This window comes from Diadema antillarum, unplaced genomic scaffold (genome assembly GCF_040938485.1).
Source record: "Diadema antillarum isolate AM-2024a unplaced genomic scaffold, OU_Dant_1.0 scf00000139, whole genome shotgun sequence".
NCBI lineage: Eukaryota > Metazoa > Echinodermata > Echinoidea > Diadematoida > Diadematidae > Diadema > Diadema antillarum.
In genome coordinates this window covers 1,146,675-1,218,763 of record NW_027271028.1, presented here as the reverse complement: position 1 = coordinate 1,218,763, position 72,089 = coordinate 1,146,675, and the positions used below count along the sequence as shown (strand labels likewise).

The following is a 72,089-nucleotide window of genomic DNA, read 5'->3' as shown; positions in this document are numbered from 1 at the left end:
TGTTTTACCCATACTTGCAGTAACCATGTGCAGAAAGTTATAATGGAGGAAGAATAAATGTAAGGAAATTGGAGTTTTGGCATTAGTCTGACGGTCCTCCAAAGGAAAAACAAATCTTAATATAATGACGTTGATTGTAGATTGCATGTGTTGGTTGTTGCAGTGGTTGGTAAAGTGCGTGTTGTGAACTATGGATATGTACCTTGAGTAACCTTTTGTTACACCTGTTTCTGTTTCTGTTGTTCTGTTTCTGTTTCTGTTGTGCATTCTTGTCTGCTATTTTGTCTTCAGTTTGTCAGTCTTGTCCATCCCGTTTTGTCCTGTACAACCTTTTCTTCAGTAGTTATCTTGTTGTCTAGTCCTGTTTCATGTTTGTTCACATCTATGAAAGTGTATATCTGGTAATCTAATTTTCAGTGGGCTTCCAGACTTCTTCCACTTTGTTATTTTTTGTATCTAAGATTATTCAATTTATCTTTCCATCGATGTTCTTTTTCAGAGGGGCCCACACACTACAAGCTCTGTCTTTTTAGTGGGTCCCTCCATTTTTCGCACTTTATGCAACGGTATACATGTACTTCACTTTGATCACTTCTGTTTCTTTTGTACTATACTATGTAATGACTACTATAATAGGTCCTCAAGTGTTGTACAGTCTTTTCACTTCTCTATGTTCTATTTACCTCATTCTCTGTTACCAAAAGAAGTGAAACATATGTTTTGTCGAAAAATGAAGTAAACTTTGAATTGAATTGAATTGAATTGAATTGAATTTGGTAATCACAAATTCATATCTGAATGGTGAAAGTGATAAATACATATTTGGTAATACTTTCGTGACCTTGTATTTTGTAACCAAAAAACAAAAAACAAAAACAAAAACAAAAAACAAATTAACAATATTTTGTATTAGTAATGACAAGTTTAGATCTCATTTAGATTTTAACAGAGAATCTGATATTCAGATTGTTTTAGTTGTTAGACCTAAAGAAGAAATTTGTGTCATATGTTTCTTTTGTTGTTGTTGTTGGTTTTTTTTAGCACCTAGTCTAGTAGACTAGTAGTCCCCGACTAGGGCCTATAGGATTAGCATTAGCATTAGCTGGTTTTCATCGGGGCCCTTTAAAACACAACACATAAAAACAGTGCAGAATCACAGTTACTAACAATACATTTCAAAACATTTAAATACAAATCGAAGGACAAAGCATGATGATCCTAGTATGTAGTTAAAAAATCAAATACTAAAACGATTCCTAGGTTAAACGAAGGGGAAAAATCATACATCAAAATTACATTTGAATTGGTACCCCGAATAAATTCAGTTGATACAATGAGAGTTTTTGAGAATATGTTTAATAAGAATAAAAATATTCATAAATACCCCACTCGTCAAACAGATGAATATCATTTGCCCCTTACCCGAACTCTATTTACAAAATCCACGTTTATCTACAGTGGCCCAAAATTTTGGAATTCCCTTGAGAAAAATATAAAAGATTCCATTAGTTTGAAATCATTCTCTAGTAATTTAAAGAAATATTTGATTAGCTCATATGTACCCCATGATTAGTTTGACTGTTTGGAATTGTTGTTCTTTTTCTTCACCCTGTATCGAGAATGTTGACCTGCCCTTCGCTCTCTCTACTCCCCCTCTCCCCCTCCCGCCCTCTCTTTCCCTACTCTCTTCTGTGTGTGCACAATGTATGTGGATGCATACATGTGTGTGTACGTGCGTGTGTGTGCGTATGTGTATGTGGGTACGTGTGTGTGCTTGTGTGTATGTGTATGTGTATGTGTGTGTGTATGTGTATGTGTATGTCTATGTCTATGTCTATGTCTATGTCTATGTGTATGTGTATACATGTGAAAGCGTATACACTGTACTTCATGTAACCATCCGATTTGATTGAATGAAAACTGTATACTTTCAATGATTAGCTTGTACGGTACATGTATCGTTGTATTGTGTTATAAAGTCATATATAATTAATGTATTGTAGTAATGTAACGTAAGTGAGGGGACTGCAATCTACAAGTTCGCTTTTTAGCAGCCCCTCAATTTCCATTTCCATGAAGTTCTTTTAAGAACCAATATGTATTATTATGTTCCAATATATGTAATCATGTCAAAGTGTATTACCTGTGTTTGATTGGAAATGAAAATAAAAAAACATGCATGTGAACATGCATGTGTGAAATGAAATGAAAATAGGTTTTAAGAATCGAAAGACATATGCTTATATACAACAATCCAGTGTGCAATGGTAAATTCAGATATTGCATACAAAATCATATATAATAATATACATACTCATATTTCATAATAAACCGTTTTATAAAAATGGCATAAGTACATGGGTTAAACAAATCATAATTAATAGAAATAGAAATGGATAAAATGGACTTTGCAACAGGTGACATAATTGATGTAAATATAACAACTTCAAGTAGTATTATTGTTTTCTTGTAGGAAAAAAAGGAATTCTTGCATTTGGTCATTTATTACTGGGAAGATTTTTTAAAGTTGAATTATGAAATTAATTGGGGGAAAATGAACAATAACATTTATTACACAAATTAAACCTCTTGTATAATTTATCCTGTGTGGGTATTGACTATTGAGAAGGGGTCCTCCTGGTATGAAAAACATATATGTATATCATAATTTACTTTTAAACAATTCTAAATTAGGGGAACAGCGTGTCTCTATGGGCAGATTATTCTAATCGGATATTGCTGAGCATATAAATGATCGCTTGTATAAATTCAGTATTACATCTAGGAGGCTCAAGTTTGAGTTGATGTGAATTACGTGTTATGCGTTGCGCTACGTCATCGTGCAAAACAAATTTATTTTGTGTGTGGGGGTGCGGGTGTGTGGGGTGTGGGTGTGTGTCAAGGAGGGGGATTATCTACAATAATTCGATATACGTGCGCTATATATCGTATAGTCTTCTCCAAACCGTTACGAATAATGTCCTGAAACAAAAGCTTGACAAGCACACAGTTTGAATATCCAACGACGAACAATAATGGGGGAAATGTGACAAGATTGAATTATTCCGTTACGCAGCTTATAACAATGCAATATACATGATTATGAGTAAAGGAGTATACAAAATACGAAGATTACATTCCTGCAATACCAATTATTAATATAAAGAAAACACGATCTAACATTTTTCTTGAAACATTGACCTTCAATCTATTGTGTCACTTTCAGGAAAGTTCCACAGACTTGGAACGAATTGCCGTCGGAGGACCGTCCGAGCAAATGTCTCTGGAGCATTCGTCGCCGGAGCAAATGTCTTACCTTTGTATAGCAAAGGTGGTACAAGCAGTTTTCGTAGGAGCAATAGTCGCTGGAGTAAATGTCGCCAGAGCAAATGTCGTACCTGTCTTTACCTTCAGACTTTTGCATCATATGACGTCGGAGCAAATGTCGTACCTGTCTGAAGGTACAGACGTACCTTCAGACTTTTGCATTTGGCCTATATGACGTCGGAGCATTTGCGGTGGGAGAAATTGTCGCCGGAGCAAATGTCCCCGGAGCAATTGTCGTAGGAGCAATTGTCGCAGGAGCAATTGTCCCCGGAGCAATTGTCGTAGGAGCAATTATCGCCGGAGCAAATGTCGCCGGAGCATTTGACGCCGGAGCATTTGACGCCACAGCAATTGTCGTAGGAGCAATTGTCACAGGAGCACTTGTCGCCAGAGCAAATATCGCCGGAGCATTTGTCGCCGGAGCATTTGTCGCCGGAGCAAATATCGCCGGAGCATTTGTCGCGGAGCAAATGTCGCGGAGCATTTGTCGCATTTTTCGGAGTAATTGTCGTCGGAGCATTTGTCGCAGGAGCATAATATGTCGTGTCACCCTATGTCCAAGAGTACTCTCTGTAGTCTCAATTTAACATTAAATCTAGAACTATTTCCAGACCTGTTCTCCTTTTTCCTGGTCTTCCGGTCCAAGACTCTTCCACCGTAAACTAGGTGCTGGACAATGTGGCGTTGTGCTGACATCTGTTCCAAGACTTTTTTTTTCACCAATATAGTCCTGGCCTTGTGTTTCATTAGATCTGTTCCAAGACTCATTCACTGTAGATTAATTAGTCCTGAATCCTGGACTTACTTGCAGATCTGTTCCAAGACTCATCCACTTTAGTACTTAGTCCTGGCCGTACTTGCAGATCTGTTCCAAGGCTCGTTCACTCTGGTACTTAGTCCTGGCCTTACTTGTAGATATGTTCCAAGACTCATTCACTTTTATAGTATTAGTCCTGGCCTTACATTGAAAGAGCTAGACTTTCTTTCTTTCTACCATATTCCAAGACAAAATCTAGATGTCTAATTAAATCATGTAATTGTACTTGGTAGGACTGGTTTAATTACTTCACTGTGTCCATTGAAGTCGCCTCTGATCCAGTTCATGTTGAAACATATTACAGTAAACCTCGGATAAGTCGACGTCGAGTGAGTCGAAAATCACTTAACTCGAAGCAAAATAAAAAGTCCCGATTTTTCCCTATGTATTTTCTCTAAGAAATATTTGGATAAGCCGAAGTACGAGAGTCGAATTTCGGCTGTGTCGAAGTAAAACAGTCAGTCCCTTTTGTACAAAATACACGTAGTTTACATCACTTGAGCCGAAGAAGATTTGTCTGGCATTCTCATTACATTTAGAGGAGAACAAAATAATCGGCATGTCGCAGAACCCCGTCCCTGGCCTGCTGCAGGTAAGCATGCACACTCACCGTACCGCTCTGCACGCATGTCGAATACATACACATGTATGTATACACACAGCACATCGATCCATGTACTTTATCCATACACACAGCACATCCATACTTTATCCATGTCAAGCCAGAACTCCTTGGTCAACCAATCGCTGCTTTAATATTTTAGTGACAGGCCAAGTGGGTGGAGCTTGTTTGTGCGTGCCCGGCTGGCTGTATAGTTTTGTTCAATGGAGGTAGGATGGGCCTGGGAGAGTGTTTGTCTCAGGGTAGGTTGACAGAGATGGCTACCTATGTTGCACCATAGACATAGCACATGCACATTGCCACATTAGCGCAGACATTCTCAGCGAACTACGTTTAACTACTAGGTACTAGTATTGATACAAATTCCATGTTCAATTTAGAACAAAATAAGAACATTATCTTCAAGAACAAACAAATTTGAATGCAAACACACACAAACACGCACACACACACACACATGCATGCAAATGTCCTATACTACATGTACATAACTGTGAGTCGAAAAAAAATCGACTCTCGCGAGAGTCGAATTTCACTTAAGTCGACGCATTTTTGTCAGTCCCGAGAGCTTCGACTCATGCGAGGTTTACTGTATTTCCACCCGATCAGTTCTGTCACTATACAGTCTCACTCTCTATGCCCTTGCTTGTGCGTCTGTACGACCAGCTGGGCGCTAGGACTCCCAGTTTTCGTTAGTCTCATGTTCCAAACGAGGCAATCTTTCAACTGAATGTATAGCTGCTGGTTATTGCTACTGACTGTTATATGCTGTTATGTGTGACACCCGGGCTTCTTGGCTACTTTCTGATCATGCCGCTCTTCCACCGATCCGTCTCCCGATTTCCACTTCAAATTCACACATCAGTCATCACATCGATCATCACATACTAATGCTCTATACCCATGCTCTGCTCTGGTACTGACGTTAGTAAGCCCTACTCACAAACTTTCAGCGAATCACAATCAAGTACGGGTAGATCTACTGTGGTATTGTCCACTGTATTCTTTAATGCATCGTTAACGTCTGACTCACTACACTTTGACACGAGCATCAATTAAGGTCACCACGATGAATTCTCCACTGTCCGTCATCAACTTGATACATGTTCTGCGTGTTCTACGTCCTTACATGATTACTGACCAGAAAAGTAGCATAGTAGTGGTAAATAGACAAGCAGAAAAAGTGGAAAAGTGAAAAAAAAAGTAGAAAATAAAGTGGGTTGAAAGATTGTGCGCCTCCCCCGGCTCACAATCACAGCATCCCTCACCCGATTCTTTCAGCAATGTCCTGTCTTCTCTTTCTAAGTACTACCTGAGGTCACTAGGTATGCAGTTCTAAGTTAGAAGGCACTTTACTTGGCAGACTGTTTCTGTGTGCAGACTCTAGAAGATCATAGTTCTATCAGGCTAAATACTTTGAGATTGGATATTATTTTTTTTCACGTTTCTCGCATTCATATTTTGTATCCACGTGCATTGAGGTTGGTTCGTGCCCGGCGTAGACTCAAAATGAGCATGTGATAATTATGTATGGTGAGTGCTTCGTAGTTAAATCAATATAAATCGTTAAATAACAATGCTTGATGTTTTATTAGTGCTCATACGATGCGACAATACCATGATTCAAGTTTCAGTCATTTTATGTAAGTGTTTAAAGATTGAATGGGTTTCTGAGAAGCCGATATGCCTCCTTCGCTGGCGAGTGCAGTGGAGGGAAGGCAACTGACTCGGTAACACCCTAGCAACTCTCTTTTTCCATCTCTCATATCTTCCTTATGCCATTATCTGGACACCCTATACAATTAATTTGTCAATAGGTTGCGCTGTTCATCCTGTCGGTTTCGTGGGCCTGCTTTGCGTAGTGTCGGTCTGTAAACCTTTTCTGCGCAGTGTCGACCTCATTGGCTGTATAACTCGTTGGCCAATTACTTGATGTCGAAGTCGTTTGCTGTATAACTACTGGGCTATATGTGACCGTGTATCGCAAAACGAACCAAAAGAGTCAACCTAGCCAATGTTGAGTTTTTCATGTTTTCTGCAAGAGCTATTATTCTTCTACATTATTCTTTAGTTTGGGATCATACAATGAACGGTAAAGTGTGTTTTCAGAAGTTTTTCTACAACCCTTTTGGGGGAAGAGTAGAATGATCAGGTATGTCTTAGAGACCCTTTCACTTCTTGAAATCCTTTGAACACTTTTCACTTTCAAGTCTAATAGCTTTGAAATAGATAGTGTTATCGCTTAGAAAGTTGGCATTAATCATGGACAGAATATGTTAATAGAGCACGCTTAATTTCAGCTTAACCCGATAATTTCCTTATTGTTGATGTTCTGGGGGTTTACATCCTGTGTTTTTGCCCTTTCATCACACAGCTAGCACGACTTGGTAAAGATTAATCACTTGAATAGACCCTGTGCTTCAGAGCCTCTTTTCTCAGTTCCCACTATTCCAGAGTGTTTGCTTTCTTTCCAGTATTTAGATAGGTTAGGAGAGTCCATTTGATTTGAGTTATACATCATTTTAAATCTTAGATTTTGTTCTTTCAGAATCTGCCCTTAAGTAAAAATCCATGTCTGGCGACTTTCTGTTGGTTTTGTATTGCAGGTAACATTATTATGACTTGTGGCCTGTATGACTCATGGGTGTCGGTCTTGTGACGTGCACCTCTTAATACTTCAGGTGAACTGCAACTATACAGCTGCATGTGCGTGCGAGAATCTAGACATCAAGGGTACGTCAGTAGTCTGTAACTCAAGGAATAGATGGAAAACAAAGAAAAGCAGTAAGGGTAAAATAGAAATAGAATGGGCCATGATCTTCCCTACACAATGTTAATGACCCGCTTTCTTGACTTACTCACCTCTTGCCTCAACCTTGAAAAAAGCCTTTGGATGTGCGAGTGATAAAGTGAGTTCAAAGTTTCAGTTGATCGCAAAGTCTATCATTATGCACGTTTCATATTTGTCAGGAGAGAAATTTATCTTTGATTTTGCCAGTGAAGTGAAATCGAATTTGTTTGAATTTGTAAAGATTTAGAGCTTTAAAGTTGTCCTAGAAAGCCACTAGGTCAAACTGTAAGAGACTGACTGTCTGGAAATTTATATTAAATGAGACAAAGCAAAAGTTAAAGAAATAGCATGGCAACAGCATGCCCGGTTTGTAGTATTATGTATTAATTCAGACTATAGAAATTGAGTGAATAGAGGTGTTATGTAATAGCTCCCATCCAGGTGGTGGCTAGGAATGTTCTCTAGCTCTGTTGAGACTCAGCTATGTCAGTGTCACTAGGGTGTTGGTTGTAGTTTATTGTTCACAAGTTCATGAGTAAAGATGTTATGTAACAGCAGTCTAGACGATGGCTAGACATATTGTGTAGAGTTTCAATAGGGCTATATTTAAGCATGATGATTGGATGATTTCTTTAGTGTAGGAAAGGCATGAAAAGGCAAGTGTATGGGAGTGTAAGGGACTTTAGTGTGAACATCTATGGTTAGGGAAGCTAATAAAAAGCTGAGTAATGTAGAGGATCGGGGAGAAACACTTTAATCAGACATCCAGCATAGATCTCCGCTTAGGCAGCAGTCGTTCTTCTGGGGGTTTTCCACGTCGGTGAGATGCGAGCTCCAGCTGCCGATAAAACTGAACTCGGACAGTTATGATCCGAACTTTGGAACGGAGCTCAATCTCCATTTGCCTGCTCGCCGTCGTTTGAGCTCGGGCATCGCAGGTCAAGGCATGAGTCTGCATGGTAGCAGGGACTAGTGAAGGCCGAGGAGCTGAGAGGACCGCCGATAGGGTAGCGTCTAGCTGAGTGGCCAAGTCAAGGGGTGCTTCCGAGAGACAAGCCAAGCGACTGTGCCGAGGTCGACGACGAGTGTATCCGGCATTGATGGCGACTGAGCCAAGCTGAGGGGATCACCAGTTCAGGTCATCCAAGATAACCTAAGTTATGTATTTGTGATTTGTTTCATATTATCTTTTATGCTCAATGTATTGTTATGAACGAGAAAGTTACAAAGATTTGAAATATTAAACTTGAGCATAACTGTATACGAACAGTTTGAATTTCTATTATTTCGGTGTCAGAGTAGCAGAGAAAAAAAAAAAGTCACTCACGTGACAATTTGGAGGTCCCACCGAGATTCTGCTACCTGATTGGAAAAAGTTATTCAGATACTCTTTTAACATGCTTTAGGCTTAAATGCGATGTTTGTGTTTGATTCATGATTGAAGTTTCATTGCTCGATCGTACGCATTACCGTCATATATTGCATGTTATTATTGTCGATATGATAACCGTTTCGTATGGTTGATCGGAAACATTACCCCAGTGTGAATCGTACGAGTATGTCGCCTTACGTGACAGTCTGATTGAAGTTTTTCTCCCCAAGGTTATGTATGCCCTTGGTGTTGCCTACTAGAGGCACATGTGTGATGTGGATTCGGGTATTGAATCTGTGTGGAGTGTTGCTCCGTTTTCAAGGTTACGCCCTTGGTGTTGCATGTTATGTGCATGTTTGATTGATTCGGGTTTGTGTGCATGAGTCTATGTGGAGTGTTACTCCTTTTTCAAGGTTACGCCCTTGGTATTGCCGGTTAGAGGCAGTGTGATAGATTCGGGGTTTGCATGCATGAATGAATCTGTGCGGAGTGTCATTATATTGCAAGGTTACGCCCTTGCTTGGGTGTTGCCTGTAATAGGCATGTTTGGTAGATTGCACTGGGTTTGTACAGTCCCAAATCAATTGTATGCTCATTGGGAGATACAGCTCTAGTATGCTTTTTGACAAGGCATGCTTGGTATGTGGAATGTTTGTTGAGTGAACTCGTGTCATTTCACATTGCCTGCATTCCAGTACGCTTTTGACAAGGTACTAGCGGTTTGGTATGTGGAATACTTGTTGAGTGAATTTCAGCTGTTTGTTATTTGCAATTGTATGCTCGCTCGGAGATACGAATTGCTGTTAAGTACGCCGGCTACAAGGTAGTACTTTTGTTGGACTTTGATAGCTAGGTGTTAGTCAGCTGTTTTGTACAATTACACGTCTGCTTAGTCTGGAATTCACATAGCCAGTATGGCTAGTGTTGAGCAAATCAGAGAGTTCTCTTCATTAGGCAGAAAAATGGGCCTTAGTGGTGGTGAATTGAGTAGCTTTGTTTCAGAGCGATGCCAGGCAATTGAAGCAGAGCTTAAAGCTGCCCGTGAAGCTGCCCGTGAAGCTGATCGTGAGAAACGCGAAGCTGAGCGTGAACGCGAAGCTCTAGAAAAGGCGCGCGAACATGAAATAAGATTAGCACAGTTGCGTATAGAGGAAGGAACAGCGAATGTTGGTAGGCCCCAGTTAGCTGGCTTAAAGCTGAAAGTAGGTCGATTTGATGACGCACATGATAGGTTTGATGCTTATGTCACAAAGTTCGAAATGTTGATGAAAAGTCAGAATATCCCGGTAGACATGTGGGTGTTGTATTTGATTTCCAATCTAACAGGCAAAGCGTTAGATGTTGTGAATCGGATGAGTGCTGATGATCGCCAGAGTTATGCTACAGTGAAGCATGAGTTGATGTCATATTATCATCTCACTGAAGAGGGGTATAGGCGGAGTTTTAGATCAGCAAAGCCAATGAAGTTTGAGCGCCCAAAACAGTTTGCTACTCGTATGAAGGGGTATTTTGATCATTGGGTGGAAGAGGCTGAGATCGGGGATACTAGAAAGGATCTAGAAGATTTGATTTTGCAAGAGCAATTTCTGATAGATTGTCCCAGAGAAGTAGTTAGGTTTGTCAAGGAACGAAAGTGTAAAGATTTCAAGGAGGTAGTTGACTGCGCAGAAATCTATGTAGAAGCTCACGGTCCTCATGCATTTTCGGGTGTACAGAAATCGGAAAGAAACCGATCAGATTCAAAGCCGGAAAGCAAACCGCCCCAACAAAATCAGGTCAAAAGGACTAGTACGTATCAGAAACCGGCTGATGCTCAGTCAAAGGCGGGAAAGACTATGGGAAATAGGACTTTTCAGGGCAGAGGTTGCTATATGTGTGGAAACCCAAATCACATGAGAAGAGATTGTCCCATGTTGTCTAGGCCTGCATCAGCTCAAGGTTTGATGGGTGCTGGGGAAGGTACGGCCCCAAAAGTAGACATGTATGTGGCGAATGAGGTGTCGCGGGGTGAGCCCGAGCCGGGAGTTGTTGGTTCGACGGCAGGTTGTTTCCTCCTTGAGAGAGTGGTCAACGACTTTGAGTGTGTAAAGAATGAAGTGGTTGAAAAAGGTGGAATGACATACAATGATGTCGCTGCGAAGGCGAATCGTATGCCGGTTGTGTCTGGAAGACTGATGCCAGATAATACACCCGTGTCTGTTTTGCGTGATACAGGTTGTAGTACGTGCGTGGTGAAAGAGAAATTGGTTAGAAATGACCAACTAACAGGTCAACATCAGGCAGTGAGGTTAATTGACGGTACGGTTAGGCGTTTTCCCGTGGCTAAGGTAGCTGTTGATTCGCCATATTTTGAAGGGGAAGTTAAAGCCGTGTGCATGCCTGATTGTTTGAGTGAGGTAGTCATCGGGAATGTAGAAGGGGCTCGTGAACCGAGTGACCCCAATCTACATTGGGTCCCAAAGAGTGTTGTGTCTGACCCGGATGTAGAGGTCATAACCCCGGATGTGGGTCTAGAAAGTTCAAATGATGGTGTAGAACAGGACGTCGAGGTCGCAATCCCAGGTGAGCTGGATGATACAGGGATGGCTGTTCAAACTCTTGCACAAAAGGTGAAGGATTCGAGGCCTAGTAAAGGTTTGACTGTTGCAGATCCTGTTGATAATGTGCGGTCGAGTGAATTTCTAAAGGAACAGAAAGATGATGAGTCGTTGCGCCCTCTATGGCAGAAAAGAGGACATGTTGATAATTTCAAGTGCGAGTTTGACTATGACTATGTGGTCGACGTTGATGGTGTTGCCAAAACGTATCACATCAATTTGTTGAAGAGGTACTATAGTCGAGGTGAAGAGGTACCAGTGGCCAGTTGCTTTGAGGTTGAGGGGGTCGAAGGTAAGGAGGAAGTTGTTGAGGTCATGGCTGACGAGGAAGATATGGCAGAGGCTGGTTCTGATTGGAATGGGGAGATGTCCAGTATGCCTAGTGTAGTGCAAGTGGAGTTTGTTGACATGGTAACAGTAGATCCAGACCAATGCGGAATCCCGTTGACGACTGAACGACCAGTGCGATCTCCGCCTCATAGGGTACCTCGGGCTATGGAAGAGGAGATTAGCAAGGAAGTTGATTCCATGTTGAAATTAGGAATAATCGAGCCTTCTAACTCTCCGTCCATTGTGCTAGTCAAAAGGCCGAACGGCTGACCTCATGAGTAGATTGCTGTAACTGTTTATATTGTTGTTGTTTGTAATGGTCCTTGCTTTTCCATTACATGTTGACAAGGTGCAGCTCAAAGAAAGAGAGGAACATAAATGATGAAACACATATTAATTTTGTTGAATTGTCATGAATAAAATAATGCTCATGTAAGTGCAAATGCTACAAAAGCCTTCTCTCTCTCTCTTATTTCTCTTACAGGATCAGCGAATCGCGATTACAATATAGATGTAAAGGGATTAAGAGTAGGGAGTAATGCTTAAGGCTTGGTTAAATTTTACAGTGTACGTATTCAAGTATATATGAGGTATTAGAACACTAGGCGTACTAAGAGGTAGCAGGTGTTAACCAGGTAGCAAGATTACATTTTAGTAGATTTTTATCCAGATAAACAGGTAAATAGCAACAGTATTATTTTGTTGTAAGGTTTGTGCAACACGGAAGTATAGGGAAATGATAGCAAAGATGCAGACAAACATATTAGGATATCTGAGCAGGAATATGTGATGGTAGAGATATTATTGCTAAAAGGTATCATTATTAGAGGCAATGAAGGTTTTGTGTATACATGTTTGATGGTTCTATTTTAGTTATAGAAGACTTAAAGCTTATGCATTTGAAGATGTTAAGTAAGCTATAAGGCCTTTATTAGGAATACCAACAAAGCAAAAGTTGGTTGTTAAAAGGCTTGGGAGATGATTATGAAGTTGTTTCTTTTCAGAACAAGGATGGCAGAAGAGAAAAGGATAGTGTAATGTATGATGTATATATGCTGTTGATATTGATGTCTATCAGTCTCTCTTTTGAGCATATGCATATTGACATACACTGTGAATAGTATGTTGGTTGATTGAATAGCAGGTTTCATAAATTTCTTGTAGGATATAATTTTGATATCCCAATTATATCTTAAGGTGGGGGATATTGTCAGGAGAGAAATTTATCTTTGATTTTGCCAGTGAAGTGAAATCGAATTTGTTTGAATTTGTAAAGATTTAGAGCTTTAAAGTTGTCCTAGAAAGCCACTAGGTCAAACTGTAAGAGACTGACTGTCTGGAAATTTATATTAAATGAGACAAAGCAAAAGTTAAAGAAATAGCATGGCAACAGCATGCCCGGTTTGTAGTATTATGTATTAATTCAGACTATAGAAATTGAGTGAATAGAGGTGTTATGTAATAGCTCCCATCCAGGTGGTGGCTAGGAATGTTCTCTAGCTCTGTTGAGACTCAGCTATGTCAGTGTCACTAGGGTGTTGGTTGTAGTTTATTGTTCACAAGTTCATGAGTAAAGATGTTATGTAACAGCAGTCTAGACGATGGCTAGACATATTGTGTAGAGTTTCAATAGGGCTATATTTAAGCATGATGATTGGATGATTTCTTTAGTGTAGGAAAGGCATGAAAAGGCAAGTGTATGGGAGTGTAAGGGACTTTAGTGTGAACATCTATGGTTAGGGAAGCTAATAAAAAGCTGAGTAATGTAGAGGATCGGGGAGAAACACTTTAATCAGACATCCAGCATAGATCTCCGCTTAGGCAGCAGTCGTTCTTCTGGGGGTTTTCCACGTCGGTGAGATGCGAGCTCCAGCTGCCGATAAAACTGAACTCGGACAGTTATGATCCGAACTTTGGAACGGAGCTCAATCTCCATTTGCCTGCTCGCCGTCGTTTGAGCTCGGGCATCGCAGGTCAAGGCATGAGTCTGCATGGTAGCAGGGACTAGTGAAGGCCGAGGAGCTGAGAGGACCGCCGATAGGGTAGCGTCTAGCTGAGTGGCCAAGTCAAGGGGTGCTTCCGAGAGACAAGCCAAGCGACTGTGCCGAGGTCGACGACGAGTGTATCCGGCATTGATGGCGACTGAGCCAAGCTGAGGGGATCACCAGTTCAGGTCATCCAAGATAACCTAAGTTATGTATTTGTGATTTGTTTCATATTATCTTTTATGCTCAATGTATTGTTATGAACGAGAAAGTTACAAAGATTTGAAATATTAAACTCGAGCATAACTGTATACGAACAGTTTGAATTTCTATTATTTCGGTGTCAGAGTAGCAGAGAGAAAAAAAAAGTCACTCACGTGACAATATTCATGCATGTTATCATCCCGCTCATGCAAAACCCTCAGACATTACTCTCCCTGGTGATTATTTCACAGTTTGGAAACTTCTACCTCCAATGTATTATCAGAGGCAAACAGTTTTTAAAATCTAAGCATGCTCAGCTACAAACCTGTTTTTATGATCTTGCCTTTGCTTTTAGATCAAGTAAATGATACCTTGTTATTCATAAGGAGAATAACGTGTATAGTGATATATATATATATATATATATATATATATATATATTCGCATACTTTATCCAGAAGCAAACAATACTTTTATGATTTTTTGCATACCTTTAAAAACAATGAGGCGCAAGCACACGCACCCAACCAAGACAATAGTATTAAAAAAAAAGACTTTCGACGTGATCGGAATCTATTCTTTCGTTTTTTCTAATGTAAATTTGGTGAAACATGACTACAACATTACGTTATAGTGTTGTAATACTAATAACCTTTTATTTGACCTATTAGGGCTACTGAGTGATTTATTTTTCTTTCTTTTGTAGTTTTCTTTGGTAGTCTTCTTCAGCAGGAACAGGCTACATGGAATCATTTATCCAAGTGTATGAAATGAATATTGGACATGGTGTTTTGAAAACGTAACGCAAAAGTTGGATTTATTTGCCTACCGAACCGTTCAGGAAACGCTTTCTTCAACTATATTAGTGCCTAGTATTAGAAGGAAATGACAATTGAAACCATTGGGCTGACGTTCTCCTACCGAGTCTTCACATATTTTTTTTTTTCAAAAACGATTTGCCTATCGATAATATCAGTATAGTGTACTGGGTTGCGTGCATGGATATTGACTTATGTTGACTTTGATCTTCTTGTTTACCCTAGAACTGCGCGGGTTTCGTGACAGTACAAGTTTCAAGTCCAATCAGACTTAAAGGGTGCCAATACCCAAAAAATTAAATTAGATAGGTGAAAGACCTCTAAGAATAAAACCCAATGACAGTATTAACTCTTTATACTTCAAAATATTATAGAAAATATATCAATGTCATAACTAGCGCTTACGGAACTAAACCCCTCGTTAAGTTCGGTAAGCGCCTCTTCTGTGTGTGTGCGTCGGAACTATGCGTGTCCGCCTGGAGCACGTCTGGAGACAGTATCGAAGAAATGATCGCGTATCGCTACCGATATCGTTTACCGGCGAGCGCACGTGCGCACTATTATCTTTCAAATGGCGTGCAGTTCTATACGGAGATGTGGGATATAGGAGCACGAGCCATGAACCATGGTGGGGAATGGATGCTGTGTTGTGTGTGTACTCTCTAAAAAAATCGAGTAAAAATATTCACTCTTGAAGGAGTGAATACCAAAAAGAGTGAATTTCGAGAGAAATTGGAGTGAATTTCGAGTGAAAATGTTCATTTTCACTCATTTTGGAGTGACCTCAGGGATCACTCGAAGATTTTGGAGTGATCCCTGACGTCACTCCAAAACGAGTGAAAATGAACATTTTCACTCAAAATTCACTCCAATTTCACTCTAAATTCACTCTTTTTTGTATTCACTTCTTCAAGAGTGAAAATTTTCACTCGATTTTTTTTAGAGAGTAGATGCAGAACTATATTCAAGTGTGACTTGTGCTCTGTGGACATGTTTGAAGCTTGTATGTTGAGTGTTTGTGCACATTGTAAAACAATAAAATGAGAATACATCAACACCTGTTTTTCTTGGTAATTGCACAACTCCACCACCATTGTCCAAAGTACTCTCTAAAAAAAATTCGAGTGAATAATTCACTCCTCGGAAGGAGTGAATAAAATTTCACTCGATTAAGAGTGACTTTCACTCGTTGTCGAGTGAATTTCACTCCTTCAACGAGTGAAATTTGTGTAAAACCTTATTCGCCGAGTGAATTCCGAGTGAAAATTAAGCCGAGTGAATTCCGAGTGAATACATAATTAAACGCATTTGGCTAGGCCAATAGAAATTGAGAATTCCTCTGTCATGTGTTTACTCTAAGCCAATCACCAGCCGCAATATCCCCTGGCTTGGGCGCGGGCAGGTACCTGAGGAGCGACGCGTCGCCTGTGCGTGGACTGTGTGCAATTGCTGTGTGCTAGCTGTGCGTGTATTATGCATAGGATTTACGTGCGTGTGCAATCGTGAGAATCAGAGCCTGGATGTCGTGATGGACGTGAGAAAATTTCTGTCTTCAAATTGAGTGGGGCGGAGACATTATTCACATTTTTGAAGGTAAGCAAACCATAGATTGATCTAATCAACTTGTTGAGTTTTTCCTGTATTACGGGCTAGCCTACCTCTCCGTAAACGACCATCTAGTTTGATTCTAAGTTACCTTACGAATAACCCCGGGCCCGGGGCGCTCCTTGTACTCAGTTAGCTATGGGGCTGGTCGCAGAACACCTTACGAACAGCTAGAATCCGAGACCGAAACTCAACTGTTAGGTGTTGGGATCTAATGATACTTTGAGTCTTTGTACATGTTGGGATCTAGGGCTTGAACTATTCGCGGACTATAAAGTCTTTAACTTTTTAGAAATGCATTTTCAAACAAAATAGACCAGTTATGATTTCCAAAAATGAGTGATGAATGTAACGTTAGTCATTGAATTGACATTTTACAAGCATATCATCACACAGAGATTACTGTAGTCGAGTGTAGAGATCGACGTAAAATACTATTACTAAGCTGTGCTAAAAGCAATAGATTAGAAGCGCCTAGCGCTAGACACGAACTCTACACTACATTGCTATTGAGTTGGCAGCCGAGTCACTGACACTGTGTTGCCAGATGGTGATCTCGATCAGTACGGTAATAAAAAAATGGTGAAATTTGGTGATTTATAATTACTGTTCATTATATATGTTAGTAAAAAGGACTTTTATTTGCCACTACATTTGAGCATCCACACAGCTGGGAGAATACCACGTACACTCCCACGTCATGTATGGCGATCATCTACTAACATTAGTTACTAGGTAAGAAGTACGATGTACAGTATGTACTGTTAAGTGTTAGTCCACTGTGACATCACACTTCTAGCTGAAGATCAGCGCACTCACACATCATGGAGATCGATCCCCCTTGTAGCAGACGACAACGGGTACTATATTTTATTAAAGTTACAGGTGACCTTAGGTATTGAAATTTGACAGAGATCATCTTTGGGTCTTTCTAAATATGCTGATGTAGCTAAAAAGTAATTACTAACTTTTGTATTGGTGCTCACTTAGTGTTTGTGTGGACAAAACAGAACTGCATATTGTCTTGTGGAGATGGGTTCTTAATCCATTTCTGAACATTGTGTTTTCATACTTTCCTCCAGATAAAGATGTAGACATAACATGACAGTTCTTTGGGAGTGATGGTGATTTAAAGGAACTCGGTGTAGGGCAACGGCGTAGCCAGGATTTCATCTTAGGGGGGGGCGGTTAGTCTGCGAGGGAGCGAAGCGACCGAGCCCGAGCGAGCGTAGCGAGCGAGGGGGGGGGGGGGAGGGTGTGGGAGGGGGGTGACCCCCTCCCACAGTAAGAACTTTTTGCATTTTGATGTTGTAAATGGTGCAATTTGATGCATGTTTTTGCGCGTTTTATCGACGTGAAACAGTCCCACTTGTTCATGGTAGCAGTTTATTTTGACGTAGATTAATATTAAACAATTTGCCTATAAAATGGAATAATTCAGATGCACTTCTGGTATTGATTCTTTTCACTGAATATCATGAACGCGACTGAACCCGAGCGAGCGGAGCGAGCGAGGGGGGAGGGGAGGGTGTGGGAGGGGGGTGTCCCCCCTCCCACAGTAAGAACTTTTTGCATTTTGATGTTGCAAATGGTGCAATTTGATGCATGTTTTTGCGCGTTTTATCGACGTGAAACAGTCCCACTTGTTTATGGTATCACTTTATTTTGATGTAGATTATTATTGAACAATTTGCCTATAAAATGGTATAATTTAGATACACTTCTTGTATTAATTCTTTTCATTGAATATTATGAACACGACTGAACCCGAGCGAGCAGAGCGAGCGAGGGGGTAGGGGAGGGTGTGGGAGGGGGGTGTCCCCCCTCCCACGGTGAGAACTTTTTGCATTTTGATGTTGCAAATGGTGCAATTTGATGCATGTTTTTTGCGCGTTTTATAGACGTGAAGCATTCCTACTTTTTAAGGTAGCAGTACATTTTAGTGTAGATTATTATTTAACAATTTGCCTATAAAATGGTATAATTTAGATACACTTCTTGTATTAATTCTTTTCACTGAATATCATGAACGCGACTGAACCCGAGCGAGCGGAGCGAGCGAGGGGGAGGGGAGGGTGTGGGAGGGGGGTGTCCCCCCTCCCACGGTAAGAACTTTTTGCATTTTGATGTTGCAAATGGTGCAATTTGATGCATGTTTTTGCGCGTTTTATAGACGTGAAGCATGAAGCATTCCCACTTGTTTAAGGTAGCAGTATATTTTAGTGTAGATTGTTATTGAACAATTTGCCTATAAAATGGTATAATTTACATACACTTCTTGTATTAATTCTTTTCACGGAATATCATGAACGCGACTGAACCCGAGCGAGCGGAGCGAGCGAGGGTGGAGGGGAGGGTGTGGGAGGGGGGTGTCCACCCTCCCACGGTAAGAACTTTTTGCATTTTGATGTTGCAAATGGTGCAATTTTATGCATGTTTTGCGTGTTTTAACGAGTTGAAACAGTCCCACTTCTTTAAGGTTGCAGTATATTTTAGTGTAGATTATTATTGAACAATTTGCCTATAAAATGGTATAATCTAAATACACAATCTTCTTGTATTAATTCTTACACTGAATATTATGAACGCTGTCTGTTCAGCAATCAAACAGAAAAGAGCATGCACACGAGGGTGTAGATAGGGGCATATCCCCTCCCACACGAAGGTGATTTTGCGTTTTCAGACCTGAAATTCAGCGATCTGGTGCAAATTTTTGGTGCAATACTTTTTCATCGAAGTGTTAAAATCACGGAATTTAGCTCTTATTCTGAATGTGCACCATCTGTGCGTATGTATAAAGTCTAGTAAGGTAGAGCTTAGGGGAAGGGGATTCCCCCTCCCGCTAGCGGAGCTTTTGCGTTTTTAGAATTGAAATAAAGCGATCTGGGTATAGCCACAGTCTATTTCTTTGCATGGCGGGGGGGGGGGGGCGAGCAGGGAGAAGGCGTGGGCGAGTGTTATCTCCACCCTCCCTTCCGATGGAGCTTTTATCTTTTTAAGGTTGAAATTGAGATATCTCGTATACGCATATTTGATGGAATCAACATTTGGGAAATCACCAAAAAAAAAAAAAACTGATGGGGGGGGGTTGAGGGAGGAAAGGGTCGATTAAAAGGGGAAATTTCCCTTAAACATGAGGGAACCTTCAGTTTTCGGAATATAAGTGATAAGTCTTGTGCACTCAGAATTATTCAGAATTTTTTGTAAATCAAAAAAGTGTACTTAGCTAGGGAAAGAGGCACAGAGGGGGAGGGTTTGGGAGGGGGATACCCCCTCCCAAGCACGAGAGATATTGCATATTTTGAATTGAAATTCAACGATCTGGTGCACACTTTGAGTGAAATATTCAAAAAAAAATATCTTAGTTGATGAAAGGTTGCAAAGGAGACCCGCTTCATGTGCATGCATACAGTATACACGCATTTTTTTTCCCGCCTCCCAAATCCCCCGTCCAAATCTTGGGGGGGGGGGGGGCGACCGCCCCCATCGCCCCCCCCCCCCCCCCCCGGCTACGCCAGTGGTGTAGGGGTCATCATTTGGACAACGAAGACAAATATTGATAGCTGTACAGTCTCTGTCACACCAATAGAGTGCAGATCACCAGATTGCAAAGTACCAGATGTGGCAAACAAATAGCCATTGCATTCAGGGTTGATGAATGCTGGAAACACCGGGCCAAAATCAGCGAAGGAGCCTCTGAGATATGGACTTCCATTGCACTAACCCTGCTGTAAGTTATTCTGTTGTTTTCCACAATGATTAATGAAGGGAGACTAGTTTGAAATTGATTGACATTTATTTTACTTTCTAGAGTCTCAGTAATTACATATAAGAGGCTACATTAAGAGATTGAATGCTTGGTTGGTTTTGTTTTGTTTGAAGGAATGATTTTAAAGAATTTTGATACTTCATGGAGCAGTTTTAGAACTGTCCTTCCCTCTGAAAATGAATGCCTTGAGAGGTTAGTACTTGTATTTAAGAAAAATGTGTATTTGCCGTATCGACAGAAGTGAAAATCATGTTATGGTAAGTCTTGAGTTGTGTAAGTAGAGCTGTTGCTTATGTCAAATATGTATATTAAATGATTTTGCACTTCAAGTTTATAATGTAAACTGGAGGGATCTATTATCCTCATGTCATTTGTATGATTCATAAAATCATTAAATTTTACTTATTTGCCCAGGAATTCAGCACACACATCACTTCAAGGGGGAGGAGATACTTCAAAAGCTGAGCATGCTGAGGGAAGGAGTTCTGACTGTTCCAAGGAGACATCTGCATATCCAGATCATCTAGCATATTTCTTGTTGAAAATGGAAGCAGAAAACTGTACAGCGTAAGTTCAATTATCTAAAATATTATTATTATTCATATATTATTCTTATAATTATTGAAAATTGATCTGGAATACCAGTTTCCCATTGTCATGTCTTGTACTACATTTCCATCCAATATATAACCATCTAATTTGCCTGTTCACTTCTTTTGTTTGTTTTCTCAAGTATAGAGAATAACAGACTAAAATGTGCCCCCCCTCCCCCCCCCCAAAAAAAAAGGAAGAAAGAAAGTAGAAGGGACCGGTAAGTATAACATTGCAAATGAAGTGATGGTTATAGATTTAAAAATAAAGACTGATCTACTTGTATGAAACATGTAAACAGAGTGTACGTACAAGACTCCACGCTGAGTTATTTTCTTTGTAGCCCCATCGGGCCACATGTATATGATAATAGTCCTAATACTTATGATATAATTATCACAATGATGAATAAAAAAGTGGGAGTTGATTTGCCATGAAGTTCAATGGATAATCACATCTTGTATTTTTCTACTAACTGTGCACATCCACACTTAACCTATCTGCATGAAATTTTCATATGTATTAACTGATATTTGGCTCAAGTAGCAATAAATGTACTTGAAACAGTGGTACTGAATTGCAATAGAAATTAATGCCAAGAAAAAAACATGAAAATAGTTCAGCCCCTTAAAAGATTAAAATGAGGGCCAAATTTTTGATGTTATATATTTGCTTCGTAGAATATGATTAACATTCTTCTTGCTTTCTTTTTAAATTCAGATACCAAAGTAGTGAGCAAAAGACGTTGTAGCCAAGGCAGTTGCAATGCAGTACCCCACTTTGTGAGACACCACACAAGGTGCAAAAGGACATTTAAGTTTATACTCATAAGTTTATGTGATCTACAACTTTTTTAGCCCTCTTTAGCAGAAAGCTTAAGTGACATACATGGTATCTTATTCATCTAGCTTGCAAAAACTTCAGCATTTTCAACTTTTCTCCAGAGCTAGTGGACAGAATTAAGCAACCAAACTAGGAGTTGATCATCCTTGTTAAGTTAGGGGCAAGGACCCAAAGTTGTTCAGGTTATGGGCATGAGCCTCCCCCCCCCCCCCAAAAAAAAGGGGGCCTTTACAGGGAAATTGCATCTATTTCTTTATTAACTCATTTGGCAAATATACAGGCAATGTGGGGATTTTGATAATCTATTCTTTGATGTACCTTCTCATAGATGTCTAATAAATTTTGTGTGCAGATTGGCCTGATTCCATGACTTAGGTTCGATGAACGTAAACTTCAACGTAACGTAATGTAACTTAAGCTCCAACATGCCAGTTGCACTGTTCATTTATGATAAACCTTTTCTCGTTTTCTTCCACAAGAATGCCACTACGTGTATTTCTATTGCTATCAGATCTTCATCAGTTTTAGTCAACTCTGTGCCAAAGTCAAATTCGTTGACACTCAAGAAAAAGCTTTGACTTACAATGCATTCTTATATTTCAGGAGTATTTCTGTATGACAAGGATCTCGGATTCATTGAGTATCGTTTGAAGACCTTGAGGAGCTATGACACCGCTCATCACCTCAGGCAGAGAGAGAAAGAGTAGTTGCAGCTCCCACCAAGCCCCTGACCGAGCACAATTGAGTATATGAATATAAGAACGACCCAAGTCCATGGAAGACCATTTCGAGTAAACTAAAAAAAACTTCATATCTTTTTTGTTTGTCCAATAATATTCTATTTAACTGTGATGGGAATGTAATAGCGCCACCTTGTGTCAGAAGTATAAAGTGTTCAGCAATAAACCACAATACAGTGCAGTCTATAACCCGGCACCAAGGTGTACACTCGTAGTGTCAATCCGAGTGAAGATATCACAAATATGGCGACGAGGTCGGGATGAGCGGAATCCCAAGCTTGTTTTTCGAGTAGATTATGATGTCTACCGTCCCACTGAGATGTTTTTGAGGACTATTAGTGGAGTTTAAGCTTAAATTTCCGACTGATTATTTTTGGATTCAACACGTACCGTTGGTGAGACTGTCAAGAATAGGAATCCAAGATGGCGGCGCCCAGTGGCTACATTGGACGACTGGGTGAGTTCCAACAAAGTCGTGAGACTTTTAGTGCCTATGTGGAACGTTTGGAGTTATTTTTTGCCGCAAACAATATAGTAGAGATAGATGCTACTGATGAAGAGTCTGTGCGTAAAAACTGTGAAATTCAGACCAAAATGAGGGCAATTTTTCTCACTGAAGTTGGCCCTGCAGTGTATGAAACTGTCAAAAATCTCCTGGCACCGGGAAAGCCAAAAGACACATCACTCCAAGTGATACTGAATAAACTAAGGGATCATTTTGACCCTAAACCGCTGGAGATTGCGGAAAGCTACCGTTTTGGCACTAGATGTCAACTGCCAGAAGAGGACATCGCGAATTTCGTGGTGGCATTGAAGAAATTATCAATCCACTGTAATTTTGGAGATTTCCAAGATCGTGCTTTGAGAGATCGGTTTGTGTGCGGTCTTCGGAGTGAGAGGATACGCAGCAAGTTGATGACAATGTCCAATCTTACTTTTGATGTGGCATGTAGCACTGCAATCCAGATGGATTTGGCTGAAAAAGGGTCTAAGGCAGTGCGCCCGTCAGCCTCAGCGCAGCACCAGTCATCAGGGGAAGTTCACAAGATGTACCATCCCGCCCAAAAGACAAATAAAGCGAAGTCACCCAAGTCAAGCACAGGGACAAGTAACCATGGTAACAGGACAGGGAAGCCTTGTTACCGATGCTCAGGACAGCACTCGCCAATGAACTGCCCATTTAAGAATGCAGAGTGCTATTCGTGCAAGAAGAAAGGGCATATCGCCAGCGCTTGTCGACACAAAAACAAGCCTACTTCAAAGCAGACCAGATCTTCAGGATCCACAAGCGGACATCGTAAATCACTACATACCCTCGAGCAGGAACCTACCACTGAGGAGGACGAACTTGCTATATACACGATATATAGTAATTCAACAGCTACCGGTAAACCAGCCAGAGCACAAAACGGATCATTTTCAGTTTGTGTGGAGCTAGGAGGAGCCCCTGTAACAATGGAAATCGATACCGGAGCATCAGTGAGTGTGATACCAGAAGCAGTGTACATGGAAAAGCTGAAGCAGATTCCTTTAGACGCGAAGCGAATCGAGTTGCGCAGCTACTCTGGAGAGAAAATCCCAGTGTTGGGTAGCGTTCAGGTCCCAGTCACATATAAGGGGCAACAGGCAGATTTGCCGTTGGTGGTCGTCAAGGGAGATAAGCCAGCATTGTTGGGTAGAAATTGGCTACAAACCTTGAAGCTCAACTGGAGTGACATCTTCCATGTTCGCGTAAACTTCAAGTGTGCGGAGGACGTGATCAAACAGCATCCTAAAGTGTTCAGCGCCCAAGGAGAACAAATCACAGGTCACAATGCGAAAGTTCGTGTGAAGCCGGACGCTAGTCCCGTACATTGTAAAGCTCGTGCTGTGCCGTATGCACTCAAAGAAAAAGTAGAAAAAGAACTGAAAAGACTTGAGTCTGAAAACATTATCAGCAAGGTAGACAATAGTGAATGGGCAACACCCATTGTAGTAGTACCTAAGTCAGACGGAAGTGTCAGAATCTGTGGTGATTATAAGGTCACCATAAACCAGGTACTGGAAGGTAACATGCCAGACACACTACCCACTGCAGAAGATCTGTTTAGTACCCTCACAGGCGGGCAGGTCTTTACCAAAATGGACTTGACAAATGCCTATTTACAGTTAGGTGTAGATGATGAATCAAAGTCTAAACTGACAATCAATACACATTTGGGTCTATTTGAATTTAATAGGCTTCCTTTTGGCATATCCACAGCTCCTGGAATTTTCCAAGGGGTCATGACAGAAATCCTTGAAGGGATTGAGGGTGTGGTATGTTACCTCGATGATATCTTGGTCTCAGCTCCAGATAAGAGCACACATGATGAGAAACTGCTAGAGGTACTGAAACGCCTCGAGAAACACAATGTTCGTGTCAAACCACAGAAGTGTGAGTTTTTCAAGGACTCAGTAGAGTACTTAGGACACAGAGTTGACAAGGATGGCTTGCACCCCATGAAGTGTAAGGTGGATGCCATCAAGAACGCGCCCACCCCCAGGAACATCTCTGAGCTCAGATCATTTTTGGGACTCGTGCAGTACTATGGGAAGTTCATGCAAAATTTGGCTACCATATTGCACCCTCTAAATGAGCTCCTGAAGAATGATGTACCCTGGAGGTGGACACGTGAGTGTGAAGAAGCGTTCAAACTGTGCAAATCTCAGTTGGCAGAGAGTACCATGCTTGTACACTATGATGTAAACAAACCAGTGAAGTTGCAGAGTGATGCCTCACCATATGGTGTAGGGGCTGTGATTTCACATGTGTTAGAAAATGGGGAAGAGAGACCCATAGCCTTCGCATCCCGAACACTCAGTACCAGTGAAAGAAACTATGCGCAGATTGAGCGTGAAGCGCTTGCTTTGATTTTTGGTGTTCGCAGGTTTCACAAATACCTCTATGGCAGACGGTTTGTAATTGAAACAGACCATAAACCATTGACAGCCATTCTAAATCCAACTGCGCATGTTCCAACACTGGCTGCAGCTAGGATGCAAAGGTGGGCCCTCATACTGTCAGCATATCAATATGACATTCAATACAGAAGGTCAGCGGAGCACGGTAACGCTGATGCAATGTCTAGGTTACCCCTGGCATCAGAAGTGACTCCAAACCCAGAGGACTTGTTCTATTTCTCCTATGTAGATGAGTTGCCAGTCACAGCAGATGACATTAGGAAGGCAACCCAAACAGACAAAGTGTTGTCAAAGGTGAAGGAGTACGTACAAAATGGATGGCCAAACCACATGTCAAACACTGAACTCAAACCATTCTTTGTACGGAGAAATGAACTCTCAATAGATCAAGGTTGTGTGATGTGGGGATCTAGGGTGATAATCCCTGAGAAGTACAGAGACAAACTGTTAGGAGATCTGCATGATCAGCACATGGGTATGTGCCTGACCAAGAGCTTGGCGAGAAGCTATTTGTGGTGGCCAGGTCTTGATAAGGACATTGAACATATAGTAGAACAGTGTAGTACGTGTCAAGTAGTAGGAAAACAACCCCCAAAGGTACCATTGCAGCCATGGAAATGGCCGAGTAGAGTGTGGCAGAGGCTACACATAGACTATGCAGAGATAGAGAAGCAAAACTTGTTGATTGTGATAGATAGTCACTCCAAGTGGGTTGAGGTGTTTCCGATGAACAAAACAACCTCAAGCAAAACAATAGACGTTTTGCGGGGATTGTTCGCATCCTACGGTTTCCCTGAAGAAATCGTGTCTGACAACGGACCCCAATTCTGTTCAGAAGACTTTACCCAGTTTTTGAAAAACAATGGTGTAAAGCACACTAGGGTACCCCCGTACCATCCAGCTTCAAACGGAGCAGCTGAGCGCACAGTGCAAATTGTGAAACGCGCGCTAGTGAAGCAAATGCTTGACCAAAATCCAAAGAAAAGACAGTTATCACTGTCACACAAATTAGCCAATTTTTTGATAACATACAGAAACACACCTCATACCACTACGGGGCAGACACCAGCAGAACTGTTCCTGAAAAGAAAACCAAACACAAGGTTCACACTGCTCAAACCAAACTTGGCTAAAACTGTAGAGGAAAAACAAGAAAAACAAAAGGAAAATCATGACAGAGGTAGAGTGAAAGAAAGATGTGTGGAGGTAAACCAAAAAGTTAAGGTGAAAAACCAGCATCAAAAGTGGGTGAAATGGTCACCAGGAAGGGTTGTGAGAAAATGTGGGCCAAGAACCTACATGGTCAAGATGTTCGGTAGTGGGAAAGTGAAAATGGTACACATTGATCACATGATGACAATGAAAATGGCTGAGTTAGGAACAGAGGAGAAACCAGATGAATCAGAAAATGTGACTATGACTGAAACACATGCACAAATGCATGAAAATGAAGTACATGAACGTACAAATGATAGTGAGGGATTGAACCAACATGTAAATGGAAGTTCAAATGTGAGTAGCAGTCAAACTGCTGGACTAGAGACTAGTGAAACAGATGTAGGTCAGAGACTGACCCCACCGCAATCAGAGGTAGGTGGGTCAGCCACGTTTGGACAAGGAAGGTATCCAGTCAGGAAAAGAAAACCTGTGGTCAAATTTGATGCATAAACAGAAATGCCAAAATTGTAGTTTATGCATTGTTTGTTTTTGTTTTAATGTTATATTGCTAAATTTGCAGATGGAGTAATGCAAAATACAGCAATAACAAAAGTGTTGCACAAATAATCTGTTCATACAGTGGGCTCTTGTAATAACAAACTCATTGGGCCCATTACAAATATTGTGTTTGTCAGTGTTTCCCTTATAATGAGAGTACACTGTATATGTTGCAAAATTTTGGCATACAAAAGAAAAAAAAAAAAGGAATTTGAAACAGTTTGCAAAAAGGCATACATGTATCTAATTTTAAGTTGATTTTTTATTATTATAAAAAAAATGTAGCACTAATGCAATGAAAGTTGAACATACAGGTAATTATAGATTATACCTGAAATGTTTTTGTTAACATTCAATTTTTGTACATGCATACATGTACATTCCTGCAAACTTACAGCTGTTTATAATCTGTAGTTTAAGTTTTAAATGTTGATGAAAAAAAAAAAAACAACAACTGGAATTTATATTTAAATAATGCCAGATAAATGTTTCATGAAACTGAGTGTTTTATGTACACCGGAAGTTGAGTTTAAAGTGGCATTGATAATATGTATAACAGATTTGAAAACTTATAAATATAAGTGTATATTGTACATGCGGGTCACAGGAGATGTACTACTTTATTAAGAAGTCACATGACAAGCATGTACTTATCATATTTTGAGGATGTATTTGATTGAGATTGAAGGCATCACAGATTTTGATGATATTCTAAACTCACATTATAACTGGTATTACTTTGGTTACTCATTTACTATTTTAAGGTGACATGATATTTGATTGTATAATGATAGACACACACACACAAATGAGTGAAAATGACTATAGGACACATTTTGAACAAAAGCACAGTTGTAAACATTTTCTATGTGAAAGAAATGTTTTATTTAGAAAGGAAAAGTGATCCTTTATGGAGTTAACATTTTGATATTATGCATTGCATGGGTAACAAAGTTATATGACAAGGCAAAAAAAAAAAAAAAAATGCATAAGCCTGCATTACAGTTATTTTAGCCTTTTATATATATTATATTGTACCCACACATGTATTCACATGTATGTAAACAGAACTTTTTTATTAAGAAGGGAGGAGTTGTAATAGCGCCACCTTGTGTCAGAAGTATGAAGTGTTCAGCAATAAACCACAATACAGTGCAGTCTATAACCCGGCACCAAGGTGTACACTCGTAGTGTCAATCCGAGTGAAGATATCACAGGGAAGGCAACATTGTATATACAAATTAGAACATATATTATTATGACAATTAACATTAACACTAATTGTGGAGAGGCCATTTTGTGTGATGGACTTGGGTCGTTCTTTGATTCATATGGACTTGGGTCGTTCTTTGATTCATATACATGATATTCTGCTATAGAGATGAGAGAAGGACGAGAGAGGGCGCTATAATATGAATGTAAGAATGACCCAAGTCCTTCATTCTTACATTCATATAAGATTTAACTCATTTATTTCAGGCACTTCCGGGGGTAATTAGGATTTATCATTTATACACAAGATGAGTCCATGCATAAGCTACAATTTCCCATGTCAAACTGAATTTGGCAAAAAATTGGACTTGGGTCGTTCTTATATTCATATACTCAATTCCAACGTTAGATTAGAAGCCCAACGAGAAGAGACAGCTACCATCTGTGTATAGGCCTAAATAACCCTTGCTTTTTCCTCTTTTGAGATACAGTATAGGCCTATGCTCCTCTGACGTTGGAACTTACATTCTTGTTGAAGATTCAGCCTCATCTGGCTCAGCGGTGGTTTATCATGAAGCTGTGAATACCAGGATGTACTGCAGCACTTCAACACTAAAAGTAGTTCGGTAATTTGCAGGCTTACATCCCGTCTGCCTTTTTTTTTTACTTCAAATTATGATCTCTTATGACCAAAAAGAAAATGCTTATACAACTCTGGAATCAAACCCCTTCCCCATTAATACCCCGCTAAAATCTCCATCTTCACCGTTGAATGATGTGACTGATTCCATGTTTCCATGTATTTGCATAATAAACTTACTTTTAAGCACGGTTTGCCCCCTCCTTTTTTATAATGATAATGCGTTCATTTCATTTATATATATTAAAAAAAGAGCAACGATTTTACTCTAACAAATACGGACTTTTGGTATGAAACGTATGAACAAAAACAAAGAGTGATCATCATATCTTATTTGACTGTTCTATATTTGTCATGTAAAATAGAATAAGGATATGTAATTTAAGTACACCTGTGCCTTGAAATGAGGCAAACTATTGTCTCAATTTAATGGTATTCACTTCCTGCTAATAATGCGCTTGTTGGGCCTATAACAGGTAGCCTCGCGATAATTTTCAACATGCTAGGGACACTTTTATAAAGTAGATGATATACTGCATTATGAGAAATGAACAGACAGAAACAGAAATAGAGACAAGGACAGAGACAGAGACAAAGACAGACACGCCCATGTTCACATTGACGGGAACGTGACTTGGATAATAACAACAAACACATTGGATTGAAACACACGCGCAAGGGGTGGTGGAAAACAGCCAGTAGACCAAAATGTCCATGATATTATGAACTCGTACTCATCTTGCACAAATGATATCAACATTCTACAGTCAATATTACTATCTAAACTGTCACGTTTAAGGCAATTTGATAGTGTGTGTGTGTGTATACATGTAATATATATATATATATATATATATATATATGCATATACAGGGTGTCTCAAATTAAACTAACACTCTGCCGAATAAGAAATATATAATTCAGGGGGAAAAGTTTATAATGTATGGATAGCTTATGGACTCAACTTTCATACGACACCAAAAAGTCTACAAATCATGCATGCTTGAATGAGCACTGCTCATTTTTATAAAGGGTATGAAAATTAGGCTGCGCAGGAATTAGTCTTTTAAATTTGCGACAGGTGAGTGCGTTGGAGCTTACAAAAATGAAGTTGATATGATAAATTTATAATCAATTGCGATCAGTTTGGGTTTGCTGAGTGCATTTTATGGTTTATTAAACCAAACTTTTATGCAGGAGTAAACCGCAGTTGCATTTATTTTATTGTAGCATTGCAAATTTCCCTGGTAGACTCAGTGGTGTGTTCATGTGAGTCAGGATGAGGTGATAATGTACAAAACCTCCACCCCATATTGAACATCTCATTGATTTACTTAATGCCCAGGTAGGGATTATGTAACATTGAATAGTCAATTATGGATTGTCAAAAAAAAAATTGTCAAATATGTCAGTTATTTATACTCAAGCCAATGGGTAAACCTGAATAATAAGTAGCCAGTAGCTGTGACATTCCTTTTTCTACAAAATGTATTTGAATAATGAATTTACACAATCCCCATCTGGTTATTAAGTAAATCAATGAGCTATTCTACTAATCTGAAAATAACTGCTATGTGGGGCGAAGGTTTTCATTCATGTCACAGATTTAAAAAATAAGAGTGTTTAACATGAAAATTGCAACACGTACCATCACCTCATCCTTAAGCGGGGTTCCAACTATCACGATTGGCGCCTCGATTGAAATCGTAGTCTTAATCGTGAAGCAATCGTGGTGATTTTATCAGATCGTATTAGATTGTATCAGATCTTGAGGTCAATCGTGGCAATTGCGTTAATCGTAGAAAATTTTTGGACGATTCAAACATTTTCTACGATTAACACGATTAATTTTTGATCATGATCATCGCATCAGATTGTCTTAGATCGTACCAAAACGCAGCATATCTTATCTAATCGTTCTTCTTAATCGTGTTGATCGGGTTCGACTTTTTCACTCTCCTGCTTATATTGCACATTATTTTGTCCTTATTTTAATCGCAAATCGTATATATACACTGCTGAAACATCCACCACCCCACAAAGTAACTTTTGTGACTTTTCAAAATTGACCATTGTCGTGAATGTAAGACCTTACATTCACGACAATGGTCAATTTTCAAAAGTCACAAAAGTTACTTTGTGGGGTGGTGGATGTGGGTGGTGGATGACTCGTGCATGACTTCATGACATGACAAGAACACTGTCATTGTTTTTCACATAGAAGTTAGTGAATAAGTGTAGCAATACCCCTGCGAAATAATTTTGCTTAAGACTCTTTTTTTAAAGTGACGTAGGAGAATTACCTTCTGTTGTGTGTATATGTAGGTTTTGTTAGAAACTGTTAAATAAAACTATAAATCAAGCCAAACAAATCAAACTTTCATTACCCTATGAGATGAGATAACGACATTTTGAAATAAAAATGCATATGAAACATACTATGCGAATATGAAATCAAACACACAAGCAATGCTATCAGTTCGGCCAACTTTCTTATATTGAGCGTATAACACATAATCTTATCGTATTCAAAAAGATCCCATCCTCTTTTTTAGCTTCAATTTCATATTTTCTTCATGTATTTCAAAGAAATGTGAAAACATATGTCTTGATCTTTTTTTCTGGAGAAGATGGGGCAATGATCTGATCTTGTGCATTTTTTTTTTGGGGGGGGGGATGAGCACATCGACTCAATACTCTATCAATTTCTTTATGGTTAAATTAGAGGAGGGACTACCTGAGGTAGTGGCTGGCCTAGGTGATGCTTTCTATCTGATGATAACGTAATCGTCATTAGCAATACTGCAAAGGTCACGTTCTCATCATCCTCAACCCGTCAACCTTTGCCATCATCAATGGTTGTGGATAGTAGTCCTAATCACTCTGCAGAAGTTGAGGAAACAATGAAATCCATTCGGGTCCAATCGCACCTTAAATGGGGGTCGCTTGTGATCCCGATCGTTAAAGATATCGTATCTTATCTCAACAGCCCGCACTGGTTCGCGGTATTCGTATTGGAACGTATCAGAATGTAGTTGCACGCACCAAATCGGGGATCCCGATGGTAATGATAGTAGTAGATCGGAACCAATCATGGACTCAATCGGGACAATCCTTTCGGATCGTATTTGAACGGGAGACCAGATCGTGAGAGATCGTATTGCTTGAAATAGACCAATCGTGACCATATCGCAACCAAGCTAATCAACACGTGTTGACTCGCATAACCTCGTTTCCAAACGTAAAATTTCAGACGAGTTTAACGAAACTTCCACGATCAGTTACAAATGTCCAATCTTGGCGTTCGTAATAGATTGTACGATAGTGGGAACCCCGCTTTACTCACATGAACACACCACTGAGTCTACCAGGGAAATTTGCAATGCTACAATAAAATGAATGCAACTGCGGTTTACTCATGCATAAAAGTTTAGTTTAATAATAAACCATAAAATTCACTCAGAAAATCCAAACTGATCGCAATTAATCATAAATTTATCATATCAACTTTATTTTTGTAAGCTCCAACGGACTCATCTGTCACAAATTTAAAAGGCTAATTCCTGCGCAGCCTAATTTTCATACCCTTTACAAAAGTGAGCAGTGCTCATTCAACCATGAATTATTTGTAGACTTCTTGGTGTCATATGAAAGTTGAGTCCATAAGCTATCCAAACATATAAATCTTCTCCCCGAGAATAACATGTTTCTTATTTGGCAGCCAATTCAAAAGTGTGTAGTTGTTGTTTTTTTAGACACCCTGTATATATATATATATATATATATATCTGCATACATATATATTGTAACGAAATTCGGTGGAACCGATTCGATTTAACCGTTTCGATTATAATTTGTTATGATCGATTGTGCCTATAGCATAGAAAGGGGGCACTATCGGAACGTTGGGCAAATGCTGTAATGTGGTAGTGCATTATTATGAGTTTTAACATTTATTATTAAATATGTGGTTACTTGTTTGTCATGGGCAAGTTTGGATTATTTTAATACCAACTCCGGTTTAGACCGATGATACATGCCGAATTATAGTAACCATGTACAAGAAATACTGCTAAAATGTATAATCGTCGTATGAATTTGATAACCACGCCAACATTTGAAATAATTTGAACGACTACTGCGGGTATTTTCCGCGTCGCTCACGGCCGTGCGGGATTGCCTCGACCCTTTATCCGCGATAGGAGGGGAGGCATGTAATCTGGCCGTTGTGTGACATAGTCCGCAACAAGTAGCCCGTGTATGTTAATGTCAAATGTGTTGTTCATGTTCACTTCTACATGTAACAAACTGTACATGTCTTCTTGAATTGCTGTCTTCACTGTGTCTTCTTGAGGGATCTACCACAATACAACAAGCTTGCAGAGTGGTGGTACATGTTCCTGAGTTGGAGCACCGTTCTTGAGAAGACCAACTAGCAAGTCATTGGATTTCGGGTATAATGGTAATGTGACTTGTCGCATAGTCCGTGCCCAATCCAAGTTCCAGTCGTCGCCGTTGGATTTCGGGAGAAGTGGTAATGTGACTTTGTCGCATATGCCCTGTGCCCAATCCAAGTTCCAGTCGTCGCCTGAGGAAGTTGGAAAAGTTGGTAACGGTGCGATATAGCACTTTACCCCGTGCTCATCAACGATACCTGTGCCACCATATGGTTGTGAAAGGTGTTCCACGTTAGCGTGACTGAGTTGGTAGCAAAAGTTGGTAACAAAAGTTGGTAACAAAAGTTGGTAGCAGAAGTTGGTAGCTGATGTTGGTAACAAAATTAGGTGTACCAATTTAACACCATCTACAAGTGACGCTTGGGACTGACATACTTTAAGTGATGCTGAACTTGGTATGTGTGCCGCTTGTGTTGGTGAGCTGCTTCTGACACAACATATCACATGGTAGCGTACAGACTAGTAGTTTTAATAATTTAAAGGGATCGTTGTAAACTGCAACAAAACGAACCCCGCCTACTCGGCCATCCTGACACGGCTCGCGGAGGCATTTGTACAGACAGTCAAATACACTCTCTTAATTCACGACGAGAAGGCGAGTTCATCACACATGGTGTCAGGAGTGGGATCCCTATTTGTAACTTGTATGAATAAATGTAGTTAACTGTGTTTTCACTATGGCACGCGAAACGCCATTGTTGGAGTTGTCACTTTTGCTTGAGAGCAAGATTAGCGAAATCGACGACTTGATTGCTCAGGTGTCAGAGTCGGTTCGCAAACAAACTGGAGTAGCACCAACTTTAGTACCTAACTCACGCTGCTCACCGATGACATTTGGAGGGCGCCGTAACCAGTCGTCACTGCCACCCTCACCAGTGGTGTCACCTCAGCTGTTTGGAGATGCGAATGAACAGGTGGAGTTGTCAGCTCCGCCATCGGCAAAGCTACTATCTCAGCAGCATCAAGCTCCAATGCAGCAGTCGCATTCATCTCGTACAAGTGACCAGTGTGTTACATTTGGAGGACAACCAGATGTAATGCCACACCAGTTTGTCCCGAACCAGCAACGTCGAATAGAGCTCTGGGACCAGAGACGTCATTATGATGTTCAGGGCAACGGAACTAGCAAACCGGCTGTCATACCAGACAGATATGATGGCAAAGGACCTGTGCTGGATTATCTTTGTCATTTCGAAGCTTGCGCTGGAGTTAACCGCTGGACGGAAGTGGAGGCTCTCCAGTACCTGGCTGCCAGCTTGAAAGGAGCTGCTGTCAAAGTACCAGCACAGCAGATGAGACGTCGGTTGACGTACCAAGAACTTGTGAACCGTCTCAAGCACCGCTTTGGACCTATTTCGCATTCAGAAGTATTCCTGGCAGAACTGCGTACCAGGCGACGCAGACCGAAGGAAAGTTTGCAGGAGCTAGGACAGAGCATTCGCGAGCTTACATCCATGGCATATCCTGAATTCGAGGAAGCGGGCCAAGATAAATTGGCTCGAGGTCATTTTCTCGATGCAATAGTTGACCGGGATATCCGAATCGGCCTCTTCCGGGCTCAGCCTCGTACGTTCGATGAGGCAATCCAAGCTGCTCTCAACACAGAAGCATTCTTGCGGATGGAGAGTGACCGTCGACAGTATAACCGGGTCTTGTTGTCACAGGACGCACAACAAGATAACGTAGTAGATGTGAAGGATGAAGACACTGCTGATACATCCATGGGGGTGTCTGAAAATAGCACCACTCTCATGATCGAAGCAGTCAGCGATCTAATAAAGAAGAGGGAGAAGGAGCAGCCAGCGCCAGTGCCGAGAAACGACTTGGCATTAAAGACTGAGACACTCCCTACAAACGAACAGAAGGATAGTCAGCCTTCTGACAACAAGGAGGACACATCCAAGGAGGGTACGAATCCTCCAGACGACGGGTGCACACCAGCCAGAGAGGCATCCGAACCAGAGACGTCTCAACCGCCACTACCTAGTTCCGCAGCTTCACTTCTGTCATCCACGTTCCAGAAAGGATTGTACGTGAATTTGAACGTGAATGGGCAGGAGGTGATGTTTCTGGTAGACAGTGGTGCATCGCAGTCATATGTCTCAGAAGGAATGTACCTGCGAATGAGACCTGAGCGAAAGCCATCGCTTGAACCAGTGACAAGCATCGTTCGTCAAGCAGATGGATCTCGGTTGAAAACAAAGGGACATGCAACCATGGAACTTCAGCTAGGCTCCTGCTTGTGCCATGTTGACTTGGTAGTAGCTGACATAAGAGCTGAGGGCATCCTCGGTCTGGATCTCCTGATTGGTCTGCAAACCACGCTCGACTTCCAGAACATGCAGCTGCATACTCCATGGGTATTTCTCCCATGTATAAACAATGAGAAACAGATATGTGCAGCAACGACAGCACCGATGTTGGAAAAAGGGACAGCGTCAGCCAACCTTACCAGCCTTGCTGAGGACGACACGGAGACCACGCCTCTCGACGAAGGTATAACTCAGAATTGTGTGCCGCCCCATCTGGATGACTTCTGTCAATGTAGTTTGACAGGGACTCCTCTAGAAAGCAATTCATCGGCATACCAGCTTCTGAGAGACGACTCAGCGGTGTTCTCTACAGGCCAAGCAGAGCTACAAAGGAAGGCTACACTTCAAAAGTGCGTCAATGTCAGCAGAGCAGCACCAGTACGAGTGTGTGACGACTCTTCCTCACCTGCACGCTATTCTCGGTCACCGGGAAGGCCACCTGATTATCTACCCCGATCGAGGAGCCGATCTCCGTTGAGGCGCGTCCGTTCTTCTCGTCATACATCTGATTCATTCTGGCACACCATGCCAGGGTAAAATGTGACATCCCTCGTGTCGACCTGTCTGCTGCAAGGGAGCAGCCAGGTCAGGAAATCAAACGAAGAGACTGTTAAACTCTTAAAAGATGAGATTGTGACGAACAATTAGTCTATATGACAGTTGGACAGCTTTGAACTAAAGACTGTAATTGTCTCATAACGTTGTTATGGACTGTACGTAGAGTTTTGTAAAGGAGCAAAACGTTCAATAATGTTTGTAGTACTACATTTTTGTTGTCATTTTTTGCTCTCTTATGTTCGGCTCCAGGGACGAAGCCTGCATGGGGAGGGAAGCCATGTAACGAAATTCGGTGGAACCGATTCGATTTAACCGTTTCGATTATAATTTGTTATGATCAATTGTGCCTATAGCATAGAAAGGGGGCACTATCGGAACGTTGGGCAAATGCTGTAATGTGGTAGTGCATTATTATGAGTTTTAACATTTATTATTAAATATGTGGTTACTTGTTTGTCATGGGCAAGTTTGGATTATTTTAATACCAACTCCGGTTTAGACCGATGATACATGCCGAATTATAGTAACCATGTGCAAGAAATACTGCTAAAATGTATAATCGTCGTACGAATTTGATAACCACGCCGACATTTGAAATAATTTGAACGACTACTGCGGGTATTTTCCGCGTCGCTCACGGCCGTGCGGGATTGCCTCCTTTATCCGCGATAGGAGGGGAGGCATATAAACTGGCCGTTGTGTGACATAGTCCGCAACAAGTAGCCCGTGTATGTTAATGTCAAATGTGTTGTTCATGTTCACTTCTACATGAATAAACTGTACATGTCTTCTTGAATTGCTGTCTTCACTGTGTCTTCTTGAGGGATCTACCACAATACAACAAGCTTGCAGAGTGGTGGTACATGTTTCTGAGTTGGAGCACCGTTCTTGAGAAGACCAACTAGCAAGTCATTGGATTTCGGGTATAATGGTAATGTGACTTGTCGCATAGTCCGTGCCCAATCCAAGTTCCAGTCGTCGCCGTTGGATTTCGGGAGAAGTGGTAATGTGACTTGTCGCATATGCCCTGTGCCCAATCCAAGTTCCAGTCGTCGCCTGAGGAAGTTGGAAAAGTTGGTAACGGTGCGATATAGCACTTTACCCCGTGCTCATCAACGATACCTGTGCCACCATTATGGTTGTGAAAGGTGTTCCACGTTAGCGTGACTGAGTTGGTAGCAAAAGTTGGTAACAAAAGTTGGTAACAAAAGTTGGTAGCAGAAGTTGGTAGCTGATGTTGGTAACAAAATTAGGTGTACCAATTTAACACCATCTACAAGTGACGCTTGGGACTGACATACTTTAAGTGATGCTGAACTTGGTATGTGTGCCGCTTGTGTTGGTGAGCTGCTTCTGACACAACATATCACATGGTAGCGTACAGACTAGTAGTTTTGATAATTTAAAGGGATCGTTGTAAACTGCAACAAAACGAACCCCGCCTACTCGGCCATCCTGAAACGGCTCGCGGAGGCATTTGTACAGACAGTCAAATACACTCTCTTAATTCACGACGAGAAGGCGAGTTCGTCACAATATATATATACACACATATATAATATTCTGTGATAGGGTTCCATGCTCAGTGTTAGTAAATTAGTAATTATATACGGTATCTTACAAGTGAAATGAATCTCAATATGAATGTGAGTTTGTATGCCAACCGAATGCTTTGCTCATTTTAAATGTAAAAACTTCCTCGGCCTGTGAGTACCCACCTGAATTAGGAATACTCATGGAAATACATGTCAGGATTGCCTTTGGCCACTAAAGTGATACAAAATCTGTACAGTTTCAATTTAGAATTTATCGTTCTTTTCATCATTCGAGATTAAAATCATGCACCAGTATGTAAATGCAAATGAAGGGTTTGTTTGCAAAAACCGATAAGTCCATTTTTTAAGATTTTGAAGTACGATCTCTGTCATAAAGTACAAAATAACACCTTTCAAATGATATATTGGTCACTACATATAAAGGTATATTTTTGAAGTTGTGGTCAAAAGAAGCAAAAATTTTCTTATTATTGTCTTTATTTTTCTTGACCTTTAATTGCAAATATCTCCATTTGGCAAATATGGGCTTATCGGTTTTTGCAAACAAACTCTTCAAATATATCCGTCATTGAACCTTGAACTACGTCCATTATGAAACGACGCCCACTCTGTCAACAGTATGTTAAGTGTATACTACATGATCTGCGAAATAGGGATAAGTCAACACATTTAGCAGGCTGACGGCTGCTGCGCTACAGCAATACTTCCTTAAACAAATTCTACAAAAAGAATCCCCTTTGTCTCAAATTGATTGATTGGAGTTGATAAGATGTTGTAGATGTTATTTTGCGTGACTGCTAAGAAGGCATTGTATGCTTATAAGCACGCAACCGCGTGCCATCAGCCTTCAGTCCCCTCCCAAGAAATAATCATTATGGATGAGGATAAAGTTAGTACCTTGCCAGGGGTACATACTACAGCCAGGGACTCGAACCATTCACGTCATGATTGATTTGTTTTCATGAAAACCAGCAGTTAATAAGGTTACACAGGCCTACCTTGCTTGGGATTTGCTCGACTGTTACCTCATTTAGAGAAATGTGGTAAAAAGGATTGCACAGGTTTTCCTGAGGTTGGGATTAAAACGTGTCCTCACTCTAATTTCTACCAAATATATCAATCTTTGACTGCCTAGTTGCGATGGATAGAAAATACGGCCCCGTGCTACTACTAACATTGGCTGCTTTCATGTGTGGCCTAGCTGTAGAAGGTAAGTGTATCTCTTCACTCGTTATAACTTGGCGTTCAATGTTAGGTAATGCGAAGCTAACAGTGTCGCTGAAAGGTGTGTTTGTATAAAACAACAGAGCCAACTCGACTGCCATGAAATATTAACAGTAATTATACATGTTTGATTGGTCACGCAGAGAGTGACACTGTGGCATTACATTCGATAGTGTTTGACTTGCTAAATTAATGTCCAATGATACAAACTTCATGAAATGTTTATTGTCACAAGCGTCATATAAGACTATTGTATATAAGACAAATGTTGATAGAGGTATATTTTTATAAAGGAAGTGCCATTCGGACACCAGCTTTACATTTCATGAAAAAAATAACTATATGAACAGTGTTTCACTATTCACGAGGTAATAAAGAGTAGATCGGGCTTAATGAAAGATAAAAGGAAAATCTACTAAATTCAATTAAAGAAAATATCTTGTGATATTCAGCCAAACTTCAACTTCAACTTCAACTTTATTTCCATTTCCATTGAATAAACAGGGAAAATTATATACAATACATTTACAGAACATATTTGTAACAATTTCAAAGACAACGTACATGTGGTCACGAGTAACAGAAATTCCTTTCTCAGGTATATACATATACATAATTACATAATACAAGGATTAGAATGGAAATGGAGGGTCCCACTAAAAAGCAAAGCTTGTAGGGTATGGGACCCTCGGAAAATACATACACAAAATCAAAGAAACCAATGTCAACTGACATAAAATTAACTTAGGAAGGAAAAAAAGAAAAAAAGGGAAAAAGAAGAAAAAAGGGGAAAGTGAGACTATGGTACAACACACGCCATCGTGGAAACGAGCACACTGGACTTCATGATGTAAGTGCAATGATAAAACGCTCCCTGGGTTAATATTGCGAAGGATTGGGTGCATATACCGGTATGAATGCATACCTTATAAACTTATTTCACCTTATATATATATATATATAAACTTATTTCACCCCCCCCTTTTCCCATGTTTAATATCACAACACCATAGAAAGTAAAAACATAAAAATAGTTTTAACACTGATTGATAAATAATTGCCCTTCGTCAACATAAATTAGTTTGAGGGTACCAGCTATAACGCTAGTAAAATCATAATTATCCATTGTACGTCAACGTAGAAGAAATGCATTATAAGTGCATTATAACACATACTGGCACAGTATGCACTGCAGTGCGGATAAACAATACCGGCAGGATAGTTGTAATCTGCTATTATAGTCTCTTTTTTTTCTAGCTTATTCTTGCTTGAACGTTCCTTTAACCTGGAAGGAAACACTTCACTTGGTTTTTAACATAATCATATTTGATGCAGAATCGATCTACCACAAAAGTGGTCGAATTACAGTTTCTTAATTTCCTTAGTAACAACCCCCTAAATAAGATAGAATAGAAAAAAAACATGTGAATGAAAAGGTCAAGACAGAACCAAGGATTTCACTGTCTTGGTTAAAATATCAAAATTGCTTTTACTATATGCACAGTAAAAACCACTGCCCCAATCTTTCGAGGATGGAAAGGGAGAGACATTCGGCTGCCATGTCACTTCCAAGGGGAGGCTCAAGCTGTGATCTGGGTCAAGGAGAGTGCCTCACATCAGCAGCCGAGGGCGGCGAAGGCTGGATTCATCGATGGGAACTTTGAGAGTACTGAGAAAAGGTTCAACATGGACAAAAACTTTAGCCTAGTTATCACCGACTTGGAAGTGGCAGATGAGGGTCTCTACCTTTGCCAAGTGGTTCTGACAAATTTGGAGGATTTAGAGCTTTCGAATCTTTTGACGGTTAGCTGTAAGTGATATTTTGCTAGATCATGGCAAAGTCCGAAGACGTCTCGTTTACTTTACAAATTAGACATTGACAACTGAAACATCCTAAATAAAAAGGAACTAGCATGACTAATATTGCCACATCTACAACTACAGTGAGCAGTAAATCATTATTAAGGACCATGGTTACTGTAATTGATAGATGAAAATATTTCAATATGCTCTCAAGGAGTATGAATGATAGAAAAGAATGTGAACAGAAAAAGAAAGACTTGATACATTACATCTTTTTGCAAATATATCATTCTAATACACAAGACGTGCAGGCGAATGATTCGGTGTCAATTTTCCTTCTTTCAGGTACGTTAAAATATGGCTCGTAATTATGAAGATTCGTTATTCCGAAACACACAAATTTCTTAAACCTAAAGGTTCGTTTATCGAAATTCAAATATGAAACAATAATGCTCTTGATTGCGAAGGTTCGTTTATCTGATAATGTAATAAGGTTCGTTGAATCGAGAAATTAAAAAAAAGAAACATTATTTTTATTCCAAAATGCAATAAAGTTTTTTAGAAATGAGAATGAAATAAAGTTGTTTTTTCCGAAACTAAATGATATGTAAATCGCTCACCAATGATGTCAAAGAGGGGAAGAATGGCGTACAGAGGAGGAGGTTCAGGAATAGATACTCATTTCTCATTAATAACACAAGTACAAGGATCACAAACTATTCCAGGTCGTCAATAAGTATATGTATATCGTGTGTGTTTGTGTGTATTCATGAATACATGTCTCTGTTTGTAGATGTCTGTCTGAAAGTTCTTATTTCTGTTCGTTTTTCATTGCGTAATATCCTACCATTTTTTTACAACACCCTATTTTGTCATTTTGATAACGGTACATTTCTTTTATTTTCGGAGCTACGAATTTTGTCTAATTTTCGGATTGACGAGTCTTTGGATTACCGCGCCTTATTTTATTTTCCAGTTAACGAACGAACGAAAAAAAAATGAGAAAGAAATCAAGCAAAAAAAAAAATGCTCACTTATATCGTTGAATGAATGGAAGTATAAAGAGCCGGAATTTAAGGTACCGATGAATGATTTGTCGGTTTACAATACTGAGAGATTAAGGGCTATCATATTATACGTGGTTCATCAGCCAGAACTACGTATCTCAATCTATTTTTTTTTTCTGCGGACTGTCTAGCAGGTTACCGTGCATTCCCCTAACTATTCAGCGGATGCAGTGTCAAAACAATGAATATTTTTGATCGAGTACAACTTGTCCTTCTGTATTCATGTTTCAATCTTATTTAGCGGCACGAGAAGTACCACTACATTAAAAGCCTGGCTGCTACTTGGGTCATTGTCGATTTCATGAAGCATTGCGCTTGGATTAAGAATGATATTAGACTAGATGTGAAACTATGTCCACTCAAGACCTAGTTAAGATTACAAGGTATCTGATAATTAGGTGCTACAGTCTAGCCTCTTCTACGTCTTTCTACGTCTAGAATTCGTAGAAACGTAGGCCTAGATGTAGGGTCTAAAACGTTAGATATAGACCACTAGATCAGTTACTTCTAATCAGTATGAGATTTAGGCATAGGTTCCAATCAGTTGTCCAAAGAAGATGTAGAAGCTATTGTAGTCTAATGTTATTTGTTATCTAGACATATCAATTCTCATTTTTTATAAAAGTTACAGTTTTGAGAATAAGAAATACGATTTTCACTAGACTACGTTCTACTTTTTTCAAATTTCAAGTAGAAGTAGATAATAATGTCTACATGTAAGATTCAAATTCATGTTTCTCATTTGACGCGTTAGAGTTTGATGATCCAGACTAAACGACAGTAGGCTAGGTCGAGCTCTACACTAAATGATTTGAGTAAACCCTGCCCCAGACATTGAGTCAAGAAATCTCTATTAGGAAATTCTGTTTGTACTAAATTGTAGACCGTCTAGACTGTAGTCTATTCAGGTCTTACGTTACACTTAGACCATCTAGAGACTAGAGTAGAGCGGTAGAAGGATCTGCATACGATAGAACCCATCGTTCTTACTCTATGCCCTAAGTAAGAGTAGGCCTAGACCATATGGGCTGTAGGCCTATTAACTCTGAACTATAGAATACTAGTTCTGGCTAAAGGTTCATTTACAGCTCTATCAGAAAAAGGAAATAAACACTTACCCTAGGTCTAGTGTGTGCAGTACCGTACTATACTCCTACTACAGTACAGGGTAGAAATGTTCTACTCTCTACGTAGACGTAGGCCTACAACGTAGGTCTACTAACCTTAGGTATAACAATTGTTAGATCCAGACGTTTATATTGGGCATTATTAACAGCCTGATATCAATGAAAATTAATTTCTAGTCTACACTCAGATCTACATCTAGATACGGTCTAAATCTAGAGCTAGACTGTCTGTTGGGAATCTAGTCTTAACGTTAGTATCTCTAACAACAACGTAAGGCCTAAACTGCCTCATGTCTATAGTATAGATAACAGATCTAGATATATTTCTAGGGCTAAATGGTAATAATTTAGCTTTTAACCTGTAGATTCTAGATTCTTTATATTACAAACTTAAAGACTGTCTATGCCGAATAAGATCTTTAAAAAAAAATAGAAAACTAAGTAAAGACAAAAAACCTGCGATTCGGCCTAAGTAACGGCATGATTAGATCTTCCTAAATCCTAGGTTTAGTAGAAACTCTACCTGTACCGGTATAGTTTTTAGGGTCTAATTGTTAAACTAAAGTGTTAGTGTTGGCCAATTTCTGACTTCTTTAGGATTGGATCGAAAATGCCATTATTTTTTTATGGACGGTACATCCTAGATATTCATTAAACTTCTCGAGATCAATCTGATAGATCCAAGAAAACGGACCATTTATTACATTGAAACACAAAATGAGAAGCTATGGATAAAAAAATGGACTTAAAGGCAAATGGTCCTGGTGGTGTAGTCAAATGCGTACGCGGGGGCACGGCGCAAGTTTCCTATAGAGACCTACGCTATAGACCTCTCTTTAGCGCTTACGCTGTGACGCATTTCCCCGAGTCCGAAGAAGTCTGATCCACTGTAGTCAGTGGTCTGATCACAGTTCGGCCCATGATTCAGCTGAGGAAGATGACAGCTTTAGCAAACTTCTTTTGTGATGTCATGATAAGAAGCACATATGCACGCACCTTGGCATTACTACAGACTGCGTGATGCGCAGAGAAGACAACGAAGGCAACGTTACTTAGCAACACCTACGCGCTTTACTCTTGATGACAGCTCAACTTCGGCAATCTTAGTATCAATGTTAACGGTGGTCGGCAGTATCACCAACAGCGCCCTCTACTCTACCGGTACTGTGCGCCTTTAACCAGCAGCGCAGTATCACATTGTAGTTCGCGTAACCTACCGCACAGTACATTGATTTCACGTACACTAACAATGGACAAGTGCTGCAGTAATAAGTATGCCTAGGCCTAAGGTTGACGGGAGCGTGATGTCAGACAAGATGCAAACTCTAGGCTTAAAAAAAAAAGAAAAAAGTTTGTAACAAAATTAAATAGTAAGGCATACCGCATATTGATCTGTTTTGAAGCCTGCTAGTCTACGAAGGGAAAGAAAGTGGCAATTTAGGGTTGAGGGTCATTGCTTTTGGATTCCTTGCTTTAGCGTGACTGTCGTCTTACTGCATACATTCAGTTAACTTCTAAACAACGCGCAGCGCGTTCGTCGCTACCAAGGCCGCGCATGTGCGTGTTAGGATTTTCCGTGTCCGTGCGGGATGCAGAAACATCTTGGTCCAAGCGTTGTCGTAAGTCGACTTACGCAGTTTTGCCTGATTAACATCTGAAAACTCATTTCGTATCTCGCCTTACGCAGTTCTGCCAGATTAATCGCCCCCTCTCCCTAGGAATTTTGCTAAAAGTACTTTCTAAAAATAACTTTCTGTACCGAACCACAACTCATTTTTGGGCCCACTTGAAAGAGCATGAGAAAAAAAACACAAAACACTCTCTCAAAACCTGAAAATCGACGAAAGTCGACTTAGGGAGTTCTGCCAGATTACGGCCGTCGGGCTTTCAATTTATCTCTTTCTGGCATCAATCTCAAAATACTGTCGGTCATCCAAGGAGAATCTCTTTGCTTAATACGCCTTTTCCATAGTAATACATGTTTGTCAGCCACAGTCATAATCGAAGAAGAGAAAATAGTGCAGGCCTTTTCCGGATCGTTCGATTAAAATACACAGTCAAAATCGATATTGTTAACATCATTAATGAAAAGTTCTTCATCAAAATGTTGGAAACGTTTTTCCAGTTTTATATTCATGCTGCCCAATATTATGACATTTAAACCTTCCAACAACACAACATATCATATAATGATCACTAATAGACGTTTCAATTACTCCACTGTCACATATATTGTTGTCACTATTACTGAATATAAGATCAACTGTTGTCGCACTGCTTTGAGTTACTCTTATGGGCTCATGAATAAACTGTGTAGCATTAAAGGACTCCATGATGTCCAGAAGTTTTCTCGTGTGCCAGGGTATACATGTACTCATCACGTCATAACTCAAATCTCCCAATCAATGATAATTATGACATTTTCAAATCATCAATTTTCATCATTACTTTTTTCAAATTCCACAAGCAAATCATTACTCAAATTGGGAGGTCCAGCACATGATATAAAATGATTTTTTTTTTTTGCAACTCAGGTTTTACTTCTATTACAATCAATTCCAACATATCTCTTATATATCAAATTCATCCTTACGTACAAAAATTATATCGTTTTTTATGAATACAGCAACGCCACCACCTTGTCTATTTCTATCACTCCGTAACAATGTGTAACCAGGTATAACTAATTTCACGATCATCACCCACAGGAAATAAGTGAGTTTCACTTAGAGTTATTATATCCATATCAGATGCAAAAGCAAGATTTCTAACTTCATCAATGTGTTTCATCAACGATGCACAATTCAAATGAACAATCTTTAGGCCCTTTTAAGATTGTAAATTACTAATATTATTCTTAACTTTATCTTATTCTTCAGTTGTCACTGTCATTGGCTCAGCGACCGTGCTTATAGATTCTACTTCAATACAAGAGCTAAAAGAGTCACCAAACGGCAACATTTTTAACAGACATACATTGCATGCCCAATCACCATTTGATTCAGGAAAAAGATCGGGATTCGCTAGAACATTCAAGATGGCCCCAATAATTGTAAATAGTACACAACGTAGCAAGTTAGCATTTTTATTATTTTTGACTGATTTTTTTTTTTTTTTACAGAAAACACAAGGATATCTAGGAGGCATAAAAAATCACATTACAAATAAACGAGGGTAAAACAAAACAGTGCAGAAAATCATAAATCCAAGTATATGGGTATACAAACGTCTATAAATTGGAATATATGAAAGAGCAAACGATATATCGGCCTTTAGCCCACACGAGGATAGGCTTACAGAGCATTCAAGTCACTCTGAGCTCGAATGACTTTGTTCATTGTCTTTCCGCTTGTCTTCATTTTCACGATGACACAACCATCACTTGACCACACAAAGAGGGCACTTTGTTTCCTTCTTGCGCTGTTGAGTAAATGCAGGTTCGCTTTAGTTAACTGTTCTTGTACCACGATGTTTGAACCTTTCCGTAGACGACGATGTGAGATGACCGCATGACGTTGTCTGTATGAGGTATACTTCACAACATTAGGACGTGGCCTGTTCGCTGGTTTGCCATCCTTGGATTTTGAAGGACGCTTCGCTTGATCACCCAAACGATGTGAGCGGTCAATGTCTTCCTTAGAGATCTTCAGCCCAAGGTGATCTTCCGCGATGTTAGAGATGAGGTCTCTGTGTGATGCGGTCTCTACGGCAACGGGGCTCTGATAGGTCCTGTCTTTTCAACGGCAATATACATGGAGAAGCCTCATTGTCTTCTTCTTCATAACCAAAGAACACTAAACAATTCCTCCGCGAATATTGTTCCAGATCCGCAGCTGTCAAACGAAGATTATTCATTGGGGTGCGTTGAACCTCAACAACAGCAGAAAGACGAGCATTTTCGTCAACCAGCGATATTTTTTGAATCTCCAAATCCATCAGTCGGCCCTCCTGCTCATCCAAGCGATCATGAAGTCCGGAAAACTCCTTTTGAAAGGATTCTTGGATTGGACTAGAGTAGATTTTTGTTATCGTTCTAAAAGCGCGAAAACATGTCATTCACGAGCCTAGCTGTTGCGTCATCGACCTCAGAAATCGGATGCGCCATATTGGATGGAATATATTATTGTAGGGATAATGGAAATTCAAAGGAACACCGTATAACTGTAGACAGTAATTTGACTGACCATTGACGACTCGATACTCACAAAATACGCTCCAAGTGTCTTCATAAGTCATGGAGTAATGTTCAATAGGAGGTCAGGATGCAACGACTAACAAATTTGAGTCATTAATTGAGTATCTATAGGCAATTGTCAGAGTATGCCTATGGATCATCGAGGGTATGAGAGTTCGGGTGGATCTGGAAGTACACCTACTATTAAGCAAGTTGAATATCCCTGCAGGCAAATATCAAAAACAAAGTGTGATTCAATGCAGTAAGATTGTCTTGGAGGTCCTTGAAATCACTTACATGATGCAAGTCGATACTTACGATTGGTCACCGCGGTGCACCGGTGACTGGACATTTGACCGACACTGGAAGAGCACGTATGGGAGTGTCTCCATGGTGCACAAGAGAACATGGTGTTCCCTCCTCAGAAATATGCACTAAAGTTCATAATTCACAAAACCACCGGTTAAGTCAATGATTGACATGTATTAGGCAAATAGTACTTCATATATAATAACCCTCGAGCAAAGAAGCCGATGTATTGCCGCTGGAAATCACAAGCATCGTGAGTAATCTCAGGCTGCATGGAGTCTATAATGACTATGGAATATCAATGTCACAACGATGGACACATTTATTTTCTGTTAATCTCAAGTTTTTTCAGTCTTTTAGTTCGTCGCTACATTTTACAGAAAAGCATGGTTCATCCTTCACCACTGAAAGAGGCTGAACGTTTTTTTTTTTCAATGGGAAGGAGAAACAGAAATGAGGTTCACCACTTTTTATCACTAAACTTGCACTCATTATTCAAAGGTACTAGGTGTTACAAAAAACATTTCCCAATTTGATCCTGAAGAATTAGAAAAAAATATATATATCAGATAACAATGACATTGATATGAACATTAACTGAATAGTGTACAATTTTGTTAGAGGTAATTCAGAAATGATAGCATAAGTCAGTTGCATTAAATTCAAGATTTATTTTATGTTAGGTTTCAGATTTTGCTCTGTTTTCAACCCTCTGTACAAAATTTTGATATTGCACAGGGGTCATTAGTGTGTATGGAAGTGTGTGGTTAACACCCTAGCAATGGTCCTCAACAACTGCCAGGATGGGAATGCTCTATTACATATTCATGAGAAATTCTACTACCACAGCTAGTCTTTATTCATCCTGAAATGTGGTGAATGCAAGCACATGAAAACATGTTCTTATTTTTTTGTTCATGTGTATGCATTTTACACTACCATGAATTCAGACTAACACTGCCCAGGGCAATGCACAAGAATTATTTATAAAGCATTCACGTGCCTTGGAGCAGGAGTCCAGATGCCTATTCAGTAGAGCTGTGGAAAGGTGTATTCGTGATATTCATGTCTATTGTTCAGGGTCATTGTAAACACACACTTACGTACACTTCATTGGTTCTTGTGTTAATGAGTTCAATATTTTGTACAGAGGGTTTAAATTTGACCAAGATCTGGAACTTAACTTTAACATTAATCATGAATTTAATGAAACTGATTCATGCCTGCATATTAAAAATCACCTCCAACTAAATTACACACTATTCAGATTTATTCATATCAATGGCAGTGTTATCTGATGTATAATTTTTTAACTATTGAAAGGATCAAAAGTAGGGTTTTATGTAACACCTAGTACTTCGTAAGTGCAGGGCAGAGCTGAGTTCTTTTGTGCTTTTCGTGTGATTTGGTGTTTGCTTGTTTTTTTTTTCTTGTTTATTTTGTGTCATACCATGTATGTGTTGCGCGCATGCGCACGGTGCTTGGATACGAACATGGCGGTCCACAGCACGGTAAAATAAAACACAGCAAGGTCCGTGAACCTACACCATAGCTCAATCTTGTATTTGGTGAACTTTATTTGAGTGAAACATCTCGCACAAAATGGTAGCAGCTTTGGTGATTGTCATTTCGATGACAAAGACAGAACTGTGATAATTTCGTGGATTTTTTGCATCGTGATCGGTGGTCACTGGCCCCTGGGATGGTGCAGCTTCAGACACGCGCGAGAGCCGTGCATTGCCATTGTGCATGCATTACTACATGTATCCAGCCGACACTAGCGTACCGTCTACACTACGCGTTACAGTGAATGCACGACGCGTCGACCGTGTTACAGGCTGTTGTCAAAGGCCAAAACACACGATCGATTCTACCAATCCGATGGCCTGATTATGCAGTAATGCTGATAAATCCATAATTCTTAAGCTTGTATGGACGCTTTGCAGTTTTACTAGAATTAAACTATGGTGAGTTCGATATTTTGACTTTGTGACATATTCTAGATTGCCTGACAGTGGTGATTGGAAAAGTCAGTTTGTTGTGACTGGTCGTGCACTAGCTGCACTATGCAATACGTTACGGTAGCCTATGACAGTAATGTTTAATGGACGCTTTGCAGCACACACAGGCTACATACACTGCTATGCTATTGTAATACATGTGCTTTCACAAGATAAGTGATGCAACCTGGCCGCTGGGAGTCTTCTTCAGACTGAAAGAGGCTGAATGCGCAGGCTGTTCTACCCTGGCGTGATACGACTACGAAGCCTTCATCAAAAGGGCTCTACTAAGTACTGACACAGGTTCTACGGGTGCTACGTATGGTCTACGTCAACGTACGAGAGACGCGATTCAACCATCGTTAAGAGTCTTCGGACTGATGGTGAACGCGCAGGCTCTTCTATTTGCTACTTCGCTGCAATGCAGAGTGCTACACAAGTGATGCAATTCAACCGTGAGTCTTCGGACCGACTGTCTGTGAGCTGACCTGGATGCTACACAAGTCGAGCGTAGTATCAAGAGCACCGCATGCCGAGTCAGATGTTTTGAGAATTGAGATGATAAACACTAGACATTACCTTTTCACACGACAACTGGAATTGAATGATGTGTCATAACAACTCACATACACATAGACTCTATAATATGTACTTTTACTATGTACTAATGAGTCTAGCCTAGTTTGAGTAAGCCCTAGGTGTATTACTAGTACTAGTACTAGCCTACCACTATAAGAGGTTATGAAGTGTGAACGCACAGTAAAGTAGACATTGTCTATAAACTGTTACAGGTCAGTATTGTGAGACTGTATACGTCTATGTTAGATGTGAATGGGCTTGTGCCTAAAGGGTGGGTTGGGTGGTGGCGCGTCGCGTTAATGGGAACACCACCCTTCGTCCAAACCCCCCCCCCCCCCTCCCCCGGTCTTGCCGAAAGGGTGCGTTGGGAGCGTTGGGTCGCGTCGCGTTGACTGGAACCCCACCATTCGTCCAAAGCCCCCCCCCCCCCCCCCCCCCGGTTTTGCCGAAAGGGTGCGTTGGTACTTTTTCTCATGTAATATTAAAAGACGAGTTTTGAATTGATATTTAACCTTCAAACAACCATTTCAAAGAGGCTATCGTCCGGATCGGTTTACACGCTATTACCACTTGGTCTACAGCCAGTTGGTCTAATAGACTGTTTGATATCAGTTGGTCTAATAACCAGTTGGTCTAGTCATCATTTGGTCCAATTACTGCTTGGTCTAATTGTTATTTGGTTTAATTACTATTTGGTCTACAGTCAATTCGTCTAATAATAGCCATTTGGTCTATTTTTGGTCTAACACAAATTTATATCATCAAATACCGACTTGGTCTATTATGAGTTGGTCTAATTCCATTTCGTCTAATCATCAAATGGTCTAAAATCAAACCAAATTTGTCCAATATAAATTTGGTGTACACATCATTCATTTTGGTCCATTGCCCAGTTGGTCTTTAGCCTCTGTCTATCATTATTTAGTCTACACCCATTTAGTCTAACAACCATTGGTCTTATTGTCATTTGGTCTAATAGCCAGCCTCCTGGTCTAATCAGGTACCATTTGGTCCAATCATCGTTTCGTCTATATGACCAACTGGGCTATTTTTTTTTGGGGGGGGGCCTTTTTCTACGACTACGGACTACCCTCTGACCCTGCATTGAGGGAGAAAACAGATGTTCATACACATGAAATAAGATTAGGGTAAAGTTTAGGGTCCCTCACCCCTCCCCCATGGTGCCAGGCCAGCAACTGGACTATATAGATAAGCCACTGATTATCCACATGATCCATGCCCTGTAATGTAAAACAGAAACGGATATTAGACCAAATGGATATTGGACGAAATGAACACTGGACGAACTAAATATTAGATCCGGACGATAGCCTCTTTGAAATGATTGTTTGAAGGTTAAATATAAATTCAAAACTCGTCTTTTAATAGTACATGAGAAAAAGTACCAACGCATCCTTTCGGCAAAACCGGGGGGGGGGGGGGGGGGGCTTTGGACGAAGGGTGGGGTTCCAGTCAACGCGACGCGACCCAACGCTCCCAACGCACCCTTTCGGCAAAACCGGGGGGGGGGGGGGTCGGGCTTTGGACGAAGGGTGCTGTTCCCATTAACGCGACGCGCCACCACCCAACCCACCCTTTCGGCACAAGCCATGTGAATGCACAGTACAGGTCGCTATTGTGAGACTATACAGCGTGAATGTACAGTACACATGTTGGTTTCATTACCCTGTGGTATCTTCTAGAACAGCGGATGTATAAAGTAGTGTACGCATCTACATGTGTACGTAGTGCTGTGTTATCAGTGACATTGACTTATGGTGAGAAACATCTGAGTTGAATAGCACATTCTCCACAAATACCTGTAGTTACGGATGCCTATACATGTACATACATGTGGTTGGTCTAGCTTCTAGAGACCATCGAGTTTGCTTTTTTGCATGAAGCATAGTTTAGGATATTCATCAGTGGTTTCCGTACTGACAATGTGCATCTGTGTCACACAATTTAAAGGTGTCAAATGCAATGTGTATCAATTACGTATTCATACATGTCACATACATGAGAATGTACTGAGCACTACTGTCTGTTTTGAGTGTGTAAACTGTGTCTAGACAGTACACATAATATAGGTATTGATTGTAGCAAGTGCCAATTGCCAATTCATACGGCTTGTATGCAAATGTACACATACAACAGTGTGTATGTTTAACTTCTGCAAATGTAAGTGTATAGTACTGTACACATTCAGGTTTGTTTGCATTGTACAGTCACTTGACTGCATACATTAATACATGTTTGTATAGTATACAAATATACTTTGCCTTGAGAGTTTCTTGTTAAAACTATGGGCAGAGGTGACTCAAAAAGAACTATTCCCCTCAGTGAATAGTTGTTTTTGAGGCACCGAGGCCTATAGTTTTAACAAGAAACTCGAAATTAGGCAAAGTATATTTGTTTTATAGTTTGGATCAAAAATTTAAACAAAAAGAAGGGGAAATGGGGGGAAATGCAAAGCGAGAAGTCGTATGATGGATGCGATGTTGTGAAGGGATCCTACATTGATCCTACATGAAGAAGCATGCCGCTGCGCACGATGTGACCAGCTTTGTGATGTTTGTAAAAAAAAAAGAAAAAAAGTTACATTTACAAGCGCGACGCGCGGTGTGACGAAGGTGCGAGAAACAATGCGCAATTTCAGAATTGTCTTTATGACGTCACAATTGTTTTGTTAGAGATTGATACATTTCACAGAGTGACGGTCCCAGCAGTGCGCAAAGTCAAAATTGCTTTGTGGCGTCACAATTGTTTTGCTAGAAATTGTTACATTTCACAGAGTGACCGTGCAAAGCTGCGCACAATTTCAGAATTGCTTTGTGACATCATTTTGCAAATACATGTGTAGTATACAAATATACTTGGCCTTGAGAGTTTCTTGTTAAAACTATGGGCAGAGGTGACTCCAAAATAGTACTACTCACTTCGGGGCGCAGCCCCGAAGTGAGTAGTACTATTTTGGAGTCACCGAGGCCCATAGTTTTAACAAGAAACTCGAAACTAGGCAAAGTATATTTGTTTTATATTCTAGATCAAAAATTTGAATAAAAAGTGAAAATTATTATATAGGCTTAGCCGCACTGCGGCGGCAGCGCAGCGCCTTCAATACACAACAGTGCGAGAGATCGGAAATTGAAAAACGTAGTAGCAGTGACACCGCTAGAGTTGGCCGTCGCATGTATCCAAGCGATCGTATGGCCGCTGCAAACCTGAACACTAGAATTCTGGACCGGACGGGTACACTTAATTGTAAAGAAGGGTGATTGTGACATCATTTTGCAAATAGTATACTATTTGCAAAATGTCGTCATAAAAGTGACGTCATTTTGCAAATAGTACTTCATGGAGTGTCAAACACACCAACATTCTAAAATAGTTCAAAATACCTATAATCACGTGAAGCTCTTTTAACCAATCAATGGAAGACAAATTTTTGATCCAAAATAAAAATGCTATTTGCAAAATGTCGTCATAGAAGTGACGTCATTTTGCAAATAGTACTTTATGGAGTGTCACCTTTCTGAAATAGCTGAAAATACCTATAATCACGTGAAGCTCTTTCAACCAATCACCAGAGGATAAATTTTTGATCCAAAATATAAAGTGTGATACGTGTATATCATATCTTGATTGCACATATACAGTTTGTGTTCATTTCCCTGAGTAGCAAAGCAGACACCATGGCATCAGCTTCATTTCCAACCCCAGCCATGGATTGGTCTAACCCAGATAGGGCTCAAGCTCTTCGTGAATTCAAACAGCTGGCCAGTATGTGGTTCACGATTAAGAAAGTCGCAGAGGTAGAGCAACATACCTACATCATTATGTGGTCTGGGAAAGAGGGGTTGAGGATGTTCAATACATGGAAGCTGACAGACGACGAAGTGAAGGATCCAGCAAACATTTGGATGGCGTTCTCCAGTCAGATAGAACCACAAGAGAATTTCCGGATCCATCGTCTTGAATTCCAGCGTTACCGGCAAGGTTTAAATGAACCAATCGATTATTTCATGCTCAGGTGCAGAACCAAGGCTGTGAAATGCAGATTCCAGTCAGAAGCCATCATCGAGGAAAGTGTAATTGAGGTCCTGATTGCAGGTGTTAGACACCACGAGGTACAGAAAATCCTTCTCAGCCAGGACGAAAAGCTCACGCTGGCTGAAGCACTGAAGATCACACGTAGTCATGAAGCCAGTGCAGCGCACATGAATCAACTGAGCTCCCTGGACAAAACCTCTGTGCATGTCATGCACACTGGGCAACAATGCAAGAACTGTGGAACGACACACAAACTGAAACAGTGCCCTGCATATCATTCCATTTGTCACAAGTGCAGACGAAAGGGACATTGGAAACAGTGCTGCAGGTCGCAGCGCAGGGACCGATCAGCGTCAAGAGGTCGTTCGCATGAGAAACAAGCACGAGGCTGTGGTCGTAGCCGCAGTCGTGGTCGAGGTTATAGCCACCCCAACCAGAAGAGTCAGCAACAGAACTCCAGGAATAATCGCCGTGACTCAAAGGAACAACATCTCCATCCAATAGGTTCGGATAGACAAGATAACCCAGTTCCAACCTTTGAAAACCTGGCATTAGGAACAATCACTGTTTGAGATGTACACAGTAACCAGGTACCTGATGTAGAACGTGATGAGTTGTTTGCAACACTGAACATCAGCCTGAAGAGGAAGCCAGGTAACCACACGATGAGGGTGAAAGTTGACACTGGAGCGCAAAGCAATGTACTGCCTTTTCGCATCTTTAAAGGCAGCCGATCGCCACCCCTTATGGTACGAACCAGGGCATAATGGACTGCTTGGAGGGGGAAAAAGAAGGGAAAAGGAAGGGGAAAAGAGGGGAAGAAGGGGGAAAGGAGGGGAGAAAAAAACACGGATTTCTGGAAAATATACTGAAAAATACTTGGTGTTCTGTTTATAATCATTCAATTTTGGGACCTTTGACCTTTGTAATAGTCAGGACAACTTCATACTTACAAATGCTGACTATACTTGCACCCTAGAGTGAGAAAAAAATGGCAACATAATTCAGGATCCTTCTTCAGAGCTTTTGAATCTTAACTAATATTACTGCATCTTCCACGCAAAAAACAAGTTTTTTTGTGGAAAACAAATGAACATCTACACACACGTAACTCATGACAAGTCAGACAAACACAAAGCGATGTATCGTCCTCGCCTACATATTACACTCTGTCATTAACTGGGTTTTTTTTATGTATTAGTTCTAGAGTTTTACTTCTGACCTTTTACATTATTCAGTTTAACCAAGTACTTGGCAGGTATCTATCTTTAGCAGATATACCAATGTTTGAGTTTTGTAGACTTATAGCTCAAAGTTGTGGAAATTCGTTATTGAGAGCAAACAATATAATATGACACTAAATCAGAGAAAGTTCATTGACCATTTGACCTTTGACCTTCCTAGCTTGTCTACCAATATTCAAACTTGAACAGAATCTTCAGGTGATGTGCATGTGGTGTTATAGTGTGTCTATCCTAGCTCTCAATCTGGAAAGTTATTGAGAGTACACCACACTGTGTCCTTATATTGTTCTAAGTGCTTAAAAGTTCATTGACCATTAATTCCATTAATTTGACTTCTGAATTTGTTGGACTTCACTCATATACGACCTTGACTAGCATTTTTCGGTCATTTAGTATACCTATTTTGTGAGTTTGGTGGTCATAGCTCAAATCTGAAAGAAAAATATTGATGAGTACACCTCAATAGTAATAGTGATATGATAATAATAAGACAAACGTTGTATAGCGCACCTACTATGTAAATACATGTATACTCTACTGTGCTGTGATGTAACAGGGCTCCTGACATTGTTACACATTAGACACACAAAAAAACAAATAAAACATTATTCAAAGGCTTCTGAAAAAAGGTAAGTCTTTAAGAAAGATTTGAAGACAGCAAGTGACGGGGCATTCCTAATTTTCTCAGGTAATTCATTCCAAAGTTATGGAGCAGCACAGCTAAAGGCACAATCCCCCAAAGTTACTTTATTTTTGAAGTGAGGAAGCTTTAGAAGCAAGTTACAACTTCTGTGTACTTCGCAAATTATGTGAATATGAATATGATTTTATTCATATTAATTCTGATAAACAGCCAGGTGCTTGACTATGCAGTACTTTATAAATAACAAAATCTTAAATGCTATTATCTGCCTTACTGGCAACCCATGTAACTTCAATACTCTGTGAGAACTGTGCCTATGAGGAAAAATTCTTCAACCATCTGACATTTGAACTTGTTCGACGTTGACAACCACATTTTGAACTTGATTGGTATCTTTAGGTCATGCACCTGTGATGAGTTTGGTAGTTAAAGCTAAGATCTGTAGAAAGTTATAGAATATACATCGATATTATGAGAATAGTGCTTATCAGGGCTAGTTCACTGACACATTGATCTTTGACCTTGTTAGACATCACTCATATTTGAACTTTACTGGCATGTTTAAGTATTCTGCTGTTGTGTGAGATGATGGTAATAGCTCAAAGTTGTGGAAAATTAGAGGAAGATTGGGTGGTAGAAGGCTTAATGGTGCAACACTTCTTTCTAGAAAAGGGCCTACCCGGGCTGGGTAGGCCCTTTTCAGGGCCAAACACATAGTCTTGAAAATATATGTGGTGCACCATTAAGCCTTCTACCATCCAATGTTTTACCGCCACCAAAACATTCAAAGATTTCATGGAAAGAGTACATCAAATTGTTGATGCTACCACTGACAGAAAAGTGATGTTTGTGCCTCGTTTTTTATATAAGGGAGAGACCAAAACTTTACAATCAACATAATTATACACATGAACTTACTCGTAAAACATAAAATGAAAATAAAAGAGAGGAAAACAAATTCATACTTTCATTTAACATGATCTGAACCAAAAGCTTCATATTCTCTTTATTCAAAACTATGATCTTCATTAAAAATGAATTGGGCAGGATTCATCAAGATGTTACATGGTATTTTGCACACAGACAATGAATACCTGGTGTGTTTCCAGATGCAACTGTCAAGTACACCATGTTTTCACTACATATGCTGTCACAGAAAGTCACTTATTTCCTGCGGCATATATCACATACACATAAACTGGATGTGTTTCCTAAATGAGCTGGGTGAGTATGTAATGCCTCTATCAATTAACATAATAAGTCACCAAAATCATTCAACATATTATACATTGTTATTTGGTACACTGACAATACAGCTGTATATGCTGGACATATTTCCTGAGGCAACGGCAAGTATGCAACTACAGGTACAAAGAATCGGTAGCCTAAACACTTTCATGATATAATCATAAAACATTATGGAAACTGACACACATATATGTCTTAAAGGGGATGGCTAGTAACTGATCAGAGGGAATGCTGGGGGATGATTGTTCCAATCCTTGTGGGATTCATTTAAGAGTACATTATGTAGATCTATTGTTGTGTGAAAATTATTTGCTCCAGAATGGTCTCATATTCAAGTAATGCTTCCAGGTTAGCATGACTGTGCAGTGACGGGGTGATTGTTAACGATCACCGTTCAATGTACAGGCATGCTAACCTGGAAACACTGAACTGCACATTACTTGAATATGAGACCATTCTGAAGCAAATAATTTTCACACACATATGATATACTCTAAAATGAATCCCACAAGGAATGGAACAATCATCCCCTAGCATTCCCACTGATTCCCACTGATCAGTTACTAGCCACCCCCTTTAAAAAGTTTCATAATAAGTTCATAATGTGACATTTGAACATTTTCCCTTGACCCTTGACCCTTGACCCCATGGCCAAAATATTTCCCTACAGAATCATTGGGCACTGAGTTATGTGTATTCTCGTGCCTAGACTTGTTATTCATCTCCAGGGAATAGAGAAAAAGAGTAATCAAATATAATAGAATTTTAGCCTCTGAACCTAACCTTTCTCCCTTGACCTTTCACTCAATGTCGCCCAAATCCCAATGAATAACTGCCAGGCAGTACATGCATATCCACTAAATATCATGATGATACCTCGAGCCATTTCTGAGATATGGGAAAAATAGAATTTTAGCATTTTCATTTGACCTTTGACCTCTGATCCCATAGCCCAGAATTTTACCAGAGCAACTTTATCAGGTAATATGTATACAGAAAAATTGTAAGAAATTGACCATGACCATTGACCTTGAACATGTGCAACCTAAAGTTAAAAGAAACCTGTACTGACATTTTCTAAATGTCTGATAATTCTAATCTACATTTTTTGATGCCTACAACTGGAAAGAGAGGATTCTAAAACCCAGGATAAGCCCGTAATGATTTTTTGAAAAAAATGAGGAACGATCCACACAATTTGGCATACGTCACAGGTGCCAACCTCCGACTTTAGCAAAACGAACTACGCATGTCAATTTACTGATGAAATCTCACACGAAGTACTGCAAAAACTGTTATTTAGTAAAATTGCAATATGGAGCTAAAATAAACATGTTAAACAATAGTTATTAATTTTTTAAAAGGAATCTCTTCAAAAGCTTTTTATGTAGATAAAATTTGTGGGGAATATTCCAGATATGTAAAATGAAATTGGCATCATTGTCCGAACGTGCTGCCCATAGAAAACTGTGTGTAAGTAACGTTGCACTAACTATGCATTGATGCTGAGCGATAATGGTTCGACAGTTCAAACTAACGAAGATGAGGACTGAGTGATTCTTAAAATCTAAATCCAAAAAATAGTCAACGGCAATCACGGTTTAACGTCTAGTTAGAAGAAAACGGCGGCACCCAATACACATAGACTCCAGACTAGAACTAACTAGGACTAGGACTAGTGAGTAGTCAAGGACCAAGAAGATTCTACGTGGCAGTTCAAGTCTTGATGAGTAGGCCCCTACACTCACTCGCCGCCCCGTCGACAGCTGTACGTGCACAACGCTAATAATAGGCACAGCGTAAACGTAGTATACAATACATACCCTGCTGCCAGAACTTGAAGAAAGTCCAGACGAAAGTCCAGACTCCAAGGTCTAGCGTTGCCGCTAGATCTAGGCCCTTGTGCTGCAGGCCCTGTTGTTTCTGTGCTGAAATTTGCAGGTAAGGTATCTGCTTTATGGATTTTCAATGTTTTTGTAGTCGAGATAAATCTCATGGTGGTCGTATAACACCAAGGAATAGATCTAGCTTTAGTAGGACCCATACCTCGGAAGAGTGGCCTGACCACGTAGATACAAACAGTGCCGCCGCTTCGCGATCCAAGCGCTGGTGTAGGTATAGTGCTAGAGTACTTCCGTATCCATGTAGATATCTCAAAATTCACTTAACCAAGTTGCACCAAAATCACAAGAAATATTTTATGACTCATGTCCACTTGCTCACGCTAATTGGAACCAAATCGCAATTCGGGAAGCGTAAGTGAAGTTGTCGACTTTCCTGTCGTCGCTAAAAATTATCTGCTCTGTACGACTGAACAAGAGTGATCGCGGCGTAGTAGCCCTACCTGCCTGCGCACGCACAGACTGAAGTTAGCCATCTAATATCATGAGACAAATCTTTCACGTAATCGGGAGCAAAAAATCAATCTATAAATTATTTGAGCTAAGTTTAATGAAAAATATAGTTCGTAAATCACACAAATCGCCAAAATCATGACATTTTTTAGTTTAGTTCCCGCGTAAATTCCCCGTTCGCACAGTACTAGTCGACTAACTTCAGTTCTAGATTGTGCATGTCGCGTTTACCAAGATCTCTCGCGAAGAGTGAGTTTTTTTTTTTAGTGACAACTTGAAAGTTTGCGTCAATATTGATACTTCTCGATTACCGATTTCGTTCAAATATAATACAGTATTTTGAAATATGCTTAGAAGTATATCCTGTAATGTTGGTGTGATTTGGTTCAGCGAAATTTGAGACAGCTGCATGGATAGGACAGCACACAAGTGCCGCCTGTTAGCTGAATTAGGCCTACGCGTCGTCTGCTACTCGGCACGATTTAACGCACGCGTATGCGAGGGCTTGTAATCAGTGATATATTTGGCACCTGTGACATCACGACATCCGGGCTCGTCAGCTCATTAGCATAATTCTCACCCAAAAAGTTCCATTTTTAAAATGAAATTACGGACTAAATCGTTATGAAATTTTGATTCTGTTTGCACCACTGGGTCTTTTAGAATTAAAAGAACAGCATATAAAAAAAGAAACCGGTACAATGCCCTTTTAAGAGGCACAACTTCCTTCTCTCGTACACACCGTTTGTGCCAAGTTTCATTTGGATACCTCCAGTGGTTCTTATAGGGAACCAACCTCAAAGAGAATTGTGGACTGAGTAAATGAGTATTTTTTTGTTTTCTGAAAGCGGTTACGGTAGTCAAGTGCTCTTTCATTATGCTAGAAAAGTGAATTTTTGTGGAATTTCTTTGATATTTTTTAAATTGTTGTCCACACATACGTCATAATCTCTAGCCTCCTTATCCAGCGGTTCCAACACCAAAACTTGAAAAATTCAAAACTTTTGCATAGCTCGTCCAATTTTCCTCAAACTTTCACTAATGTGTTCTACTAATGTTGCTGCTATCACTCAATCCACATTGCTCTTTGGGTTGGGTTCCCTTTAACTCTATTTTAACTGGGCTATTTGAGACCAGGTTTTTACGGGGGGGTCAATTTGACCCCCCTTCAGATCTCGGCTGCTGATCGCCGCAAAATTTTGCCTGAACATAGAGCCGGATGTCAACTACAAGATTACATGGTTATACAATAGCAGAATTTTGATTTTCTATTTTTAGTAAATGCAAATTTATGCATGAAATCATATTTTCACCTATAACTCCATTAAAAAGACTGAAGGATTGCTAAATTTTTGTGTCTCGGTTTCTCAAGACACGTCGAACAATTTTCTTGTAAAAAATAGCACAATCAACATCAGTTTCTCTTGTTTTTTATTGTTTTGTTAATTTCTTATGTATTTCACTTTTTTGACCTTTTGTTTTCTTTTTTTTGCCAAAATTTGTTGCAGGCACTTTTTCAAACTTGTCTTCATTAGAATTGATTGATTTCAATGGTTAACAATTGAAATAATCTGATTTATATCAATTTAACCAAAAAACACAATTTGCATTGGATTTGCACACGATATCACGAATTTGAGCTGCTTTTGGGTTGACATGCACATGCAAAACATTACATAACTTCAGAACGTTGTACCCGGACGTCACAAATTTGGTCTCAAAATATGCGAGAGACTTCAATGAAAAAAGTCATGAAACGACGCAGCAAAATGTCGTGGGGGGTCAATTTGACCCCCCCCCCCCCCACCAATTAAAATAGGGTGAAGTTATGCTGTCCACAAAACTGATTACGGACTGATGGTGGAGGGATGGACAACCCCAAAACAATATGTCTCTGGTTACAATTCTTGGTGGAGGCATGATAAAAAAACAAAACAAAAACAAAATGATTAGAATTTTTTCAGCAACCAAATTTACCAAAAATATGCCTTTTGTGCAGTTTTTTAAAGTGTTTTTTTTTTCAGCAAATGGTGACATTATGCATATATTAGCATAAGTTTTTTTTTTCTTAAAAAAAAAACAACACCCAACCTTACAGTTTTGTATACTGAATTGCAAGGGGGGCTGGAAGAGCTCTGCTCTCTTGAAGTCATCTGCAAATATTCATTACAGAAAAATTACCCAACCAAATTAAAGTGTTAAGGATATATCAGTCCTTACATTCTGAGTGAAATTATGTAACCTTTTCACACATTAGACCATGTACAGTATTTTTGAGTTGGCATGATGTTGTCCTGCCAATGTTGACCACCGAGTTTTCGCCCGACAGCAAGTGGTGGTTCTGATTCTTATGGCATGCAACGGATACTGCTCAATTATTCAGATTCATGAAATTCTTCCGTCGAGATGCTTCCATTGCAACTGACAGACAAATGACCCTACACCAACGTAAATAAGCACTGAACTGATCAGTGTTTTGCCAGGGGCCATAATAGAAGAAATCATGGGCATAATGTACTCAAGCAGGATTCGAACCTACGGCCTCCTGATCATGAATTTTAATACAGCATCACTCAAAGAATCTGGTCAACACTAATTCACATAGTTCTTAGAAGTATAAAATTATTCAGTTTATCACTTGTATGATAAGCATGTGACCTTAGTTCAAAATGAATGATGCATCAATTGTCTTCCATAAGTCTTACGATAAATTTGTGTAGCTGTTAGAAAATACACATATGTCAATATTGTCCCACAATTCTACAAGCATTTTGAGCATGTATTCATTTACGATGGAGGAAAGAAATCTGAAATTTGGATACGTTTCACTTAACTTTTGTACAAAATTTATCAGCCAATAGACAATCATCAATTATGATACTAACCATACATTGTTGAATGTCTTGGAAGAGCTGGCAAAGATTGTGTTGTTGCGTGCTGTTCAATATTTTGAGATAGCGTCTCTTCTACACGACACATTCTGCCACATATCTGGCAAGACACCTGTGCATGGTACAGTCATGATGCTCTGCAGGGTATTTGACTAAGATATTTCAGTGACACAGGCCACATTCTATTGCTGCCTTGTTTGAATACTGTAACTTGGAAGATGCAGGTTGTGGAAGCTGAGCAGATTGTTGAGGTTGAGCAGGTAATGGAGGCTGAGCACATGCTGACACTGACTCAGCTGCTGGATGCCTCGTGGCTGCAGATGATGAGATGCTTGTCACAGGTGACATGCCTTCACTGCTTTTCTTAGTCGGCTGTTTGTGAGGAAAAAAATGTAAATTCCAATGTAATACACCCCCACATGTCATGACCATGACCATAAAAATTCAAATTTAAAGAAGGATAATTATATAACAAACTGCTGTTACCATTGGACCTAGATAACTGGAAAGAAGAAGAAAAAATCTTTCAAGTGAGTAAAATATTTTTGATAGCTGAAAGTAGAGTTTCTTCACTTCTTTCCAATATTGCATCACTTTGAAATTCCCCAGCAAACAATTTCTGAACCTAATATATAATGTATTGGACATTTACAACAGTCTGTATGAACTCTGCATCACATGTACAGCTATGTTTTGCAAAACATGAGGATGGAAATATTTAATCTGAGAACTCTGGGGATTTTCTGGGTGTTATCCCCCCCCCCCCCCACAAAAACAAAACAAAACAAAACAAAACAATAAAACTCACCTCATGGTATTGATGTTTGCAGGCCAGCACAGCTACAAACACACCAACCGTGCCAACAGCTTGCTTCTTCAGATGAAGGTGGCAGACGTCAATCCTCTTTTTCACCTCCTTCCACTTTTTTTTTCCACCTGGTGATTGGCCTACACCAAACCGATATTGCCCTCTTGCACACAATCTCATAATATGGTCCCAATAGCTGTACGGCTTCCCAGTCTTGTCATTTTGCATGCTGAACTGTAGTAGTCTGTAGACAACAGAAGAGAGAAAACAGTAGAAGATATGACCTTGTTAATAGCATACTTATCCCGTCCTGAGTTACTGTACGAGATGAAATTTTTGCGTACAGATATTTTCGCGAATTGCTACTTGGAGGACATTTTCGCATGTTGTTAATTTCGCGGCTGCGAGGGTCTAACTGAACTTAGTTTTTCGCGCGTTGTTATTTTCGCGTGTTGTTATTTTCGCGGTTCAAAGGCGATTCGCGAAATCCCCGAAAATAAAACCACCGCGAAAATTTCAGCTCGTACATTACTCAGGAGCGGATCCAGGAATTCTGTACGGGCGGGGGGGGGGGGGGGGGGGGGGGGTGTAAAAGTACTGCTTTGAAATAGTAAAGCACAACTCTTTCTTTATTACAGTGCTCAGTGCTTAGTGAAGTGCTCTTTTTTTAACAGTTACCAATGATTGAGTAGACAACATACTTTTTATCTACCCTGTCTTCTATCCTTATGTACAGTGAGTGTGTGTGTTGTGTGTGTGAGTGTATGTGATGGTGTCTTGTCTATCTACTTGACTTCACACAGAATTATTTGTAATATATGTTTCAAAATATTTTGCTGTGTAGGCATCCTACTGTACAAGCACAAGATGCTTTCAAGGCTGCCTGGCTCTCATTTAAATGCCACTATTATTATATGGTATGATTTTGTGTTTTATTTTGGTGAATAAATAGCCTAAATTGGCCTCAATCAATCAAATCAATACAATAATAATAATACATGTAGTTATAACAATTCATTGTTATCATTATCATCACCGTCATCATCATTTGATATTGTTATTACTATTCATGGCATGATATGAGAAACAAAGAACATAGGAGATACCAAACAAGAAAATTAAGACTATACAGAGGAAGAAACATAGAAGGTGTGCTGAAATGGAAATTTACCTTACACAGGACAGAACATTCAATGTTAAACGGTATGTAAACCCCCTGAAAAGAACCTTGTTGACAAACATACTTGTCAAGCAGCTCTAGAGAACTAGTAGAGGCTAGACTGCAAGACTTTGGGTGACAGATGACAATCAGCCAGCTTACCATCCTCAACCTGACCCAAGTCAAATTTGAAGTGACAATTTGATGTTGTCACTGTAAGGGATCACAACTTGGCTAATCTTCCTTTGCCTTTATACCATCATTCTTCCTATTTCTGTTAACATTTCCCTTGTTTTGTCTCATCCATAATTCTCTTCACCAATGTTCTTCTCTCTGCTGCATTTATGTTATTAGTGATAACATTTCCCTTTATAAACAGCTGTTCTTAATCTGTTCAGTATACACTGTAGTTTCTCCAGCCAGGGTCCCAGACCCAGCTCTCCTCCTCCGTCGTCATTATAATGAGACAAATGACAAAATAACAATTGTTATAATCACCAATCAACCACACTTAAAGTGAAAACTAAGTTTCGGTAAGTGCTTGAGAACCCGTCTAGCACCATTTCATTTTTTCTTGCGATATATCGAAAGAGTCCACTAAGAAACTTACCTGGCTGACGCGGTTTGCCGGAATGATGAGTCGGTTTGGAGTATTTTGAGAAAAATAATAATAGTAGGAAAACCGACTTTTATTCCAGAAGGCTCCAGACTAACTCGGTCTCGGGAAAAATTCGACCCTACTTCAGACAATTCTCGCTATCGCCAATGACGTAAAAAGTACCCGGATGTTGATTTAAGCGTCATTTACGGTGCATTATGGGATAGTCCGGTAGCAAAGTCACTTCCGTTCGTACGCGCGTGATACGTGACTAATGCTATTTACACACACAACCGACTGTATTCTACGTGTACATCCGGTTTTCTCGACTTGAATTACAGCTTTAATATGATTTGAAATTTCTCCATTCTTAAGAAATTGCTGTTAATACGACTATTGGTTGTTGCTGCGAAGCTGCCATGTGTTGTTCGCATGACAATAAATGAAAAAAATCTGCAGAAATAGGACCCTTACTGGCATGCGAGACGTGGCGTGGCCGCGTGGGTGAAGTTTGCGGGTGACTCCACAGCGCAGTACGTGCACGCGCGACTTACTAGTAGTGGTGGTAGTAGCACTAGGTAGTAGGCCTAGTGCCTGCGTACATTGTACAGTACATGTACACGGTGTACTTACTTGGAAGAAGTTGCTTCGGAGACAGGATAAGTTCGAGATCACTGTTCGTTCCCGATTGTGTTCGCAACATTTCGACAGAGAACAAATAAAAAAAAAGATGAGTATTCCATGACGATATCCAGGTGGGTGAATATTTTCCAGCATATTTTCAGCGTATGCAGAGATGACTGATCTGTGATGTGCACATCGATCGCATGATCAAGCAGTACGCTGTACCGGTATGTTAGCTTATGCGGGGCGCTGCGTGTGGTGCATGCTAATGCAAGGCCAGGCCGGCCACCGGCGGCGGGGACTACAGTGTACGAGGAGTATATGCACTCGCTGGCTCGGGCGGTACTGCGACCTACTGTACTAGTATCCGTGGTCGGCGCTGCGCTATAGGTAAGGTACACGTACGCGCACGCTAGCGTTGTGCAAATTATGCCCCGCGCCGGAAGTGCCCTTGCTACCAAGTGCACTAAATCTTGACGAAAAAGCCACATCCGGGTACTTTTTACGTCATTGGCGATAGCGAGAATTCACACGCAGTTCGTGATCGCCACATTCTACTGGCCACTGCATAATACCAAATGAGGCCTAACTGAATGGACAGGAAAGTGCGTGCTAACGTAATCCTGTACAAACAAAACAAAAAAGACAGCGCGCGGTCCTCAGTTGCTGAGACGCGCGGTCTTTGGGGTTTTTGTTGTTTATCAAGCGCCTTTGATTGTTTTAGAGGTGCTTGATAGGCGCACACTAATTCTGCATGCGCGCAAAAGAGGTTTTTGATGCGCGCGTTGTAACAACTGCAACTATTCGGACCATTACTGCGAGTAGCCAGAACACGAAGCTCTAGTTTATACAGGCCGCTCCCATAGGACAACACTGTATACAATCAGTGGGACAACCATTACAACTCATCCCGCCGTCAAAGCGAAGCCGAGTTATCCCCGAGTCCGAGTTTAGCCTGACCCCGTTCGGGTAAGTATGGTTGGGTGTTCATAATACCGGACACCTAACGTTTTTCTATCAATAGAAACGTGAAAAATCTCACAATTTGCCTGAAATTTTACTCACGTGTGGAGAAAATATTCCGGATTCACAAGCGCGCACTGAAAATGCGATCTGAGGTACGCGCTCTTAGATGGCGGCTTCGAACGCGTGGGGTGTCATTTTTTCCGCACTCAGTTGCCCTGCTCATTTCAAACGACCACCCTGACAATATGTATAAAGGGCACTTAAATGCGTTTTTCCGACAGGCCGCTGTTTTTTTCTAGCCGTCATTTTTTCCCCAATAATATTTGAATATATTTTGAATCCTTCGATATTACTTTTGAAGGACTGTTTGATGAATTTGACTTGATTTTCATTAGGAAACTTTTCATCGTAATTGAAATAAATTAGGTGAGTCGGTTTGTTTTTTCACATTCATTTCTCGTTTCTGCATCAACTCGTACGGTCGTAGCGGGCGACAAAATGTTTATGTCATGTGTATGTGTAACGTGTGTGCACGATCGTACAAGCGGAGGTGACAATTTTGCGGTCAAAATCGTCAAATTTATTACGGAAGGATACTCTACATCTAACAACGAGTCAGCAAAGGTAGGCCTAGTTATATGTAGTTACACGATAAACCTTATTCGATTTTGCTAAATTTCGGTAATTTAGAGGGAATACTTAGTTGTTTTCGCCACATTTTACTCGGTAGCGTAGCCCAGTGAAGAATCGAACATCGTTGCGCGTAGTCCCATGCGTACATTTTCTTTCTGTACGCGCAATGCCATTATAATGCGCGGTCGGTCGTTATAGACCCGGTCGGTGGGTTGAACACCTACCATACTGAGACTGAACCTTTTTGGTTAATATTTCGCATTTTCGTCGTTACCCATCGAATATCTTGTCATAACATCGTTATCCTGCACATTTCCTAAGCATACGTTCACATTTGGGAGCGAAATTTGACAACTTTTGCAGGCGTACCAGAACTTTGTTTGGGCTTTAATCTAGACTATTAGACTATAGTGACATATAAATTGTCTATTGGTAACCCTAGTTGTCATACCGCAACAGACAGAACTGGTTGAGGCTAAACTGTGTGACTTAATTGGTGCGCAATGCTAGATGACAATCAGCCAGCTTGTCACCCTTGTCCTGACCTAAGTCAAATTTGTATTGACAACAATTCATTGTTGTTACTGCCACATGACCAAAATTGGTAGACCCATCATCTGCTTTACTTCACCTACTACAAAATTCCCTTTACAATGACAGCATGCCACAAAAGCCATGGCCATAGACATGTTGTATTTATGTCACAACGCAGCGAAACGCTGCACTGCCACTGGTCAGACGGTCCCAGAACAGTAGGCCCTAAAAACCACTGTTGTACCAGCAAATTTTCAGGGATTGTTACACTTCTGGTCTGACACGACAGGTAAAAGGCCAAATCGTGATCGGTCCCCTCTCGTTCTGCGTGTGCGTCTCCATTATGGGCAAATGGAGGTTGAAAGAAGTCCCCGGCCATGACATGAATGGCGGGGAATGGAGTGGGAACCAATTTTGCGATACGCCCTGAAGTAACAAATACAACGTTGTCAAGGCCAACTGAAAAAACAAAACAAGCAAACAAAAGTAGGCCCCTACAGGACCAGTTATGGGACCAGAATAGGGAAAATGCATGGCCATCGCATGTCCATGGGTTTGTCACTGTCTTTAGTGTGCAGTGCTCTGCTGTGTTTTAATACTTGTACATGTAACAGCGTTCATAGGCCTAGTTATAGGGCCTACTCTAAATCTGGTATTTTTAAGCTAAACAAGCAGCAGAAACATAGATCAAATTTTAGAGTTATCCCAAATAAGAAAATATATATTTCTGGGGGAATTTAATGCAATAAACTTTCAATATGTTAAGTTACGTAAAAATTGAAGCAACGAGTGGATCTAACGACGTTGTAGAACCCCTAACGATCTGCCGATACCGTACTAATAAACTACTGTACTTTTTGCTTTTGGTTAGAGTAAACATTTTGTCATCAACCTCGAAATGCAGTGAGGACAAAACAAAATCATATTTCAGTTTCAGTAAATATAACCATAGTAGATTAACTCGATGAAAGACGGAGTGGTTTAGATTCTACAATACCCGATTTGGGAAATAAATTAAGAAATGCAGAGACAACCTGCTCGCTGTCATGTTACGTCCAGACATCAGCCAGGCCACGATAACACAAACGCGAAGCACGTAGCACGACACCTAAGGTAGAGCGTTGACGCATGCTTGAGAAAGTAACTCCAACATCACTATTTCATCACACAAGCTCTATTATCATCCGGGTATCCCCCCACACACGTTCAATTAGTATTCTGAGATTCTTACTCACCTTTTCCTTTGAAGGAAGTAACTTTTCTCCAACTGGCATTCGCATAGAGCATCAGAGGTCCGACCACCGTGCACCATTACCACCGCCGGGAACCGCCGCGCCACCTGGCAGCGCTCGGCGGCCAGGACCGTCGAGAATTCGGTCCAGGTTTCGAGTCTCGCGCGTGTTTGTTGCGCGAGAGCGACGATACGAGGACTGCATTGGGAATTGTAATTTACATATGTAAATACAGTACTGTGATGCAGCCATTCAGGGGCGACGAATGTATACGCATGCGCAGATAAGGTTTTGACGCAGGGGCATAAGGTTGGAAACGTTAGGAAAGTGTTAGGAATGTTAGGAAAGTGTTAGGAAAAGTGTTAGGAATGTTAGGAAAGTGTTAGGAAAGTGGGTGCCGTATAATCCCCTCAATCTGCGGTCCTCGGTACGTAGACTCCGAACGACCGAAGTTTGTGCATGTAATTGCGCAATGCCAGACTCGGTGCTATATCCATAAACGTGTGCGACAATGCTGCCACTGAGGCACGTGTGTGTGTGTGTGTGTGTGCGTGTGTGTGTACGCATCATACACAAACATTGTCACCGCGAGCAGCGGTGATTGGAGGAGAGAGGCCAGAAGACGCGTGGCTCTTTTGGCCTCTCATGCGCATGCGCACTGAGAGTGTGCGTCCATTCGGAAGCTCTCGTGGCTCGCTCGGACAGCCATTTTGGGTTAGGAGATTTGTAGCATAGAGCTCTTATAGGTTAGCGTGTTGTTCGCTGACCCATTGAGCCAGCGCTATTCTCATTCGGGGTCACTACATTTGATACAGAATGGGGGAGGCAGCGTGTTGCGTTCGTCTCCGTGCCGCACAAACCACTCGCTACGATTGAGTGCCTTTAAGATTGCGTTTCCTGATCTCGTCGATGAGAAAGGCTATCCACTAGAGTCTTCTGTCAAACCGAGTCAAACCAAGCTCTACGCGTACAATGGCTCCATCATACCGCAGTAGAGCATTGATTTTCCATGCCAGTATGCAGATGGAAAATGGTTTCGCACTGGATTTTTCATTGTGGAAACTGCGGGTCCTGCCCTTCTCGGATTACAGAGTGCAGTGAAGATGAAACACGTCCAAGTTCACTGTGAAACTCATCAAGAGGCGTGCCCAATTAGGAGCATAGGAGACCTCGAGTCAACGTACCCGGACAGATTCCAAGGACTTGGGAGGCTTCCAGGTGAATGCCACATCACCTTGATGGAAGATGCTGTGCCGGTAGTCCATCCGCCGAGGAAATTCCCTGTAAGGCTCAAGGATGGATTGAAACAGGAGCTTGATAGGATGGAAGCAGCTGAGGTAATTGCTAAAGTCACAAAACCAACAGACTGGGTTTCTTCTCTGGCTTTCAGCAGGAAGTCCAACGGCTAACTTCGGGTATGCTTGGACCCGAAGGACCTTAACAGAGCATGCAAGCGCACATACCATAAGACACCTACAATAGAAGAGACTACTCACAAACTCCATGGTGCACAGGTGTTTTCCAAGTTGGATGCCAGGAGTGGATATTGGAGTATTGTACTGGATGAAGAGTCTAGTTTCTTGACTACCTTCAACTCGCCATTTGGAAGGTACAGATTCAGACGTTTGCCATTTGGGATCAAGGTCGCACAGGACGTGTTCCAGGAAAGAATGGACCAGATCCTCGAACAATGCCCTGGAACCATAGGCATCGCTGATGACATTGTTAGTCTTCGGACACAATGAAGCTGAGCACGACAAGGCTTTGCACAACTTGATGACAGTCGCCAGGAAGTATGGTCTGGTGTTCAATGCTGAGAAGTGCAGTATCAAGCAACCGCAGATCACTTTCTTTGGATGCGTCTACGACAAAGACGGGATCCACCCAGATCCAGCAAAAGTGAGGGACATCGTCAGCCTGCCTGAACCAACCAACATTCGTGAACTGCAGCAGTTTCTGGGAATGGTTCAGTACTTGGCTCCGTTCACACCAAGTTTGTCAGACAAGACAGAGACGCTACGGGCCCTCACCAGAAAGGACAGTGACTTTCAATGGTCTGCATCGCATCGACATGCATTCGAGGGGCTGAAGAGAGTTGTATCGTCACTCTGCAATCTCACCTACTTCCATCCCATGAAACACTCAACAATCCAGGTTGACGCTTCCACTCGAGGAATGGGAGCAGTACTCCTACAGGAAGGGAAGCCTGTAGCCTTTGCCAGCAAGGCACTCACAGACACGGAAAGGAGGTATGCCAACATCGAGCGAGAAATGCTTGCGGTCATCTTCAGATGTACGAGATTTCACACATACGTCTATGGCTCGAAGTTCACTATGGAATCAGACCACAAACCGCTGGAAAACATCCACCGGAAAAATCTGGCCAGTACACCTCCAAGGTTGCAGAGAATGCTTCTTCGCCTCCAACCATATGACTTCAATCTGGTATACAGACCAGGATCAGAAGTGACTCTCGCCGATGGCTTGTCGCGACTCAATCCAGAGGAACAGCCAAGCATCGAGTTTGATGAGACTATCCATGTGATCTCTGTCGCACCAGTACAGGTTGAGACAGCTTCAGGAGGAAACGGAGAACTATCCAGAACTCAGAACACTCAAGGAAGTGATTCATAAAGGTTGGCCAGAGACAGCAAAGAAAGTGCCAAAGGAAGTACGGCAGTACTGGTCAAGCAGAGACTCGCTGACTGTGGAAGATGGGATCATCTTGAAAGGCAAAATGGTTGTCATACCTAAACCAGTACAGCAGGAGATACTTCACAAGCTACATGAAGGACACCAGGGTGTAACAAAGACCCAGCTCAGGGCAATGAACTGCGTGTACTGGGAAGGAATCTCAAAAGACATCGAACGAATGATCAGCTCATGTCCTACGTGCAATGAATTTCACCATGCACACCCTAGAGAACCACTTCTCCAACATGAATCACCACACCGCCCTTGGGACTATGTTGGTACGGATCTCTTCAGTTGGAATGAAGACGAATATCTCATCG

General features: G+C 40.6%; 2 protein-coding genes across 2 annotated transcripts; both read left to right on the top strand.

Moving 5' to 3' along the window:
* The first annotated feature begins 9,843 nt into the window (after window positions 1–9,843).
* Window positions 9,844–12,126, top strand: LOC139721128 (uncharacterized). The gene is made up of 2 exons (XM_071632457.1): window positions 9,844–9,951; window positions 10,015–12,126. Exons 1-2 carry the CDS (start codon window positions 9,844–9,846, stop codon window positions 12,124–12,126), a joined length of 2,220 nt encoding a protein of 739 aa, XP_071488558.1.
* Window positions 12,127–22,834: 10,708 nt separating this feature from the next.
* LOC139721127 (uncharacterized) lies at window positions 22,835–40,847 on the top strand. Its single transcript, XM_071632456.1, has 6 exons — window positions 22,835–24,266; window positions 24,654–25,064; window positions 25,584–25,648; window positions 34,942–35,142; window positions 35,773–35,875; window positions 40,561–40,847. The coding sequence occupies exons 1-6, from the start codon at window positions 22,835–22,837 to the stop codon at window positions 40,845–40,847; spliced, it is 2,499 nt and encodes an 832-aa protein (XP_071488557.1).
* The last annotated feature ends 31,242 nt before the right edge of the window (window positions 40,848–72,089 follow it).

Bases quoted from the DNA above. Each gene is read 5' to 3' on its own strand.
- LOC139721128 (XM_071632457.1), top strand. From the start codon at position 9,844: ATGGCTAGTGTTGAGCAAATCAGAGAGTTCTCTTCATTAGGCAGAAAA. The intron at 9,952-10,014 runs GCAGAGCTTAAA...CGCGAAGCTGAG, and splicing joins AGCGATGCCAGGCAATTGAA to CGTGAACGCGAAGCTCTAGA.
- LOC139721127 (XM_071632456.1), top strand. From the start codon at position 22,835: ATGGCGGCGCCCAGTGGCTACATTGGACGACTGGGTGAGTTCCAACAA. The intron at 25,649-34,941 runs GTGAAGGAGTAC...TTCCGGGCTCAG, and splicing joins CAGACAAAGTGTTGTCAAAG to CCTCGTACGTTCGATGAGGC. The intron at 35,876-40,560 runs GTATAACTCAGA...CAATCTTTCGAG, and splicing joins GACCACGCCTCTCGACGAAG to GATGGAAAGGGAGAGACATT.